Source organism: Momordica charantia (assembly GCF_013281855.1).
Source record: "Momordica charantia cultivar OHB3-1 chromosome 11 unlocalized genomic scaffold, Mcharantia_2.0 BLBB01000011.1, whole genome shotgun sequence".
Taxonomy (NCBI): Eukaryota; Viridiplantae; Streptophyta; class Magnoliopsida; order Cucurbitales; family Cucurbitaceae; genus Momordica; species Momordica charantia.
Genome location: NW_028275159.1, coordinates 17,998,395 through 18,070,483, shown reverse-complemented (window position 1 = coordinate 18,070,483; position 72,089 = coordinate 17,998,395). Strand labels below are relative to the sequence as shown.

The 72,089-nt window shown below is 37.5% G+C and overlaps 2 protein-coding genes and 1 long non-coding RNA gene across 3 annotated transcripts; 1 reads left to right on the top strand and 2 right to left on the bottom strand.

The window, feature by feature from the left end:
- Positions 1-7,679: 7,679 nt before the first annotated feature.
- Positions 7,680-10,787, bottom strand: LOC111019642 (Sphingomyelin synthetase family protein). Its single transcript, XM_022296041.2, has 4 exons — positions 10,347-10,787; positions 9,096-9,490; positions 8,385-8,578; positions 7,680-8,301 (listed from the first exon to the last, which is right to left on the bottom strand). Exons 1-4 carry the CDS (start codon positions 10,637-10,639, stop codon positions 7,903-7,905), a joined length of 1,281 nt encoding a protein of 426 aa, XP_022151733.1. The 5' UTR covers positions 10,640-10,787; the 3' UTR covers positions 7,680-7,902.
- A 1,704-nt stretch (positions 10,788-12,491) lies between these two features.
- Positions 12,492-14,778, top strand: LOC148208242 (uncharacterized). Its single transcript, XR_015788707.1, has 3 exons — positions 12,492-13,280; positions 13,362-13,406; positions 14,494-14,778. It is a non-coding gene; the product is annotated as an uncharacterized LOC148208242 (long non-coding RNA).
- Positions 14,779-32,551: 17,773 nt separating this feature from the next.
- On the bottom strand, positions 32,552-55,656 carry LOC111019617 (uncharacterized). Its single transcript, XM_022296009.2, has 5 exons — positions 55,385-55,656; positions 54,092-54,291; positions 33,509-33,610; positions 33,144-33,195; positions 32,552-32,982 (listed from the first exon to the last, which is right to left on the bottom strand). Exons 1-5 carry the CDS (start codon positions 55,473-55,475, stop codon positions 32,870-32,872), a joined length of 558 nt encoding a protein of 185 aa, XP_022151701.1. The 5' UTR covers positions 55,476-55,656; the 3' UTR covers positions 32,552-32,869.
- Positions 55,657-72,089: the final 16,433 nt, after the last annotated feature.

Sequence of the window (72,089 nt, the reverse complement as noted above, 5' to 3'; positions counted from 1 at the left end):
AATGAATCGGCAACCTTACAACATCCTTTAGACAATGAAACTAAACAAAACCAACCACTAACAACTCAACTACAAGATTAAATAGCCACAACTATCCTAACCAAAGGAAATAAATTGCATGCAGCATAGCTAATGATCTTTCTGTTCAAGCCTCCTCCTCGCCATCACCATCCCAAGAGCTAGCTCGATACCTGCAAACTGGAGGGGAAAAAGAGGGATGAGTACAACCACAGTACTCAGTAAGCAACCCTTATCTGAAGGGTCACGCACAAACAGCATACTTATCAAGGAACAACGTGTCATGCTTATTAAAGAATCAACATATCATGCTTATCACAACTCTCGAGCTTTGAATAAATAGAAACATATCACAAGAAGCAGTTTATGCAAACGTTTAACTATACATGTACCGTACATGTCAAACTCATCCTTACACATTAACTGCCAACCTCTAGTCTCCCTAACATCACAAGTACCTCTACGCTTATCACAGTTATCCTACCCTTCCACAGCTATCTCCTTCGAGTAGAGTCGGTCCTTGACCATTTATACCCAGAGCCCCGACCCTACTGCATCGGCCCTCGATCATTTATACCCGAGGCCCCGATGACTTCACCATCTATTGGCCCTTGACCATTTATACCCAAGGCCCCAATAGTCTTCCTTCCAAAGGACTCCTCGTATCGACCCTCGACCATTTATACCCGAGGCCTCGATACTCTATTAGTGACGTATCAGCCCCCGACCATTTATACTCGAGGCCCTGGCACTCACTCCTTCACTCCACTAGTGACGTATCAGCCCCCGACCATTTATACCCGAGGCCCTGACACCCACTCTTTCATTCCCTCCAAAAATCCAACTTTCACCAGACTCTTGCTATATACTTTCTTATACCACTAACCCTGCATCTTTCAACTCACAAGTACGGTTCAACATGCTTTCACAACATAGACAACTTTCTAATAACGAGATAATAACCCAATCATGCTCAATATCCAACATCATTATTTAACAAGTATTACTAAGGATAATAGCTCACAAAACACGCCGAACAAAACATGCATATCCAGACAACAAACATTACCACAGCAATACTCTAACAGTTTAGCAAAACAGAAAACTCACCATTTTCATCGACAATTATCCAACACTATTCCAAGTATATCGACTAACACTACGAGAGTTATTTAGCACACTAACGTAACAAAATTAGCATTAAACGCCACAAAATCAGCACGTTAGAGACCATCTAACATACATGAACGCACGCACATGCCCCTTGTCTACTTACTTTGTTATGTCCCAAAACTCTCACAAGAGTCCTACTTGCTACTACGCCATGCCTCATGCATCAAAAATCTCATAACAGTCCAATATGCGATACACCGAAATGATCATATGTAAAAGCCAATCAATCTAAAATAGTCCAACATGATCCAACAGCTCCAACAGGCATCGTTCACAGAAAAAGCACAATCAACCACTTAACCAAAATATAATTGATAAATACCCTGCATACATCAAACACAACCGATTTCTCATAAATATTCAATATGCTTTCGAAACAACAGATTATAGTACCGGTATACAAATTTCATCATGAAAACCAATTAGAACATTACAACAATTCAATCATGGTCATCCAAGATTACTTCGCTACAATTTATTCACACAACCACATAATTCTCCCAAGATATATCAACAGTTTTATCAACAATGACGTTTACTAAATGATAACAACGACCAGTAACATGCAAACATCACACATGGGTATCATATCAGCACACAACAACCAATCCCTCCAGTAAGAAACTACTTACAACCATTAGCCAATATTCATACGACACAATTAACTTACATATTAATAAATAATAAACACACCGAAAGCACCACACAATTCATACATATTCAATCAACAAACATCCCCCAAGTAAGAACTACTTCCCCACGCCTACAAGCTCCTAGCCTTTGCGTTAGTTCGAAACCTGAGCACATTAAGAAAAATCCAGCATGTTATAACTCGATTGCAGCTACTAAAATTGAATCTAAAATGGTGTTAAAGGAGGTCATTACCCACGGAACCCCGCTGAACGATGGCGAACGCATTGGGGCTTGTAAATCTAATGTCGACAAGGTGTGGGTAAGTGTTGAGAGTCACCGAACACTATTGTTAGCAATAGAATGGGATTAATATCGTGCAGGAGCAGCCGCTGGCCACCGAAGGACATCGGGTCTGAGCTGAGGCTGCCAGAAAGCGTGGTTGGGTTGATATGCTCAATGCTGGGCAGCGTTCGAAAGTCACTGCCGGTTGAATAGGTCGCGCGTCACCGGATATACTCACTGTAGGAAGGATTCCGTGAGTCTGCTGCTACTGAAACACGGCACGAAAACGCGTGGGCGTCGGATCCCGCCATGAAATCGTCGGGTTGCCGCGAAGCTGGAGCAGACTCTCGTGGTGGTCGCCGAAAAACCCGAGCGTCGCTGAAGCCGGTACACCAGACGCATACTTCGCCGCTGCTAGGGCTCATCTTCGTCGTCGTCGGAGCAGAGCTGGGTCGCTGGAGGGAGCCGTGCCGGTGCTGCTTCGTCGGAGAAGAAGTTCGAAAGGCGGGGAGGCTGGCGGCTGCAACAAGAAAGGGAAGGGGGAAGAAGAAGAGGAAGAAAAACAAAATGGGCTAGGGTTAGTTTGTTTTAAAACCATTTTCTTTAACTTGTTTCAAAAACCTAAAAGCCCAAATCTTATTCTTGAAGGTGGCCCAACTAAATAACACAATGACCCAAAACAAAAGCCCAATAATTATACTTTAGAAAAAAAATAAACCCCACAACAACCCGAAATAAAATAGTTAACTTAAACTCTAAAACCCAAGAATAATAATTCAAAAAAAAGTAGAATTTACGAAGGAAAATCCTAAAACTCATGAATTTAGAATTTAACTAAAAATCTCCTACACAGGTCGAGAACTTAAATTATCTTAATCCAAAGAAATTAAACTTAATTCTAATTTAGCCAAAAATTAGAATTTCAAAGTTAGAAAATCCAAGAATTAAAGTTATCAACTTAGGGAAAAATCCAAAGACACTATTTATCTCTTAAAATAAACGAGTCAGAGATATCTCTTAAAGTTACTATTTTGATAACTAATTAAGTTCATTTTGGTTCCTTAACTTTCAAATTGTTAATTTTGGTTCCTGCACTTTCAACTTTGGTTTATTTTTAGCCCCCATGTTCGTTTCGGTCGTGGTACTTTTAGAAAGTGACTATTTTGATCCTTATTATTTTCAAAATTTTAACACAAATTATACACATAAGGAAAATCTTTTGATATAAAATAATGATTACATTTCAATGAATATATTGTGCGTAGCTAGTGTTGTGTTTAAATTATGATAGAAAAAATCAGATAAAAAATAAAAGTAAGGAACAAAAATGATCACTTTTAAAAAGTACAAAATGATTAAAACAAATATTTTAAAAGTACAGCTACTAAAATGAAGCATTTTTTTGGGCATTGGTGTTGGATTCTCAATTCAATCTGTTCCACTTTATGTCTCGGAGATGGCTCCCTCTAAGTATCGAGGCTCTCTGAATGTTGTTTTCCAACTATTATACACAAAAATCAGTCGGCTACAGATTAGAAGGGATTGAGGAAGAAACTGACGGAGAACCGAACCAGACCGAGAAGGGCTCTGTCCCAACCCCTGCTCGGTGCGGAGCCGGGCTCTGTCCACGGCCAAGCCCGGAGATCGTTTTCCTTTAGTCGACATTTCCTTTTGGGCCTTGTCACCACGAGCTATGGCTCCACTGTAGAAGGTTCTGGAACCATTCCCGCATCTATAAAGTAAGCGATGCAGTCTAACCCTAGGGGGCACGTAACACACTGGAAATTCACCATTTCTCAACTCCCCTTTGCTAACTTAGGCATCGGAACTCGGGTGACTAAGGTCACACCGGTTTAGGTTGATTCGGTTTTGCAGGTTCCAGTTCCCTGATCAACGACTTAGGTGTGAGCGAGAGGGTGATCCGGAAGGTAGAAATCCTCACATCAACACATTCTATTTTTTATAATTCTTCAATTGGTATATACATGTAATGACCTTCTAATTTAAGTAATTGAGTTGCATAGTGATATATGCATGTATTGCCCTTCTAATTTAATTAAAAAATCACACCAATGGTGGTAGAATCGATGAAATGGGAGACATTGAAAAAATACTTAAATTAATTCAAATTCAAAACAAAATAATTTAATTGGTGGTAATATATTTAGGAAACAACTCAAAATCCTTGAATATAGGGAAAAAAAAATGATTTCAAATCAAGTTTGTTCGGTGGTTGAATATGAGAAGTAAAAAAAAAAACATGGTCAAAGGCTAAAGTTGGAAAATCACCTTATTTTTTCAAACTCCTAAAAGATGATTTAGCGATTTGTGTAAAATTAATAACTAACGACTATTTTTCAAAAAATGAGGATATAAATTTAGCTACAATCTAAATTATCCTTGTAAATATACATATGAATTTGTACATGGTAATACACCAATATTATTTTAGGAAATTATGGCAATCATTCAAAAAAATTTCTACTTGTTATTTATTTACGTAATTAATCACATTTTTTATTATTATTTAAAATTTTTCTTTAAGGATCCCTAGTACAGTTTTTTCAATGCAATCTCAAAACATTTCTTAACAATGAGAAACGTGAAATAAGAACATTTATCAAACGTTTATAATTTTTTTTTTACAAAGAATCGGAAATTATAGGTCCCCTTTGATAATATTCTGGTTTATTGTTTTCTCCATTTTTTTATATATAAAAAAAACAGAATTGCATTTGGTAACTGTTTCTTGTCATTTATTAATTTATATATTTTATTTTAAATAAAAGGTATCATTGAATTTAAATTAAATAAGTAAAAATTTTGAAAGAAAATAATTTTTAAATTTAATATTCAAAATATTTATGTTATTATTACTTTTTATTATTGATTACGCACTTGTCAATAATCATAAAACAATATTTTTATTTATATTTTGAGGGAAAAAATTTGATGAGAGGAAAAAAAAATAAATTTGATTTTGTTGTTTTCAAAATTTGTATTCAATTTTGGAAACATTTTTTAAACAAATAATAAATAAGAAACATAAATAGTTGTCAAATGCTTAAGTTTACCATGAAAATAATAAATGGAAACGTTCCTAAAACAAACTCTTACTAAACAGACTCTAAATAGTTTAGGCTGTTAACAATATCGTTCTACAATTAATAAGAAGTTCAAAATGCAATGGTAATTAAAATATAAAAGACTTAAAATTGAGTATTGTTAGGGTGTGTTTGAGAGTCATTTTAGTATGACTAGAATCATTTTTACAAATGTAAAAACGTTAAAATAATTATATAAAAATAACTTTCACAAAATTAAGGATAAAATACTATTTTGATGACTAATTTAGTTCATTTTGGTTCCGAAACATTCACATTGTTAATTTTGGTCCCTACACTTTCAACTTTGGTTTATTTTTATCCCCCATGTTCGTTTCGGTCGTGGTACTTTTAGAAAGTGACTATTTTGATCCTTATTATTTTCAAAATTTTAACACAAATTATACACATAATGAAAATCTTTTAATATAAAATAATGATTACATTTCAATGAATATATTGTGCGTAGCTAGTGTTGTGTTTAAATTATGATAGAAAAAATCAGATAAAAAATAAAAGTAAGGAACAAAAATGATCACTTTTAAAAAGTACAAAATGATTAAAACAAATATTTTAAAAGTACAGCTACTAAAATGAACCAAAATTAAAAGTATAGGAACCAAAACAAACATTTTGATAAAACAAATATCTTGGATTCTTACGAAACAAACGGCACATTACATTTTTCAATAAAACTGACCTAGAATAAAAAAACGGGTTGGTGGAGCTCCGCTTCGCGCCTGGAGCGACTTCTTTTGGGCTTTTCCCGAAGGTCCTTTGGCTCTTCAAGAGTCCAAGAGACCCAAAAGGGTCCTCGTTTCCGAGCCCTCCATGAGATGGGGCCTGAGGCTCCCCTTCAGTCGCTACCCTTTCGACCGTGCTCCCATTGGAGAGGGGGAAGGTTCCGCGGGTTTGATCGCTTAGGACCACCTCGATCAGTCTCCCATTTGAGAGGTAATTTGAACATTAGCTGCCCGCATCTCGCTGCAAAACCCGGCACTTTTGTGATGGGGGTGCCCCACCTTCTGCTTGCCTAGATGGCCGATTGGGCGAAGGGTCTTGACAGCATCTCGGGTTCCCATTGCTTTTCGTGGCGCAGGGGGAGTCGGGGCGGGCTTGTCAACGGGGTTGTTACGCCGACGCTCCTCATCGATGGCATTCTTGTAGGATGACTACTTGTCGGAGGCCATTCCGATGATATCTTAGTGTGGATAACTAGTTTTCATTCTGGCTTGAAAAAATCGTTCCCACAAACCACGCCAACTAGGAATGCAACTAATTGATGGATGAGTTTCGTTGTCGGGGTTGGTGTGTAGGGAACATGTTTAATTCCGTAATTTTGTAATTTGTGTTTCAGAATACTAGTATATTCTAAATTGATATATTAGTTTCCTTGTTCATGTTTAATATTGTTCAACTTTGTTATCTAAATTACTATATTTGTGTGTTCGATCGACAATTTGACTATGATATTTCTATTACGCAATATCTTCAAGGTCTTTCCGTGACCTTGTATCACCGTCATGAAATCATTTTTCATGATGTTTTATGAACATCGTGGAAGTCCATGTCTTTCATGACGATAATTAACCGTCACGTGTGCTAATTTTTGTGACGTTTTTTAAACGTCTCTTATACCTTTCGTGATGGGCGTATACGTGACGACGTTAAAAACGGCACGAAAGATTTTTGTGACGTTAAAAAAACGTCACAATAAACCGAATTTCTACTAGTGAAGTTTGCTTCTTAGCACTCCAAAAAATACGATTATGACAAAAAAAAAATATATATATATATAACAAAACTCATAGAACGATGATTAGTGGGTCCTTACTCCCCAGTCAAATCCGAGTCATAAAAGGCACGAAAACTAAGAGAATCAGATAGAAAATAGAGAATTTACTAATAGAGAATGAAATATTAGGTCATGTAGAGGATAAATAATGAACCAATAATGAACACCAATGATAGCTTGATAATTACGAACATCATCAGGAGAAAAATCAAGAAATTAAGAGTAATTTCTTATATTTTTCATATTGCATTTTCTGATTTGCTAATATAACGTTTTTTAATTTATATTTTGAAAAAGGAATTGTATCTAAATCATTTAACCTGCAAAAACAATTTTTTTATTTTTTGTTCCCGTTTCTAATTTGTTCAAAAATAAAAAATAATAATAATAATTTTATCATTCTTGAACCCACGAATTTTGAAACCGTACAATTCTATTTTCTTTATTACCAAAAAAAGTAGAAACAAAAAACGAGAACATGACTAAAAAAACCCTTGATTTTGTCGTTTTCAAAATTTTTACACAATTTTAAAAACATTTCTTATTAAAGAGAAATGAGAAACAAAAATAGTTACTAAACGCTAATGTTTCTTGAAAATTGAAAACAAAAAACGAAAACGAAAACATTATTAGTGTTTATTGGAAATTAAAAACAAAAAACGAAAACGAAAACATTATCGAATGACCTTTTAGTTTCAAATTTAACTAATTCAAATTTAACTAATCAAACATGAAGATGTAGAACCATATATTAGCATTCATTACACTACAAAAACCAACACTCTCGCATCAAATCCTACCGATAAGCTAATAATTAAACAACAACAAGATACAAAACTCGCATTGATTAACAGAATGAACCCGTGGAATATGTGATCAGTATAAGTAAATCTAAATTTATCCATCACTTGTCCATGTGAATGCTAGAAGAACAATGACGAGTGCAACAGATATCGTTGCACAAGCGAAGAACCACAGCACCCCGCTCTCACGCCGGTTGTCGCTCTCTTCATTAGTTACCTCGATTTCTTTCAGAAGTTCTCTCACGTTATTGATATCGGCATCTTTCGCAGCTTGCACCAGCTTACTTTGAATCTTCTCCAACTTCGATAGTCTTCGACGCTTCAAGACATCTTTAGCTGACCAAATGAAACCAGTCATTTTCCAGAGGAGAATGCCCACATATATTGCAACAACACAATCAACAGTGTAATGGTGCCGCTCTCGTATTTCACGCTGAGCACTGTGTATTACGAAAAGCCATACGACAACCGAGCTAAGACCTCCATAAGCCTCCTGTTTCAGCACCTCATGTATTAAGAGACTAAACTATATATTTAGCAAAAAAAACATCACATTAAGCACACTAGATTATATACCGTCCAGGCCATGGCCGTGAGCACTGCAACAAGCATGTGGCCGCTGTATAGAAGGTCGTTGCAGCCACCCCCGGCCTTCTTAAGTAAATTGTACCAGGAAGAACCTTCAGAAGCTGTTGGTCGTAGGAAATCAAGTAAGAAGCTCATTATACCCCAATCTGGTCTGTAGTCGCCAAGAATCTGTCCAGGATCAGCTGGGAAAATAACATTATATATATTAACACCTAAGAAAAGTGGAAGCACACTGCATAAAATGGATAAATTTTTGCGACCATTATGTTCAAACTACAAACTACAAAGATATGTCATATAAGAGAACAAAAAACTTACGAAAATAACACCGGGAGTACCTTCAAAATAAGTGTTTACGAAACTAAGAATGCAAGAAGATTAAATGTGTGTTCGGGAGTATATTTAAAATAAACGTTTTTACCGTAAGAACTTCAATGATAAGCACTCTAGAAAAATGTGCTTAATAACGAATCATTTTGATGCTTGGTTCTACACTTTTAAAAAGCCTTTGAAGTGCTTAATTACCAGCCAGGTACTTGGTTCAAAAAGTAAGCTATACTCAATATTGATCCTCATAAAGCACTTTTTCTTGTAACCTTAACCAAAAAAGAACTCTTAAGCTACTTCTAAACCTGATGATGATTTTGAATGAAAAGCATTTTCCGTCATGACAAAAATGGAATGATCTGTGGTACTTACCAAAAGCTATGTCCCGATTTATTAACTGGCGAATTGTATCAGCATCTCCAGCATAAGGAATATAGTACTTCTGTGCCCACCGATGAGGGTACGGTGGGACTCTGAATCGAGTATAAGCACACCATGGCCTTGCAGATGGAAGAATTGTCGATGCAAAAGTTATGGCCCTAAGAAGTCTGCCAATCGCCATCGTGAACATGTACCTTGCAGCAAGTCCAAGTCCAGGAGCTTTTACTGAGTCGAATAGCACTGAGAATCCCAGCATAATGAACAACATCAGAAAGTGGTGCAGTCCAATAATACGAGCTCTCAATATGTCAACAACAGCTTGAGGAAGTTTCTCGTTTAACGCCAGGAGAAACCATTGGCCAGTGTCGGGAAGAGGCGATGCCTCACTGTCAAATGTCAAGAAAACCGCGATCTTAGAATTTCAACTAAAGAGAAAACTACAGGGAAATAAAACTAGATGACTTTCTAAAGAGTTAATCAGATCAATGCTCACAATTTCTAAGTCATTAGTCAATTGAAAGCAAAAAATTAGTCGCTCTAGCGTGTACTTTATCACAACTAAATTGCAATTAGATTCACAGAGAATGCAGAACAAGAAGCATGTACTTCACCATGGCTGTGCCATACAAGAATTATTGCTTGCAACATTCAATCCTCAAAAATCACAAAGCAAGACCTCAGTAGTTTTCTTTCAATCCAATGGCTACATCAACTTTCATCAGATGTTCTTGAAATCTAATGACTAAAAACTACATCAAATTTCATGCACACTCACTTCATCTTATTACATTCATACATGATAGAAAATAAAAAATAATAACAAATAATTAAATTATTTAAAAAAGAAAAAAAAACTAATTGACTGATGCTCTTAAAGTTCTAAACTGGGTTCTATTGGTTAATTAAGGAACACGTCAATACAATTAATTTTTTCGAGTCAACGCCTTCAACAGAATCCCGAGTTCGAAATCAGGTAACTCGAGCTGAACCACTTTCCAAAAATATCAGATCCGGCCAATCTTCCGATCCCACAAAAGGCAAACGAAACAATTTCCAAAACTGGCGAATCAACCAGCGCGGATCCATAGAATCACATCTAAAATAAGCTACAATTAATTTTGAGGTTAAAAATCAGAAATCAAACTCCTACAGCAAATCCGATCCAACTGATTTTGCAAATAATGAACACGCACAAAAAGAGCGACAAATCCAGATCGAGAAAAGGAGAGTAGGTAGGGTTACTTGTGCCAGTCAAGACCGAGGACGGCGGTGACGAATCGAACCGAGAGGGCTTCGAAGAGCAGAGCGGCGAGCATGAAGAGCATGGAGGAGACAAATGGAACGACGGAGCGAAACTCAGGAGACCAGTGCTTGTAGAATGGAACGCGAAGAACGGCAGCAAGCGCGAGAAGGGACCAGAGGGCTGGCTGGAGACGGGCGTGCCATGCCGGCGAGAGGTGGCTCAAGTAATCGATGGAGACGTAAGATATGGCGATGAGGCCAAGTCCGCCGCCCTTCGCCGCCGGCCACCGCATTTGGTGCCGCTGCCGCTGCCGCTGCGGACAGTGAAGGGAAGAGAGTAGACACAAACCCCCAGTGGCTATGGCTGTTAAAAGAGTGATAGTTAGTTAAGGGTGAAATTTATTAGGGGTTTTCTTTCTTTAGTTTGGGGTTTGGAAAAATGTTGAAGTTATAGATTTTGTAACCGAATGTGGATACATGTGTTTATGACTTTATTCAACTCTTACATTTTAATATATTACACCTGGGACCGTTTGTTTTGTGAGAATCTAAGATTGTCGTGGGATGGACATTTGAATTCTCACGTTTGTTTTGTGGTAATGTAAGATATCCGGATATCTCGAAATGTCCGAGTATCCTATGATGTCCATTTGGAAGACATTCGAGTCGATTTTGATGCCCTTTTGAAACATGGGTTTTCATGATTCCCATGTCGAGAGTATCCTATGTCGACGTTTTTATCCCTTTGTTATTTTTTCATATGGATTGACCAATAAGCAATTAAGTATATTTATGTATTACATGTACATATAAAATAAACTTCAATTTTAAATTATATAATATCTTCATTTAATTTTAATATTTTGAATGAATTATTATGAATAATATCTATTATCTTAAATACATAATTTTAAAATAACATTTTTCAACGATCAGCTTACTTTGCTGTTTTTCTTCTTAAAAGAATATAATTTGATAATATAATAAATGAATTTTATCCCATATAATATTAATTATATAATTGTATTTTTAAAAAAATATTAAAGCTGAAAATGAAATTTATATTCAATATTAATTACTTTTCAAAAAAAATCTTATATTAAATGAATTCTACCAAATAACATACAAAAATTAATAAATATATGCAATTATAATGTAAAATAATCTAAAATATTAAATTAATTTTAAGGAAATCTATTACATAAATGCAAATTATATTAGGTTGATGTATAAATTATATGAATATTCGTAATGGCGTTTTTGGAACATTATATAAATTTAGAACATTCCCATAAATAAATCCTACAAAACAAACGTGGTTATCCAGATATTCCCGGACATCCTTATATATTTTCCTACGAAACAAACGTGGTCATATGAAGATGTCAGACATCTAAAATTCTGGACATCTGAAATTCCAGACATCTGAAGATGTCGTGCATCTACATTCCCAAAAAACAAACGGGCCCTTTTTGTATTTTCAATTTTGGTTACGTTCGGTATATTAGCAAAGAAAAAGATGGATCTTATGGTCTTCGATCACGACACATGTAAGAAATAAGGCTATACTTAGGAATACGAACAAGAAAGTTAGAAACACTACTAAAGTAGGTAAACAACATAAGACATACCATGTACCGAAAAACAAAACAAACCATAACAACTAATTTATTAAAATTAATTCCAAGCAGGCTCTATTGCTCACACCAAATTTCTAGAGAAATTTGATTCATGGAGTTAGAACATTGATTTGGTATGTTTTCGATCCTTTTATCTTTTTAGTCTTTCTCTTGAACTTGATTTGATTTTAATGCAAAGTTATTTTTTATAGAGTTTGGAACAAAGCACGAGCTTTTGAAATTCTTCAATTTTTCAAACTATTCAAATTTTTAAGTCTTCAAATCTTTAAATCTTCAAATAGAATGTAACGCCCCGAGTCCCTCAGGTTAGTTAGTCTCGAATCAGGAGATTTTCATTTAATTTTAAATTAAACTTTAATTAAATTTATATATATCGGGTTCCGCGTGATTGGTTTTATCTTAAGTTGGGATGGGTTTCTTTTTCTCTTGGGCTTGGGTTATGTTGGGCTTTTATTGGGTTGGTTTGGTTTTAAAACAAAGGAAAAGAAAATTAATAAAAAGAAAAAAAAACAGATTAGGTTTCCATCTCTTTCTTCCTCCCCTTGCCCTAGCCGCCAACCCACCTTCTCTTCCTCTCTTCCTCCAGCAACCGACGACACCGGCAGCGCACGACAGCTTCCTGGCAGCAGCAATCGGCGGCCAACTCCCCCATCAACGGCGAGCCCTCCGTGCAGCGTCTCCAGCGGCGGCTCCTCGGATCGGCAACGAACAACGTTACTTCGTGGCGGCGCATAGTCCCTCCGACGAGTCCCCGACGACGACAGCAACACGGTGCAATTAACCCAGCGATAAGGTGTTGCTCCTCCGTCTGCGTGCAGATCTGGCATTGCTCCTCCCCTGCACTTCAATTTCTTGCGTCTTCGAGTAACTCCGGCGAGATCCCACAGTGTTCAACAGCAACCCTCCACGAAAGGTGGCGATTTGTGGCATCTTCCCGGTGGCGTGCGTTCAACGAATAAGAACCCGGCGGCCTGAACTCACGACCAGTAGCCATTTCAACATCCTACACAGATCTCGCAGCAGATCGAGTGGTTTTGCATTCATTCGTGACAGATTGTCATTTAGGAACGGCTCTTGACGGCTTCGGGTCCAAACAACACTCCTTCATCACCTAGGCTCGTGTACAACAGTGTTCGGTAGCTGATTTGGTGTGTCTCCTCTGCTGCAGCTCGTGGACAGCAGCGTTTCAGTGGCATTCGGGCTTACCCACATCCGTTCGAAGCCCGATTTAGGCTACCGACACCTTGGCGAGCTAGATCTAAGTTACCCACACATATACAAAGTCGATTTTGTGGTAATGAGTCATTTGAACCCTCTTAGAATTTATTTCGAAGGCTGAATCGTATATGTAACTTGCTGTTTTTTTCTGTTTTAGTGCCTAGGTGTGAGATCGACGCAAAACTTAGGGGCGCGGTTGTGTGTAAGTAGACAAGGGGCGTGTGCGTGCGTTAATGTGTGTTAGTTGGTTTCTAATGTGCTGTTTTGTGATGTTTAATATTGTTTTTGATACGCTATTGTGTTAGGTAACTCTCGTTTGTGTTAATCTGTATACTTGGTGTAGTGTCGAATATTCGTCGGTGATAATGGTGGAATTTTGCCTTGTTAAACTGCTGAGAATTGTTGTAGGATGATGTGTGTTTACAAAGGATGCTCGTTAAAATGGAATTATTGCGATTATGCTTTCTTATGATGCGGGCGTGCTAGTATAGTTTATATAAATGTTTCTTTATGATGTGAGCATGCTGGTTGAGCATTTATAAACGTTTTTTCTATAATGCGAGCGTGCTGGTCTGAGTCATATTATTTTCTTATGAGATGTGGGTGTAATAGAAGCATATTTTCGGACCCTGTTCACAGGCTAGGGGCTGTTGTGGAGTTGGTTATGATAAAGAACGTTGGGTTCTTGGGGAAAGTGAATGGGTGAGTGTCAGGGCCTCGGGTATAAATGGTCGGGGGCTGATACGTCACTGATTGAGTATCGAGGCCTCTGGTAAAAACGGTCGAGGATCGACACTCCAACGTTGGATAAAGATGAGTGTCGAGGCCTCGGGTAAAAATGGTCGAGGGTCGATGCGAGGAGTCTTTTGGAAGGAAAACTGTTGGGGCCTTGGGTAAAAATGGTCAAGGGCCGATAGATGATGAAGTCATCGGGGCCTTGGGTAAAAATGGTCGAGGGTCAATGCAGCAGTGTCGGGGCTCTGGGTAAAAATGGTCAGGGGCCGACTCTACTCAAAAAAGTTAGCTTTGGAAAGCTAGGATAGCTGTGATAAGCGTAGAGGTGCTTGAGATGTTAGGGAGCCTCGAGGTTGGTAGCTAAATTGTCCATGGTTGTGGTTATCGCCGGATCTTATAGAGCGTGTCTATGTTTGATTGCATAATGTGATGAAGAGCATGACTATGAATGTTTCATGATTTTTGTTTGAGCATGATGTTTGTGTGTTGTTGGTGAGGGCTACTTACGGAGTATATTTTATATACTCACCCCCCCTCTACAATTATTGTTTCAGGCGGAGGATTCGTTGGCGACCATGGTGATGAAACGGAGGAGACATGATGAGTAAGGACCATAGGCTGCGTAGTTACTTTTGCTTAGCTTAGGTTTTGATGGTTAAGACTTTATGCTTTGGTGAATAAACTACTTATTCTTATTTGAATAATTGGGAGGTTCCCACTCGTTATCTACTTTATTTCGGAATAGGTGTTTATTTTTAGTTTTCTTCCATTCATTGAGTTTGCCTAGTTGGAATAATGAAGTTGCCTCATGGGGTTGTCCACGGATGATGTTTGATTGATATTCTATAGGGTTGATTCATTGGTAAATTGATGAGAGTTGAAGCTTTATTTTATATAATTATTTCACAGGGAGTTGTTATCTCGCGTTTGGAGTTAAATTTAGACAGGTGGGTAGTTAACGTGACCTAGAAGTGTGTGAGACGTTCTGGGGCGTTACATAGAAAGTATTCAATTTATTGTTTGATTTGTGTAACTCGAGAACTCTGAGACCCCTTGAAATGTGAGGTGATTCCTCCAAGTTATGGGCTAGAAAATAATAATAATAGTAGTAGTAGTAATGAGTTTTAAAAATTAATCAAAATTATTAGATATTGTGACCATAGTTGTTACAGTTTGTTATTTTATTTTAGACAAATTTATCCCTGAAACAAAAGTTCCAAATCTAAGGAATTTTTTTTGGCAGTCTATACTAACCAGGAGAATAGTTTTAGGGGGACAAATTTTGCAAAATCAAATTTAAATAAACTAATTTAAAGATTACACTTTGATATTTTCAAACAAACCCATAAATTATTACTTTTTTATTCCCTACAATTTGAAATAGTATGATGTTTATGAAAATCACCGGAGCAATGAAAAGAAATTCATATTTCAAATGGAAAGTCTATTTTTTTTATTTTTTCTTGAAAACCACAAATAAACAAATGTAGATTGCTTTCCAAATAAACCACAAATAGATGTAGATTTCAAGTAGCTGATTTTTTTTTTTAATGCACTAATAAAGAAATGCATATTTCCTTCCAAATGAATGGAAAAAAAAAAAACCACCACAGAGGAATAAGAAAAAAATATACTATATGTTAGCTTTACGAGCTTCAATCGCACCAAATATTTTGACGTTAACAAACTTTATTTACTAATAGTTTTAGTGTTTCAAAGTGTTTATCGCGTAGAGCTTGAAAAGATGAATCCAACGCATTTTAAATCACTCAAATCAGAGTTCAAACGAATAATTTTTAGCCAAAACAAGTTGATGAAGAAAAAACACATGTGGCAAGTGACGTGGCATCGAATAGTCAAATTATGCCACCATGGCAATGATGTGGCAGTAATGTGGCATCAATAAGTTTGGTCACATAGTGGATGACATGGACTGTAACGCCCCGCGTTCTCGGACTCGTTTATTTTTGGATAAATGGTGTCCTTGGATTTTTTCCCTAAGTTGATAACTTTAATTCTTGGATCTTCTAACTTTGAAATTCTAATTTTTGACTAAATTGGAATTAAGTTTAATTTCATTGGATTAAGATAATTAAAGTTCTCGATCAGTGTAGGAGATTTTTAGTTAAATCTTAAATTCATGGTTTTTGGGACTCTTAATTTCTACTTATTGGGTTATTATTCTTGGCTATTAGAGTTTAAGTTAGCTATTCTATTTCGGGTTTCTTGTTTTGGGCCGTTAGAACTATTTGAAAATAGAATTCTAGTTTCTTCTAGCCCATGGGCTTTCCATTAGAGTTGGGAGTTGGACTTTTCATTTTTAAAACTAATTAAGAGGATTCTTTAAAAATTGGGAATGTGGGCTTTTTGGTTTAAATGCAAAATAAATAAAATAAACAAAAGAAAACCCTAACTCACCATCATCTTCTTCTCCCTTTCTTGTTGCTGCCGCCAGCCCCCCCCCCCCTTTCGATTTCTGCCGCCGGCCACCATAGCTCCGGCGACCGAGCCACACGAATGACGCCCCAGTTTCCGGCGGTGTTTCTCAATGCGAGCAGCGGCGGCGAGTCATTCCAGCAGCGACCCGACGGTGGTACGACCCCAGAACCAGCAACGTCTTCCTGAAAATCTGGCTTGCAGCGACTATTTTTCTGCAACGGCGACTCCGACGTCACTTGCACCAGACCCGACGAACCGGCGCGACGGCGAAGTCAACGAACACCCACGACGGCATGATTCTGCTACAGGCTCACCGTGGCATTCCGGCGACGACACCCGACGTCCCGACGACCTATCCAGCGGCGGTGCAACCTTCTCTCCGGCGTCGTAGGCAGCAGCAGCTGCGGCGGGTGGCGACGACGATTGCCCAGATCTGACACCTTCGGGCAGACCACAAGCGAGTCTGGTGGCGGCGACGTGTGACTGCTCTGTTTCCCTCGACGTCGCGTTCTTCGGCGCCCCGTACCTACAGCACCTCTCCCTGACTCGGACAGAAGCGAACAGCTCGTGCTTGGCCCAGATCTGCGGCGTTTTCTTCCTCTCGGTGACTTTCGGTGTTGACCCACATCCGTTCGAAGCTCGATTTAGGCTACCCACACCTTGGCGAGCTAGATCTAAGTGACCCACACCTTTACGAAGTCGGTTTTGGTGAGCTTAGGTGTGAGGTCGACGCAAAACTTAAGGGCGCGGTTGTGTGTAAGTAGTTTCTTACTGGAGGGAATGGATGTTGTGTGCTGATATGATATGCTTGTTTGCTCGTGTACCCATGTGTGATATTTGCATGTTGCTTGTCGTTGTTATTATTTAGTGAACGTCGTTGTTGATAAAACTGTTGATATATCTTGGGAAAATTATGTGGTTGTGTGAATAAATTGTAGCCAAGTAATCTTGGATCACTATGTTTGAATTGTTGTTATGTTCTAATTTGTTTTCATGATGAAACTTGTATACTGGTACTATAATCTGTTGTTTCGAAAGCATGTTGAATGTTTATGAGAAGTCGGTTGTGTTTGATGAATGTTGGGTATCTATCAATTATATTTTGGTTAAGTTGTTGGTTGTGCCTTTCCTGTGAACGAAGCCTGTTGGAGCTGTTGGATCACGTTGGACTATTTTAAATTGATTGGTTTTACATATGATCATTTGGTGTATCGCATACTGGACTGTTATGAGATTATTGATGCATGAGGCATGGCGTAGTAGCAAGTAGGACTCTTGTGAGAGTTTTGAGACATAACAAAGTAAGTAGCACGGGGGCGGGTGTGTGCGTTGTTGTGTGCTAATAGAAATCGTTCTTGCTGATTTTACATTATAAACATGTTTTCTCTTATTATTTTAATTGTTGGACAGGTTTGTGAGTTCGATGCTGTTATTGTAACTTGCTGTTATTTTATATATGGGATATGTATATGACTGGTATTCATGTTTGTTGTCTGTAACTTTAGGAACTTACTGATATTGTATGGTTGGAAGTGATTAGGATTTGTTATGTTGTAGAAAGCATGTTATGTGAAGAATGTCATAGGGTTGTTTGTTGAAGCTTTGTGTGCGCTATGCTGTGAGCAGGTTGGTTGTTGTCAAACTCGTGTTTTCGAGATCTGTGATGCATTGAAATCATACTAGTGGTTGTGTCGTGATGGGCGTTGTGGTGGTTGGTGCTATTAGCGAAGTAGTACTGAAATCTTGGTTGGAGGCTAGAAATGTTATGTGGAGTTATGAAAGTTATTAAGTGAATGGGTGAGTGTCAGGGCCTCGGGTATAAATGGTCGAGGGCTGATACGTCACTAATTGGGTATCGAGGCCTCGGGTATAAATGGTCGGGGGTCGATACGTCAATATTGGATAAAGATGAGCGTCGAGGCCTCGGGTATAAATGGTCGGGGGTCGATGCGAGGAGTCTTTCGAAAGGAGAACTATTGGGGTCTTGGGTATAAATGGTCAAGGGCCAATAGATTGTAAGACATCGAGGCCTCGGGTATAAATGGTCGAGGGCCGATGCTGCAGGGTCGGGGCTCTGGGTATAAATGGTCAGGGGCCGACTCTGCTCGAAGGAGTTAACTGTGGAAGGCTAGAGAAGCTGTGATAAGCGTAGAGGTACTTGAGATGTTAGGGAGACTAGAGGTTGGTAGTTAATGTGTTATTGGTTGTGGTTGTTACCGAAGTTTATAGAATGTGTCTATGTTTGAATGCATAATGTGACGAAAAGCATGACTGTGAATGTTTCATGATTTGGTTGAGCATGTTGTGTGTGTGTTGATTCTTTAATAAGCATGACACGTTGTTCCTTGATAAGTATGTTGTTTGTGCGTGACCCTTCAAATAAGGGCTGCTTACTGAGTACTGTGGTTGTACTCATCCCTAGTGGTGTTGTTCTAATTGTTCAAGCTCTCGTGAGTGTTGAAAATCAGAGTAGCGCAGGAGAAGCGTGGTAGCTTTGTTGCTTAGTATTGTTGTGAAGACAATTCTCTTGTTTATGTGAAAATTTTAGGTAGTCTTAGTAACGGTCCCTATTTGGAAATGGTGAAATTCCTGGGGCGTTATATGGAGAAATCCTGTGACGATACGTGACGCTTTCAATCTCAACTATTGGGAAAATTTACTTACCAATAATATTTTCCCCTTCCACACTTCGTCAATGAAAATAAGTCAACAACAATAATACGAGAAAAATAGGGAAAGCACCGAAACGACACAAGCAAATTTATACTGGTTCACCCAACTATAGGCTATGTCCAGTCTTCCGCGACAACAGGTTCTACTATGATATTGGGATAAATACGATGGGTCTCACAACACTCTACAAAGCTCTCTCTAGATGTCACAACAATGACCACCTAGCTTCTAAGCACTACGTTAGTAGCTACTGAGGAATACATAATGAAAAACTTCACTAACCTCAAGAGAACAGATTGTCCATAACGCACTACAAAGTCCTTGTTTCTCCATTTTCTTCTCTGCCAACAAGTTACTACCGCCTCACCCACTTTTGTGCACCAACACTGTTTAAGGCCACCCCTCAAAGTGCAACAACACAATGATAGTCGTCACTCAAAATGTACATCAACACATTTTTTTCACACCACTATTGTCGCCTTTAATTTTTTTCAACTCACGGAAAGGCTAATTGAGTGTAATGGTCAAAGACTAAAAATTTTGTTATATAAAACAAAACCTAAACCTAATGGTGTTAGGCTTTTCATGTTTGCTTGGCCCAATGAACTCTCCTTTCATTTTGTTTTGACTCCATATATCCCAACAATCTCCCACTTGGAGACAAAACAACAATCTCGCCTCTCACTGCAATAACAGTGTCCCTTATGACTCAGTTCTGACTGCACTAACCGCTTTTAACTGATCAACACCCTCTTGGCACCAACCAAAGCTCAACTCCCACTGCACCGACAGCTTCCAACATCTTCTTGGCACCAACCAAGGCTCCATCTGTTATTGCTTTGAGACTGAGCAATCCTACGTGATCTTGTCTCCCAGACGTAAGAGACACAACCATGTGCTCCCGCTCGAATTAAGTGTTCCCCAACACTTCCTTCTTCACTCGCATCCAACGACTCTTGAAGGAAAGCTTCTTCATTAATGACTTGGCACTCCCACCCAAGTCTATTGCCACTCTAGAGACACCACCATCGACCTCAGCACTAACTGTAGTCTTTCTCAATGCACATTTTCGCCTACGCGACTTCATCAGCTAGCTAATCTTCTGACAACTAGGACTCGAAACTGACAGTCTACTGAACACCTCACTAAGTTGTTCCCCTTTTTCTTTTCTCTACTTCCCAGCGGTTGTACTTGAAATGATGGCAAATTCTCCTGATCTGTCCTGACTATCAATGTTGCTAGTTCTTTCTAGTCTCCCCTGAACTATTTATAGCCCTGTGCATATCCTGTCTCTTTAATCCCCTGGCAACATTAAACCTTGACACATACATTAAAGTTTTTCTGTGGCCAACAACCACTACCTCGGATCCCCTTAAGAGTTTCTATCTATTCTCTGCAAACTCACTTTTGTAGCCTTCGTCATCCAGCTTCCCCGCTAATATCAAATTCATCCTAAAACTAGGTATATACCTGACACCATGCAAAACTAACTCGGTCCTACTGTCAGTTCTCAAACGAACATTCCTACATCCTCTGATCTTGGAGAGTCTCTCATTTCCCATGCTCACCGTACCATGATTTCCTACAGTAAAGGACGTGAATCAACTCCTGTCTGAAGATACATGCACTGAAGCTGCACTGTCCACTACCCACTCTGATGACTGGTCTACAGGTGTTGTGTTACCCTCAGTAAGAGCTAACACCTCTACTGATACGTAATTTAGAGTGTCCTCATTTTCCTGATCCTCTTTAAGCTTCCTACAGTATTTCTTGAAGTGGCCCTTCTTATGGCAGTAAAAACATTCAACTTCTCCACTGGAACTCCAATTACCCCTGTTATTCATATGTTGCTGCTTCCCGTTGTACTTCATCTTGCCCTTCCCCTTAAACTGAGCTACCAAAGCTGATTCAACCCCGTTTTCTATCCCTAAAGTAGATGCATACATTTTCCCTAATTTTCTCCGGGCTTCCTCAAATAAGGCGGCATCACAAATAGCTGAAAATTTCAAGTTATTTTCCCTTAGCGAATTTGATATCGTGGTCTTCATCGTCTCCCAACTGTCAGACAAGTATGTCAGCAACCTCATATCCTTTACCTCCTCATCGATCTTGATACCCATCCCTTCTAATTTGTTCAAGATGTTGGTGAGCTCATTAATGTGAGAATTCACCGAGGTTCCATCCACCATGTGGATACTAAAATACTTCGTCCATAGAAGTATTTTTGTATTGGCAAAAGGTTTCTCATACTTGTCTTGCAAGGGCTGCAATAATTCTTCCGCCTCGTCTCTTTCGCAACGAGACTTCATACACTCATCGATAATGACATTCTGATGTTTGCAACGACCTGTTCATTCATCTCATTCCAAGCATTATGTGTCATATCCGCTGGTCTTTCCCCCAAAGTCTTAAGTATCTTCTTGCACGTAAGAAGATCATTTACTTACATCTTCCAAAAACTAAAATTCTCTCCACTGAACTTCAGGACCCCATCATAGTAATGGTGTGCTTCATATTTGTCTCCCATGATTCTACAACCTACGCTCTGATACCATTTGTTGGGAAAATTTACTTACCAATAGTATTTTCCCCTTCCACAGTTCATCAGTAAAAATAAGTCAACCACAATAATAAGAGAAAAATAGGGAAAATACAGAAACGACACAAGTAAATTTATACTAGTTCACCCAACTATGGACTACGTCTAGTCTTCCACGACAATTGATTCTACTATGATATTGGGATAAATACAATGGGTCTCGCAAACGCTCTACAAAGCTCTCTCTAGAAGATACAACAATGATCACCTAGCTTCTAAGCACTAGAACAATAGCTATTTAGGAATACAGAATGAAAAACCTCACTAACCTCAAGAGAACGGACTGCCGACAATGCAGTATAAAGTCCTTGTTCTCCTTCTTCTTTGCCAACAAGTTACTACCGCCACACCCACTTTTGTGCACCAACACTGTTCACGGCCACCCCTCAAAGTGCAACAACACAATGATATTCGTCACTCAAAATATGCATCAACACATTTTTTTCACACCACTGTCGCCACCCTTAATTTTGCTCAATTCACGGCAAGGCTAATTGAGTGTAACGGCCAAAGACTAAAAATTTTGTTATATAAAACAAACCTAAACCTAATGGTGTTGGGCTAATTGTGTGAACTTTCCTTTTATTTTATTTTGACTCCATATATTGCAACATCAACAAATCAAATTCCCACAATTCTCTCAAATCCACAATCTTCTCTAAATTTCACATAATTTCTCAATCTCCACCAATTTCATCAAATCTCCAAAATTCTTTTTATTCTTTTCCTTATCTCTACTTTTAATCTCAATCATTCATCCTTTGTTGCCCTAAATCCAACGGCCAAATTTCATCTTCAAAACTCTATTTAAAGCCACAAAATTTCACCATTCTCTACACCAATTATCAAAGAAAATATCTTTCTTCCTTCAAATTATTTTGCTCTTAAATTTTCATTCTATTCACCCAAAAAGTTGTCCATATTTTTTTGTGAAAGATACATTAGAGTGTAGCTTTTTTAGCTATTGCTTTAGTGCGGAATTCGTAAATCTACCTTAGGAGGTACTTTATTTGTATTGTTTATTTCATATTTTTGGTTTTGTATTTAAGGTGTGGGTACACCTTGAGTTAAGAGAAAACACAATTGGTTGGATCCTGAACCAGTAAAAAGGATCGTGAGTTTCTCTCTAGCCTAGGACAAAAAGAGAGTCGATCAGTTTGGTTCTCACCCACAAGAGAGCTGTTGCAGTAAATTTCCAAGGAGTCTTGGGGAGTGGAGTAGAGATTTCCGAACCACTATAAAAATTCATGGTGTCATCTTTCTCACTACTCTTTAATTTCTGCATTTAAATTTCGTTTGAATTTTTGTTATGCTTGAACTTTTATTTTTAAAATCTACAAGTTTGTAAGCAACTCTATTCACCCTCCTCTAGCGTTTCCATATTGATCGTATACTATAAACATTATCCATAGATTTTCACTCTTTAATGTCAAAAAGAAAGTTGTCTTAATAGCACTAACCCCATGTTTCAAAATTTTCCATTTTCTTAGTGTTCCCAAGTGTTAAATTGACTCATGCCCAAGTGCTTAATTTTCAACGTCCCACGTGTCTCTTTTTTTACCTATTATTAGTGTTCAATTATCACACCTCATGTGTTCAAATTGCCTATAAATAGTGACAATTCATAACTCATTTGAAGCGGATGAAATTGAAAGAAATGGGAGGAAAATTAGTGTGAAATTCCAAATTTCTATTTTATGTTATATTCCAAATTTACATTTTGTATATTTTATTTTTCTCACGTTGTTCATACTATCATGGTGCCTCGTTTGCTTAATTTTATAAGACGTTATCAACACGAGTCTCTGTCATTTTTCTGCTAAAGGTAGGTTATTTGTTTTTTCTTCCCCAAGTAAGTTATATTTTATTTTTCATACTTAGTATATATTAAATTTCTAATATATATACATTTTCTTTGTGATAGTGTTACCATGGCAAATCTTAACAAATTAGAGTTTGATGCCCTTGACGTCAATGACAATAATTATTTGTCATAGGTACTTAATGTTGAGATTCATCTCGATGTCATGAACCTTGGAAAAACTTTTAAAGAAGGAAATACGACTACGAGTCAAGAAAAGGAGAAAGCTATGATTTTCCTTCATCACAATCTCCATGAGGTATTGAAAATGATCTAACAATAAAAAATCCCCATGTTTTTATGGAAAAAAATTTGAAGGAGAGATATGATCAACAAAAAAACAGTTATTCTTCCTAAAGCTCGTTATGAATGGATTCACTGGAGGTTACCGATGCAAATGTGTTAGAGAAGACATTTTCTACCTTTCATGACTCAAATATGCTCCTACAACAGCAATGTCGAGAGAAAGGTTTTAAAAAGTACTATGAGCTCATATCATATCTTCTCATTACTGAGTAAAATAATGAGTTATTGATGAAAAATTATGAATCTCGAACAACGGGAGCAACACCATGCCCTGAAGTGAATGTTGTAAATTTTAACAACTGTGGTCAAGGTCGAGATCGTGGTCGAGGGCATGATCGCGATAGAGGAAGAAATAATTATTCCTTTTGTGCTGGCCGTTATAATCATCCAAATTTCAAAAGAACTACGTGAAATAATGATCCTAAAGAAAAAGCTCTACAGGATCAGAATTTTAGAAATGTTGAATGACTAGGCAGTGGACACGTATCTATCGTACATCAAAACACTCGGTGGGTCTTTATCAGACTTCCCTAAAAGAAAAGGGGAAAAGTGTGGAAGCAAATATAGCATATCAAGATGATCATATATTTGACCCTGCCTGTAGGATCGAATGGCAACACTAGAGGGGGGTGAATAGGGTTGCTTACCACTTTTTGAAAATTAAAAATAAATTTAAAGTAATGAACAATTATGCAACCAATAAAAGAAAATTAACAAGAAGAGGAAACATTGAGCAAAATATTTAAGTAAACCTATATGCAATATACCAAGATTCAAAGTAGGTAAATACTGAATTTAAAAGAGAGAAGAGAAGAGAGTGGTGACACCGAGAAATTTTATAGTGGTTCGGAAATTCCTACTCCACTCCCCAAGACTCCTTCTTGGGTATTTTACTGCAGTGGCTCTCTTAATGGGTGAGAACCAAACCGATCGACCCTCTTTTTGTCCTAGGCTAAAAAGAAACCCAAAATATTTTTTACTGGTTCAGGATCCAACCAATTTACTTTTCTCACAACCCAAGGTACACCCACACCTTAATACAAAACCCAATTTGAAAATATAGAATTCAAAAACAAAGTAGATTACACAAATTTTGCACCAAAGTAATGGCTAAAAAGCCACACTCTAATGAATCTCTCACAAAAAAAAATTGAGCAAGTTATGTGTAGGAGAGAATGAAGATTTTGCAAAAGTTGAGAGGAGAATTTGAAAACAAATGATTTTGATTTGATAGTTGGTGTGTAGAATGATGGAATTTGGTGGCTTTAAATAGAGTTTCTATGATGAATTTTGGTCATTGGATTTAGGGCAACAAAGGATGAATAGTATAGATTAAGATGTGGGGACGGGGTTGGGATTCCCCGATCGGGGGGGAACCTGTCCCCGTTATAAATTCATTTTTTTAGTTTATAAATTTAATTTTTTATTTTTTTAAATTAATTTGTGTTATTATTATAATAAAAAGTGAACAAAAAGTTGCTAAATTGGGTATTAGCTTGAGTTTTTTTTTAATTAAAAAGTATTTATAAAATTAATATATATTAATATTATTATATAAACTAATAATAAAAAATTAAACGGGGCGGGGTCAGGGACGAGAACGAAGCAAGGGGACCGATCCCGTCCCCGTCGGGGAACCCGATTGGGATCCCCGATTTGACCCCGTCCCCGATCAAACCAGGGAATCCCCGACCCGATCGGGTGGGGTACCCGTGGGAATTGGGTCCCGCGGGTATTTTTGTCATCCCTCATTGGATCGGTATGACAACCCTAGAGGGGTAATAGAGTTTAAATACAATTTATAAATTTTTAATACAGTGGGCCCAATTTAAACAAACACGTAAACTTTTTACGAACACGTAATTTTAACACAAAAATTAATCAATAAATTAAAGATAACATTTCAACCATCCAAATTAGTTTCAATGTAAATATTGCACATAAAACATGAATAACAAATTCTAGCAATTAATTTTATGCAATTTATAATAAAGAAAATTAATTCCAAAAATTAAATAGAAGAGGATTAGAGAAAGTGACACCGGAAATTTATATTGGTTAAATTTTGAGAGAATAAGTGGTTTAAATAGAGGAAGAAAAATTGGAAAGATATTTGAAATCAAATTTAAATTTGGACCATTAGATTTTAAAGGATTAAAGATCAAAGGTTGAGATTTAATTGAATAATAATAATAATAAAATTATATATAGTAAAACATTCTCAATGGCCATCTCCCTCTTTTTTTATTGTTTTTTTAAATCGTCAAGCATCGAATGCGATTTGATAATTTCTTGTTTTCTTTTTTTTTTTTGTAAAATACATTTTTAGTCTTTGAGTTTGAAGATAAGTTTCTGTTTAGTCCCTAAGTTTCGAAAAGCGACAGTTTAGTCCTCACCTTTAGAAAATAGTTCTAAATGATCGTTGGAGTTAAACTTTCTAACGGAGTGGTGACGTGGCAATGATGTTGCAATGGTGAGTTGGTTTTTTAGATTTAAAGTTAGATACGATATTTTATCTTGAAAGGAAAAAAAAGTACAAAAACATCTGAGTATTAGGAATTTAATATATATACAAGTTCTTTTTTGGGATTAGTACATTGATGGGCTATTTAAAGATCCTAATTACATAAATGATGGAATGTATAGAATTTACACATTTGTCATGTATCAACCTTATTTAAGAGGATACCCATCACATAAATTACTTAAATACCCTCTTGTATCTACAAATTAATTTTAAATTCATTTTAAGATGCATAATTGATTAATTGGAAGGTTATAATTTGGATCCCATAATTTTAGGTTAATGATACTTTCCAAAACAAATTAAAACACCAAAACATTAAAAAGAAAATCCTAAATTCCCCAAATTTGAAAACCTCCCAAAATATCCCCAAATCCCGTCTAAAAATCTCCCAAAAGAAAGAAACAAAAAAAAAATGAAACATCCATTTGACAGAGGCTTTTGTAAGAAAGAAATTGACAAAGATTTGAAACAATATCCCGAAATCCCCCAAAATTTGAAAACCTTCAGAAATCCCCCAAAATCCAAAAATAACAATCGTTCAGACCATGAGACGTTTAGAACTTCAATTTTGGAGGACCCTATCTACAGAACTATAAGATATATGTGTATATATCTTATACTATATATAAGATATATACACATATACACATATACAATATATACCTATCTATACGAATATAATTAGGAATACTAAGACTATGAGACATTTAGAACTTCAATTTTCTATACACATACACAAAATATATCCCCATATATATATATCAATCTTAACGGAAGACTAATAATTACCAATGGTAAAAACAGAAGGGGACAGGAGACGAGGAACGCGCTGAACGGCATCGGAAACGTGCAAAGACGTCGACGGAAAGTTTATTCGGCGAAGGAAATTGAAGTAATAAATACCTCGTTGACGGAAGCACGCTGCACGGCGTCGGAAACGTGCAACGAGGTCGACGGAAAGTCTATTCGGCGACGGAAATAGGAAGATCTCGACGGAAAGAAGAATGAAAAAATCGCTCGTTGATGGAAGTCCTGAAGAAGAACACAGACGGTCTGCACGTCTCCTGTCATCGTTAATGAAGGTCATAACGAAAGAAAGGAAGACGACAAGAGAAAAAAAAGTTGGAGACGGAAGCAGACGGTAGCAAACGGATCTGATTAATTCAAAACATGATTTGACAAATTTGGAAGTTCTTGAGAGGATAAAATCTTTTTTGAATGAGAGATTTGAGGAATTTAGGTTGAAAAATTGAACGGGGCCCACAATAATTAAATGAATATAATAACAAATTAAGGATTCAAATCTTTTAAATTTTAAAATTATAATAAAATAAAAAGTAATAAATAAGGGTAGAAACGATATTAACATCAAATCCAGTGTAAATTTTGAAACCAAAGACATTTATGAAATTAAAATTTAAAAATAGATCTCCCAAGATATTATCTCTTCTTTTTTCTCATGGGAATAACATAGTCCACTCATCAATTATCAAGTCAGCTGAGTCCATTCATCTATTTAACTACCACATCACATAACATTTGGATGAACTTATTTGACATCATATTTTATTAGTTAGGAATTAAACACATAGAAAAAGGATCAAATTTTCAATAAACTCGTTAAACATTTGGAGGAATTAGAAACTTGCTTAGATGGCCTAGTTCCTCTTCTAAGTTTAGAAGAAAAATGCAAGAGTATTAGAGGAGCAAACAAAAAAAAAGCATGAGACCTATCGAATATTTACAAGTCTTTACAAACTTATGCTCAAAATGGTTCCAGTAGGTAAAATGATATTAAAAAAAACTTACCCAAGGAGTGCCTAACTAATATGTAGAAAATTAATTTGAAATTTATTTTCAAGAAATGAAGATGACATAATTGTAATTTGAACTTTTCAAGCTTGAAGTTTTACATTCACCGATGATTGAATAATAAATTTGAAGAGAAATTTGAGGTTAGTAAATCGATGACTCTTGATATTGACGAATTACCGATATAGTATGTTATATTGTTTAGGTAAGTTCATGTATTGCGATTGTATTAGTTTAGTTATTTATATATGTTTCACTTAAGTCCAAGGATTAAATTCTTGGAATATGTTTTGTATTCTGACTTTTCAGATGTGAGTGATTCTTATCATTAAAATTTTAACAACTATGCAATTCTTTATGCAGCATTGAAGTGACGACAACTATGCAATTCTTTATGCAGCATTGAAGTGACGGTGGTGGCACTCATATTATGATAGCTTGGTCAGAATAGAGAAGTTTTTTTTAGTTGTTTTAAGTTTTAGAAACTTGTTTGTAAATTTAGATGCATTTAGTTGTTTTTATTTTCAGGAACTTGTAAATATTGTAAATGTTGTGAATGTTGTGGATGATGAGTATTGAATTAATAAAAATTATATTATTATCAAATTTTCAAGTTTTTCAAATTTAGTGTTGAATCTTGGGAACGTCACTACCTTTTGTGACAAAATGGAACTTCAGATTTGCAAAAAAGACAAATTAAAAATTAAAAAAAAAAGAAAAAAGGAAAAATGCAACAAAAACAAGAAACGTCGCAATTGAACGTTGCGACGAAATTTGTTTTCGTTGCTATAGCGACGAAACGCCTTTTCGTCGCCGAAGACCTTCAGCGACAGCGTTTCTTGTGACAAAAGCGTTTTTGTCGCTAAAGACCTTCAGCGACGCAAAAAGACTTTCAGCGACGAAAATATTTTGTCACTGAAACTCATAATTTTTGTGGTTATAGTGAATCACCAGGACTGGTTGCTGCAACCAGTCAGTAGATTTAGGCAGAAAAATTAAGCATGGAATCAGTTCAAATTAAGCGAGTCATTCGTTGCCAATCAACTCTTACCGGAACAGCTTGGGTTCTTACTTCTACTGATTTGTGAACGCCGTTGAGCATGGGTGTCGCCGTTGGAGAAGGGAGAACAATGGTATGCAATCCTGGTCCCATCCCAGACCGGGATCTGCACCAATCCAATCCAGTTTTTTTTTTTTTTGTCTTCTCCCCTCGACCTTATTTGTTGTCAATTAAAATCCAAATCTTTTTGACCATAATTTAGTGATCGGAGGATTTAATCAACTTATTGGAGAATTTTTTGTGTGAATTTGGGGTTGTTAAGTAATTCATTCCTAAATTAAAATGTTGATTTTTTTTCATATTAGATTCAAATTAAATTAAAAAATTGTAAAGGTGAAGGGGAGAGATTGGTGGATAATTTAACTTAAAAAATATACAGGGATATTTTGGTAATTTTAGGGTCACACATAAGTTTTTTTCAAAAGGGGATCATAAATCCAAAATGATTGATTGGAGGGACCATATATCCCAATTTCCCAGGGAATTTAGGGTTTTAAGGTTTCTAAAAAAAACGCTTTTTAAGGTTTGTAATATTACAACATGGATTTTGAGGTTTCTACCAAAAAAAAAAAAAGTTTTAAGGTTTTTTCCCAAATTACTCTCTTCAGATCTTGATTGGAAAGTTTTTTTTTTTTAATGACTAGGATACATAATAAACAATCTATTGAATAAGAATACGAATAAAAGTAAGAATGATATTTGTTTTAGAAAGAACTAATAGATTTTTTTTTTTTAACTTCAACCTCGTTTAAAAATGACAATGAATTTGAATGGAAATTAATGAAATGGGACTTTTATTTATTTTATGTTGTACACCCCAAATTTTTCTAGAATCGAAATAAGAAATTCATTGATGTTAAGCCCTGTTTACCTATCAAGAATCGAAATGGAAATAAATCAGAATGGGAATGTTATTTCTTTGATGCTGTTTACTAGAAATTTTCTGGAATCGGAATCAAAACTCCTTTGATGCTATTTACTAAAACTGTGAAATCAGATATATGACAATTACTAGTATACCTGTCTTCTTCCTAATTAATCACAAATACATGGTGGTGCTAATTTTTTTTAATTACAATAATAATTTATTTTGATTTATTTTATTACTATACTTTTGATAGTAAATATTTTTGACCAAAACAATTTATTTATTATTAATACTAAAAATAATAAATAATTAAAATAAAACTACATCCACTAAAATACTATTTTATTATTAGAACCATCATCATTTAATATAAAATATTATTAAATTTTATTATAATAATATTTAATAATAATGTTATTAAATTTTATTCTCATAATAATTAATAATAATAATGAATTATTAAATAATAATAAATATAATTAATAATAACAAAATTAAATTAAAGATTAAATATTTTATAATAATATCACATTAACTAATAAAAGTGATATAAATTTTTACTAAAGAAAAATTATTAATAGTATAAATGAAAAATAAATAAAAAAGTATAAAACAATTAAATAAAAAGTTATGGATCTCAAGGTTGAAAGTAGAAAAGTGAATGCAATAAATAGATGGAACCCACGGAATAAGGAATGGAAATGAGACTGATGAACAAGTGTGTTCCACTATGAGCTTTTTAACAATCCATAATTTGTTGTCGCCATATCGAGAGGAGCGAATACACCACTTGCATGAATCTTCGATGCACCTTACAACCAATTATTTCTGGTTGGATTTGACGGTTTTAAACTGAAAACTTCCTTTTAATGCAGCATAATGAACCTTCTCAAATTCTTCCTTATTTTGAAAAACACATAATTCTTCCAACAAGAAATTAGAGGGCGCATAGCCAAAATCAATAGGGTCCATGAAGATAAATTTCTTCACCCTAAGATAAACTACGCTATGAGTGACGTTCGCACTTCCACTGTCCCGTAAGATAAACTACGCTATGAGTGACGTTCGCACTTCCACTGTCTCGTAGATGGCGTTATATACGGAGTTAATATAAAAAATTATATGAAAATCTCTAGAGATGCATGCAATGGGTTGTTGTAGGGTGGAATCGAATGAAATTAAAACGTGCTCAGTACTGAACCTTTGATAATTGTTGTCATGCTCCTCCTAGCTTCCATCATGTAAAATCGGGGTTACAAGCGATTGCATAGTATTCCCACATTGCTTGATTTAAATTCTCAAACAATGTAACCAAAATGGCCAGGGTTTCAAGTTTCGAGCGACATGTCGTTTTTTATATTTTTATTGATATGATTCTATACCCCATTTTCATAACGAGCACCTCGACTCCAGTACAACATGTTGGGGAGGGGATTCGAACTTGCAACTTCTTGGTTAGAGGTATATGCCAATTACCGCTAAGCTACGCTCGCTTTGGCATAACTCGTATGATATTAAATCCTAGGTAGGTGGCCATCATGATTTAAACTTATTCTCTCTAAGTATTTTGCTATTTACATTGGTCTTTTATTAACCACTAAGCCACACCATGATGGTTCTCGCACGATCATGGTTACTGCGAGACTTTACAAAATTACTTTTATTATTATCTTTTTTATAAACTTCTTCCTATTGCTGTGGTAGAGAAGATTTCAGATTTTTGTTTTTAATTTCTTTGGATCTTGCATAATTATTTTCGTTAGGTTGAAATACTATATTTTATGTCCTTTCAATTTTTGTAGTTTTAATATTTTAAAAATTTTAGTTTTTGATCCCTGATTTTGGTCCCTTTATTTTATTTTTTAATTTCATTTTTCACTCTATATATCGCTGTGGTGGGGAGGATTTCATATTAACACCTCCCCGTTGCTATAGTACGGTCTGTGTTTTTATTTTTATTTTAAACAAAATATTTTTAAAATGTTAAAATTAAAAGAAATTTTAATGAGCTGCAATTCTCATTGTCATATTTGCAAATATAGTAACAAAATTATGATTTGAAAATATGACGGTTCTTGTAAACTTTCTATAGGCCTATTTAGATCTTTTTTATGTAATTCAATTTTTTCTCTCGTATATCACTAGTAGATGTCTTTATTTATCATTTATAAATGCTAATAGATTAAAGATCTCTTGCCCTGATGGACACTAATAAGATAATAAATAATATTTGTCATTCATAGATATCACTGGTAGATGCCGATCAACATCTACTAGTGAAGACTCTATCACTAATAGACGTCTATCAATGATGTAGACGTGTGAGGTTGAATTATCACGGGAGTTAAATGGTGAGTTTGGACTATCTTTTATTATTTATTATTTATTTATTTTATTTTTATTTTTTTGCTTTGCTATATTTATAAATTCAAAATGTGGTTATATTTGCAACTAATGCGAATGGTAATTATGACATGAATTTCATGGATGATATTTCACATATCTCACATTTTCATTCTTTGGAAGGGAAACACAAACCTAGGATTCAAGTTTTTCCCTACATTCCCAAACACAATGTGATCCATCTCTAACACATTTGAACTACTAATACAAGAAAGAAAGAAAAATAAAAGTAAAACAGGAAGGAAACGAAGTTTATAAACTGCAAAAACAAAATTAAAAAAAAAAAAAAAAACGTTTCCCTCCAGAAAAACTTGAGAAAGCTAAGAACAAAAGAATGCCTAGTTTAACTTTTTACACTTCGTGGCAAGCTTCCAAAGACAATTCAAGATCCTCCATGGCGATAATAGAGTACCGATCGATACATAGCAGCAATATAAAGGAAGCAGATGAGCAGTATAAAGATATCATCCATCAGTCCAAATACTCCTAGCATTGCTGCATAAAAAACATTCAAACCAACAAAAGAAGAAGAAAAATAAAACCATGAGTAAAGCAATAATTACAGAACAATTGTGGATATTTGCTATAGGCTAGACGAGCTATCGAAAAACCATACCAACAAAACGTACAAACAGGTAACTGGGGAAAAATATTACCTTCTGGTATGATATCGATGGGACTCAGAGTGTAGACTACGCTCAGTACCATCTGAAACAAATTACAGCAGTTATAACACAAGTAGAACTACTGCTTGACATTCAATTAACCAGAATTGAGTCTCTTGGTTAAAACCGGCTTTCATTAAGATAAACGAAAGAATAAAGATACTTCTGTTAGAAAAAACCAAGCCGAAGCGGGGCACACGAACTTATAAAACCCACGACCAAGAAAATAGAAAACAGAATATAATTATGACTCGATAACTCATATCTGGAAAAACTAGTATAGCTATAGCAGGATAAATTCGAGTTTAAAACGATAATTCCTAAACATGCTGAGAAAGTTGAGTCATTCACTTAACTGCAATGTAAACGCGTGCTCTAATGACAAGAGGAAGAGATCTCTGGGGATCGAGGAGTTCCCGAAGCAACCTCCGTAGAAGAAAAGGAAGGTCTTGCATTCGCTGTAGAGAAGAGAAACCACCTTCAAACCCTCAAGTAGTTATATGTTTAAATAAAAGAGCAATCACCCATATAACAATTATAATGGTGAAACTTGGAGCTGAGCTGATAGTTGGTCTTTCTTACCACTATTTGGTTTACAATATAACCATGATACATATATTTATTGCATAACCTAAGTACCTTTTTTCACATGTATAATGCAGAAGAGTCCATAGACCAAGCACAAGTCTATAACTAAAACGATTAATGAATCAATATCCCATACTCCAGATCAGACGAGTGAGAACTAAAATTTAATCACTTTTGTTTCTTCTCTCTCTTTTCCATTTTTTGTTTCTTCTCTCTCTTTTCCATTTAAGGAACAAAACTTTAATTAAGAATTGGCCACGCTTCAAATGCAATATGCCATTACAATCCATCGATAAAGTTAAATGTAACTTTCTGCAAATAAGACTAATGAATGCATATCCCCATTCTCCAGTCCAATGAGTTAACATTTTTCACTTTTTCTCTTTTTTATGAAACAAAACTTTCATTAAGAATTCTACTTTCCATTTTTTTCTCGTTAGAAAACAAAATTTTCGTTAAGAATTATGAAGGTAACACCAGAAAATAGTGGCATCACGCAGAAACACAGAACAAAAGAATCTTGTACCAAAATTTTACAAAATCCCAATTATTAACAACCAATAGTCTTTATTAACAACAAAAGACCTTCCCTTTTCCTTAAAGACTCCAACCACCTAGAGTTTCCAAATCCCAATCATCCATCATCCCCCCTTTTGAAAAAGCACATCATCAAATCAAATTCCTTGAAAATAAAGGACCACCCCTTTGCAGCAAACAGGCAATGCAAAAGCATATGATCTAAAGAATCTTCATTTTCTAAACAAAGGCAGCAAATTGAGCCATCACCCAGTTTGGGAGCTTTTCCTGCAACATTTCATGTATTGAGGCTTCTGTAAGCCAAAGACCACAAGGAAACAAAAACTTTAATCTTCTTTGGATGTTTGAACTTTCAAATCCACTTCACCAGAGGATAACATTGTCTTGAGTGTGCCTTGGAAGACTTCAAGAAGGCAGATTTTGTAGAAAACAAACCTTAGTGGTCTACCTTTTATTTAACTCCATCTCAAGCATTGCCCAAAACAGTGGAGAGAGCCTACACCAAGGCCACAAAAACAAGTAGTGGTCTACCTTATATTCACCAAGTGAGATATGTAACTCCATCCCAAATGAAATCCCTGATCATCTTTTCCAAACGATGAATGACCCTTGAGGAAGAGAGATTAAGTAAAATGGAAGGCTGTTCAAAACCGAGTGTGCTAGAGTTAGGCACCCTGCTTTTCAAAGGGAAAGACTTCTCCACTAGTCAATTTTCGCTCTAAATTAGCCCACCAAAGGATCCCGAGAGGCAACTGAATGGCACTTTCCCCCAAGAGGAAAGCCCAATTAGTTGAAAGGAAGCTTCTCCACTTTACAGCCTATTATGGAAGCTTGGCGATCAATTTCAAAAGCATCAACATTTATCCCAATTAGTGACCTTTGAAATGTTGAGAGTTAGACCCAATCCAAGCAGAAAAAAGATCAACAAGATACCACCAGGCTTGCACATTTCCTTCCTCATCTGAACAAAAATAAGTGTATCATCAGAGTGGTGAAGATGTGTAATCTCTATTTTGCTGACAATACACTTCCTTCATATGTTGAATTCTTTAATTAACACAATTGAAGCTTTTGAATGGTTATCAGGTTTGAAGGTCAATTGGGATAAATCTTCGATTTGTGGAAGTAATATAGACCATTCCAAATTATCCCAGACTGCATCTGGCCCTCATGGCAAGGTGGATTCATTACCATTCTCTTATTTAGGTACACCTCTCGGTGGGAATCCAAGATCTCTTGATTTTTGGCCGCCTATTCAAGAGAAAATATCAAAGAAACTGATATCTAGATGCTTAGAAAAGAAAAAGAAGATGTCTACACCCTCTCTCTCCGTTCTCTCTCTTCCTCCCTACCATCCTTCTGAAAGATGTCTCACCTGACCTCGTCGCCGGGCTTCCGTTTATCTCCTTCATGGCTTCACGGAGACTAACCACTAAGATTGAAAACAAATCTTTCTCTTGCACTTTTGACCCAAGGTATAAGGGAAGAGTCGTCCAGATCGAAGAACAGCATCTACAAAGGAGGTTTACTATTTCATTCGAAGAGGTGATTATAGTATGGGTGATAGATATGGTCACAGACCTTCTCCTTTCCCCCAAAATCAAAAATTCTTCCGGAAAACACCTTGTGAGAATGGTTTTGTTTGGATTCTAAAAACCACAAATAAGCGCGGGAGCTTCATTGAGTTAACCAAGGTGCAAAACTCGGGGGAAGAAAAACATTGTAGTTCCGGCCGGCGAGGAATACAAAGGCTGGAATTCTTTTAAGCAACTTCTTCTAGACGTCCTTAATGGTTTTGAATCATCAGGTTCTGCAAAGAACTACACCAGAACATCGATGGACAAATCCTATGCAGCTGCGCTAAAGAGCTCTTCGCCTACACGGAAGAAAGTAGAGGTACAAATTCAGAAAAAAGAAATCAGGCCGGTAGATTGGAACCAGACTCTTGTTATCACTAGGAGAGACTTCCACGACGACTGGGGGAATATATTGACTACTTTAGAGAATCAACTTCAGAAAAAGCTTATTCTCAATGCTTTCCAACCGGATAAGGCTATCCTTAAATGCCCAGACGAAGATTTAGCTCGGCTTCTTAGCATGAATAGAGGCTGGGTTACTTTCGGCGCCCTCACTTTGAAAGTGGAAAAATGGAATAAAGAAAGACATGGATTTAACTAAGTGGTTCCTTTTTATGGAGGATGGCTGAAGCTCAGAAACGTTCCGTTGCACTTATGGAGCGAGGATCTTTTCCGCAAGATAGGTGACATCTTCGGAGGTTTTATTGATTTTGCAGATGAGAACGCGGCGAGAATAGAATGTATGGATTTAGCTATTAGAGTTAAAGGAAACTACTGCGGCTTCATTCCGGCGGGAATCAAGATTCAAGACGCAGACACCACTTTCATAGCCCAAGTGGCGACCTTCGAGGATGTGAAGCTGCTGATCGGTAAAGAAGCTAAAGTCCACGGAAGTTTTTCGCCGGAAGCAGCATCACGTTTCCACGGCGGATCGGAGGGAAGGACAGATCTTTGTCCAGTGGATCTTTGGAGGATAGAGGATGGCTTCTTTTACCCAGCAGTCAAAGTCTTTTCCCCTTTAGAGTTTGATATGGCAGCTCTGAGACAAACAAGGGCAACCACAGACATTTCCCCAGCGATGACAGTTCCTGTAATCTCGAGTCACCCTTTGACAGGGACAAATGAAGGGAGAGATTTTAAAAAGGCTAGAAGTCAATTGGGCCCCATTGAAGAGTACAGATTTTCAGAACCCACTTTAGGAAATGTTGAAACCCACACGCAAAAGACAAAAGTCCCTTTCATAAATGGGGGGGGTTCTTAAAAAGAGCAAAACTTCAAATGACACAAACCTTGCTCAAAACCCTAGAAAAGTTGTTTTTAGAAAAGGACAAAAAGACTCTCCAAATTTCAAAACAGGGGTAGTTTTTACTATAGAAGAAGAAAGACGGGAGAAAAGAAGGAAGGAAAGAGAAAAAGAAATTGCAGAAAATGAGAAGAAAAAAGGAATACAGTTAGAGGTCTCTTCAAAATCCTCATGGTCCAGTGAGGAAACCCCACGACCAGAAAGTCCCATGTTAGTGAACCCATCCACAAAGATTCCAGTGGGCTACCAAAGCTGTTTTGAACATTTGGCAGAAGAAGAGACTCATATGATTTTTGAAGAACAGGGAACAGAAATCGCGATAGTCGAGATGGAGCCTCTAGATTGTCAGCTACCGGATCTGAGGGAAGGAGAAAATACAGAGGATCAAGAGCACCCTCCTCCAAAAGTCTTCTCTTTTACAAAAAATATGGTGATGGAGTTGTAGGAAAACAATCTTTGCATCAGACCGATTCCTAAAAAAGGCAGACCAGGAGGAAAGACAAATCCCTCAGAGAGTAGAGAGGTTAGGAATCTGCTTGCTACATGGGAGAACGAAGCCAAGATAATAAAGAAGGATGTAGAAGTTGGGCCATCGGTTTCTAAATGAAGCTCATCTCCTGGAATGTGAGAGGCTTAGGCGCGGCCTCTAAACGTGCCTTAGTAAAGGACCTTATTCTTAAATCTGACCCGGATTTGATTTGCTTGCAGGACACAAAGAAAAGCTCTATTGATCGGAGCTTCGTTAGATCTCTTTGGAGCTCTAGACATGTGGGCTGGATTTCCCTAGATGCAGATAACACAGCGGGGGGTATTCTAGTCTTGTGGAATGAACAGAAGATTAAAATCTCAAACCCGTTTATAGGCTCTTTCTCTATCACGGTACAGTTTCGTCTTTTCGATGGCAGGGAGGGTTGGTTTATAGGGGTTTATGGCCCTTCTTCTTCTTCTAGAGGTAGAACAATTTTCTGGAGGGAGCTGGACAGTCTTCAAAATAGATGTCAAGGTGCTTGGTGTATAGGAGGAGATTTTAATGTGGCCAGATGGCTTTCTGAAAAACAGAGCACGAATAAGGGGCGTATAACTCGGAGTATGAAAGAGTTCAATGATCTCATTGAAGCCATGAACCTGGCTGATCCTCCTTTGGACAATGGTTCTTTTTACTTGGTCTAATATGAGGGATTCACCAACTCTTTCCAGGTTAGACAGATTCCTTGTCTCTAAAGAATGGCTGATTGTTTTTGAAGATCAATGAGCGTCTAGGCTTTTCCGCACAACTTCAGATCACTTCCCTATTCAGCTTGCATCCGAGACAATTAAGTGGGGTCCTATCCCTTTTCGCTTTGAAAACGCCTGGCTCGATTCTCCTCAATTGCTTCCCATGGTAGACAAATGGTGGAAGGATTGCCCTCTGAGGGATTGGCCTGGATATGGCTTCATGGAGAAACTCAAAGGCCTTACAGGACTCCTTATCAAATGGAACAAGGAGGTCTTCGGACACATTGGAAATCAAAAGACAGAGGTGGTGAGAATTATCAATGATCTGGATAAGAAAGAAGAATTACAGACTCTTACAGCAGAGGAAATTGAAAAAAGGAATCAAATGAAGGTCCAGCTTACAGATCTTGTGATAAACGAACAGCGAATATGGATGCAGAAAGGGAAATTAAGATGGCTTGAGGAAGGGGACGAAAATTCCCACTTTTTTCATCGGTGGACTTCACACAAGAAGAACCGCAATTGTATTAGAGAAATAATCTCTGATCAAGGAGTCTCACTTACCTCTGGGGAAGACATAGAGAAAGAAATCCTTAATTATTTTGAGGCCTTATACACCACTACAACAGCTAGATGCTATATGATTGAGAATCTGGATTGGTCCCCTTTACAGGAAGTTCATAGACAGCAGCTCGAGGCTCCCTTTAAAGTAGAAGAAATCAAAAAGGCAGTGACAGATTTGGGTACCCTCAAGTCTCCGGGGCCAGATGGGATGAGTAACGAGTTCATGAAAAGAGCTTGGAATACTTTCAAGACAGATTTGGAGAGAGTGTTCCAGGATTTTTTTGAGAAGGGGATAGTCAACAGAAGAACAAATGAAACTTATATTTGTCTTATCCCTAAAAAGACTCATCCTACTTCAGTCAAAGACTTCCGTCCCATAAGTTTGGTAACATCTCTTTACAAAATCATAGCAAAAGTTCTAGCTATTAGATTAAAAAATGTGCTCCCTTACATAATCCATGACGCTCAGGCAGCTTTTGTTGAAGGGCGCCAGATTCTCGATGCTATTCTAGTGGCTTCAGAAGCTGTTAGCTACTGGAGGAAGGGAAAAAAGAAAGGTCTCCTTTTAAAGCTAGACTTTGAGAAGGCCTACGATAAAGTGGACTGGTCCTTCTTAGACGCTGCCCTACATGCTAAAGGTTTCGGCATAAGATGGAGACAATGGATACACGGGTGCCTGTATTCTACAAATTTTTCAGTTATCATAAATGGCTGCCCAAAAGGGAAGATTTTGGCTAAAAGAGGGCTTCGGCAAGGAGATCCCCTCTCTCCCTTCCTCTTCACCATAGTAGGTGACGCTCTTAGCCGCCTGATTCACTTTTGTAACGAAAGGCAGATTCTTAGAGGTTTTTCTATAGGCACAAACGCCATAGAAGTAACCCACCTTCAGTATGCCGACGATGTCTTAATCTTCAGCCCTTTATCACAGAAGAATATGGAAAAGCGGTGGGGAGTCATCCAAATTTTCCTTCACATGTCGGGTCTTTCGTTAAATATAGCAAAATCGGCAGTGATTGGGGTAAATTGCAGCGAATCAAAAGTTAACCACTGGGCAAACACCCTTGGATGCAAAACAGAATCATTTCCCTTTACTTATCTGGGTTTTCCTCTTGGAGGTAATCATCGGCATTACAGATTTTGGGAATCAGTGGTGGAAAAAATGCACAAAAGATTGGAAAAATGGAACTCTTTGATCTTGTCAAAAGGGGGACGCCTTACTCTTACACAAGCAGTACTGAATAGTATCCCTACATATTTTTTTTCGATTTTGAGAGCTCCAAAATCTGTGATTGAAGCAATGGAAAAACTCATGCGGGACTTTATTTGGAATGGAGGTCATTATAGACCGATTGGGAATCTTGTAAAATGGTCTTGGACAGCATTACCTTCACAAAAGGGAGGATTGGGAGTCGGTTCCTTAGCTCTTAAGAACAAAGCCCTTTTAATGAAATGGTTATGGCGGTTTGAAAATGAAAAAAACAGTTTTTGGAGAAAGATTATTGTTGCTATTTACGGGGAAGAGCCTCTTGGATGGTGGTCCAAGTCTTCTAAAAACTCTTCAATAGGCCGTCCATGGATTGAGGTACAAAAATCTTTCCCAGATTTTGGCAGATTCATTTCTTTCAAAGTGAATTCGGGGGCGGCGGTAAGATTTTGGGAAGACACATGGATAGACTCTTGTCCATTGTCTGTCTCTTCCCCTGACTTATATGCTATTTCAAATAAGAAAGAGTTCACTATAGCAAACTGCTGGAATACAGAGTCCTTGACTTGGGATTTAGGGATGAGAAGGAATCTTTTTGAAAGAGAGCTTGACAGATGGGCGGTTTTCATCGGAAAACTTGAAGGTATGGAGGTAGGCCATGGTAATGATTCTTTATTCTGGACTGCAGACAGAAAAGGGGAATTCACGGTGAAGTCGGCTTTCGAGGCCCTTACCACCCCCTCACCGAAACTAAAGGCAGCCACAGCTTCTTTTATTTGGAATTTCAAGATCCCTAAAAAAGTGAAGGTGTTCCTTTGGACTCTTTTTTATAGAGGAACGAACACAGCAGAAAAAATCCAAAGGAAACTTCCTCATTGGAATCTCTCACCTTCAGTTTGCGGCTTGTGCTTTAGAAGTGTAGAAACGATGGATCATCTTTTCATACATTGTACTTTTGCAACATCGGCTTGGAATTTTCTGGCTTCACACCTAAATTTGGCTCTCTGTCTCCCTAAGAAGATAGATGACTTCATTGAGGAAGGTTTTGGTGGTTTGCTGCTCAAAGGAAAATCTTATATTCTATGGAATTGTGGCGCTAGAGCTCTCCTTTGGCTACTTTGGAAGGAACGGAACTACAGACTTTTTGACGAGAAAGAGGCTTCTCCAGAGGCTTTTTGTGAGAATATTAAACTCACTGCTTCTTGGTGGGCTTCGATCCACAAGAAGGTTTTTTGTAACTACGGTTTTCTTTTGACTCTCCAGAGTTGGAATACTTTGATTGTATAGGTTCTTTGGAGGGGGTCTCCTCGACCCTCTGCCTCTAGGTTGTATGCCTTTTTTTTTTGGGCTCCACGTCTTCAAGAATGAATTCTCATTGTTTATTATCAAAAAAAAAAAAAAAACTTGACAGACGGAGACATTTTCAACTCTCAAGAGGTGGAAGATTAACTCTTTCTAATGCATTTCTAGCTGATATACAAATTTATTATGTCTTTATTTCAAATGTTTTCGAAAATCTGCAAGCAATTTGAGAAGAATATCAAGAATTTTTTTTGAGAAGGCAATTCTAACAGCAAGATGAAGGATTTAGTTCACTGGAATATTACTTCTGGCCTTATGCAGAAAAACCGAGAGCTGCTAGCCAAATGGGGCTGGAGATTTACCCAATGATCTTCTTCTTGTGGCATTTTATAGTGGCAATCATTTATGGCACTGATTTGTTCAATTCGCACGCAATAGAAAGGAAAAATAGCTACTCAAGATATCCATGGACAAATATCTTCAAGCATCATTTAGAGTTGGTAACTGTAGACGTATTCATTTTTGGCACGATATTTGGGTTGGTAACTCCTTGCTCAAAGACCATTTTCCTCAATTAAAAAATTGTCGTTTGAGATAGAAAGGTAAGAACTAAGCTTGTTTAAAACCTTTCATTTATAAACAAGATGAGGGTCCTTCAATAGAGGCCACTTGGGAACCAAACAACTCAAAGAGTCCATTGGAATTCCAATTACACTAAAGGAGGCTCCAAAATCCAAATCAGCCTTTTGCTTTATCAAGATCTCCGAATTTAAGAAGAATTTTGACCTATTAATGATGGTATCATCAACCACTCATCACCAACCAAATTAAAATCATCCAACTTCTCACACCAACCAAATTAAAATCATCCAACTTCTCACCAACCAAGATGGAATTGCTAACCGAAGCATTAATTACAGCAGCATACAAAACAGGCTTGGAAGTTGCAACAACATGCAAAACAGCATTGGACGTTGCCTTATTTAAAACACCCAGCTTTACACCAAGTGAGTTTGAAATATTTAACTTTTGAAGACTTTTTTGACCCCATGTTGTAGGGTGGATCTCAGAAGATACAAAAGAAATGGTTAGAGTGTCTCGAATTAGCAAAGTTAAAGGCTTCTCAATAGTGTTCACTTTCTAATTTTTTTTTGCAGTATCCTTCTGCTCTAGTATAAACTGTTTTTCTTGCGACGCTTTTATATCTTCATAGTTCCTCGGTTGTTACTTTCCTTTGTTTCTCTTTTCACTCCTTTAGGAGCTTGAATCTTTGAACATTTTTGTTTATTTTCATTTATCAATGAAAATTTTATATATTGTTAAAAAAAAAAAAAAAAAAAACTTCTTTTGCTGCAATAATGAATTAACCTACTGAGAGAATCACACATAATTGTGAAAAGATAGAGAAATTTGCCGTTAAGCCCCTTTTAGCAAAAGTTTTACTTTTCAATCTACAGTTTATAAAGATAGAGAAATTTGTCATGGGAATAAATCTCCAGATCTACTTCCTCCATCTAGTGCCAAAGTCTTAACTCAAGGATGGCGTCAAGAACCAACCAATCCACCTCGTCACATGTCTTTCCAAAGCCTAGCTTCATGGGATAACCTCTGTTTCCCTTTGATTTCCACTCTCCAACAGCTTCATAAGCTATTAAGATTGCATCAAGAATCTAGCGCCCTTCAACAAAGGCCGCTTGGGAATCATATATAATCAATTGGAGCACCTTTTTAATCCTTTCGGCAAGGACTTTGGATATGACTTTATAAAGAGAGGTCATCAAGCTTATGGGTCTACAGTCACCCACCTTTCATACTCTTTTCTCCTTTGGAATCAAGCAAATATAAGTTTCATTGGAGCAATGGTTGATAATGCCATTTTTTTTAAATCGTGGAACCTTGATAAGTCCAATTTCAAGACGTTTCATGTTTTTTTATAAAACTCGCTTGACATACCACCAAGGCCTGGTGACTTTAGATTTCCCAAGTTCATAACTGCTCTATAAATTTCCGCCTCCTCAAAAGTCGGTTCCAGAATATCTCTATTCTACTCAGGGCCCACTCTAACTCTGCAATTGTAAATTAATGGCTTATTGCCTTGGAGTACAAGTCTTCAAAAAAGCATATAATTTCAGTAACGATTTCATCTTCTTTTGAGAGCACCCTGGGTTTCTACATATGAGATAATATTGCAGCATTTACGAGCAGAGGTCCGTCTATGAAAGAAGTTGATATTTTCATCTCTTTCTTCAAGCCATTGGAGCTAGCCACATCCTTGCACTTTGATAATAACTTCTCACAATGCATTTTACAACCATTTAATTCCCATCCTGCAAAATTCCCCACGAAATCAGGGCAAGGATTCCCTGCGGGGAATTATTCCTCGAAATCCTATTGACTAAACAATGGACATGGAGCTAGCGTTTGGCGGTGGCTGGAGCAGTTCGGAGTGGTGCAGCAGTGGAGTCGAGCGGCGGCAGTGTGCGGCAGACAGAATGGAAGGAGACTATGAATGAGAGTCGGAAGAATGATTGAGATCCAATAGGATGTAGAATGTTGGGGAGAGTGACTAAGATCAGAGATTAGTCTAAGAGTGTGAATATGAGAAAAGAATTGGAGAGATAAGGAACAAAAAAATCGAGAGATAGGAAGAATATAGGAGGCGAGGCAGCTCGGTGGGTAGAATATAGGATCAGGGTTTTCTTTAAAATATATATATATTTAAAAGTGGGGTAGGGTGGGCCAAAGAACGGGGCAAGGATGGGGAACGTATTCCCCTTCCCCTCCCTTCTAATCACCCCCTCCTCGCTCTCTTCTTCCTCTTGAAAGATATTATGATAATCAAGAAGAAAGTCTTCTTCCAGTATCTCAAGGGCAGAGAAGGTATTGTCTAAAGCTACGCTGCCTAGGCTAGAAAGAGAAACCTCTAAAGGTAGACTGTTGTCATCCTCCTTTCTTTGCTCGTATAGAGTTGGGATTGGGAGAGTCTGAGGTGTAAATATTCCCTTTCAAAAGTATCATGAAAACTTGTCTTTCTTAGCAAAAGATAGCCCTTTAGGCTTCTTAATTTTTCTAGTCTCCTTGTTGGGGTACTTCCTTGGTCTTTTGGTCGAAAGAGAATGGGCTTTTGTTGCCTTATCCAATAGGGTATGGCCCAAACCTTTTCCTTTTCTATCCAACCCATTTGAATTGTTTAGGTGAGCACATCCCATTTTCCTCTCCTCAATCGCCCCGTGACCCAGCATACCTTGAAGCAGTTTGGGTTTTCATTTTCCATAGGTGGTTGTACAGTCAGTTACATTTTTCTGCAATTGAGGATGTCTTAACCATCAGGCAAAGTGCTCCATTTTGAACTCTCTACACATTTGGGGCTTTTGTAGAACAACTCAACTACCACTGCAAAAAACGTCCATGGGTTCCGGTGTCTTTGCCGATCAGAAGGTTTGAGTCTTGGTAGGAAACAACTTGCACCAAAAACTCCCAATCAATTTAATCTCAGCTAGAAAGAAGCCACAATCATTCCCTCATACTTTAATGGTGACTTCTACACAATCAATGAGGCTCGAATTACCTTTTGAAAATTCTAAAAAACCACAGTATTTATCTCCAATGGCCTCAAAGACCTCTACTCTCCATAAATTGTAAAGGAATACTTCCAAATCCACCCCCCATATGAAGGTAAAACATTCGTTCTGCTATGTTTTACGACGTCCCAGATTCCATCTTTAACGTAATAGGGCCAAAAGTTACCCACCACTTATTCGTTGTTAATAGGCGGGCTAGCTCTACTGACAGGCATTTGAGGAAGGCTTTGCCCAGTTGGAAGGCATTTATAATGAAATATTCGTTTATCAAATCTTGGAGGGTCTCCAAGATCCAACTTCAGTCATCATAGAAATCCATTTTGGTTACAACAAGGGTGTCGTTCCAGTTTATACGTCTCGCCTCTTTTGGTACATGTAGCAAAGTCGCTCAAGAGGCATAGTAATGATTATAGCCGCCTTTGTCACCTCAACATAGAATCCACCACTTTCTCTCTTTGGCCACTTAAGAAGGCTTGGGAGTTGGCTTTTCCATTAGAAACTCACGAAGAAGGTTTCTAAGAGACGCACATCCTTTGAAGTCTTCCCTAGAGGGAATAACCATGTTTGCTTTGCTTCCTAAGTTCAGGACCTTTGTGATCTCTAAAAGCTTCCTCTTTTGTTTGTTGTTTTTTGTAGCCAAATGAAGCCACCATGGCAGTAAGTTCCTCAGAAGAACTTCTAAGAGTTTGGAGTAATAAGAATTTGAACCAATCCCTTCAATCTTTGTGGAAGAATGCAAAAACATCATCAAAGAATAGAGAAAACTTCAACTTGTTTGCAAAAAACTCCATCCTTCAAAATACTGAACTTTTTTTTTTTTTTTGATAAGAAACCTTAGAATAGAAAAACTCAAAAGAGGAACAGCCTAAGGGCTGGGGTAGAGTCAACCCCACCTGGAGAAGCTATACAAAAGCTTTCCAATTGTGTAAGAAGGTGGAAAGATTGAAATTACAGAAAAAATTGCTATAGTTAAGGCACCACCAAGAAGTAGTGTATTGAACACCACTACAAAAAGATTCAAAAGTAGAGTTCATATCTTCAAATATACGACGATTTCGTTCTCCCCATAAATGCCAAAGAAGAGCCCTTGTAGCGCAATTCGAGATTACCCTTGCTTTTTTGGGAAGAAACCATCCCGTTAGCAATTCAGGAAGCCACCCATCAATCTGCTGAGGAAAGCATAGGGAAATGCCAAAAGAGTCCAGAATAAAGGACCAACATCTTGTTGCAAAGGTACAGTGAATGAAAAGGTGGTCAATGGTCTCCTCCCCACAAAGGCAAAGACTACACACCGAAGGGGAGATTGCCCAGCTTGTGTTTTTCTTTTGGATGCTCTCATGAGTATTTAAGCTTCTGTAAGCCATTGACCAAAGAAAAACCTTGATTTTCTTTGGAATTTTGAACTTCCAGATGGAATCGATGAGGGGGACCTTCAGCAAGGGAGTGCATTCTGTTAATTTCAAAAAGGCTGATCTGGTGGAAAAATTTTGCTCTTTTTTTAGCATCCATAGAGCCTTATCTTCCCCTTCTCTTATCTGAACGGCTTCCAACCTTTGAATAAGGTCCAACCAGCTATCGATCTCCCAGTCAAAGAGCCCTCTGCGTAGACCTAAGTCCCAATCTTGCTCCTCCTCCCTCCAACAATCAGCAATTGATGCCTTCTTTTTCATGGATATATTAAAAATGAGCGGAAAAGAGTCTCGAAGGGTGCTGTCATCAATCCATTTATCATTCCAAAAACTAATTCTTCCCCGTTTTTAGCTTTGAAATTCAAAAACCTGTGAAAGAACGTGCTATTCTTTGCAATATCAAACCACGGTCTCCCTTGAGCTTTCCCTTTTGGGGGAATAGTAGACCACCGGTGAGTCTCACCGTAGATGCTAGCTATCACTCTCCTCCAAAGAGCATTTGTCTCTTGTGAAAACCTCCACAACCACTTAAGAAGAAGACTATTGTTTTTTTTGATGAAGTCCTCCAATTCCAAGACCCCCGTACTGTATAGGGAGTGACGTTTTCCCCCAATAACCAGGTGGCTGTAGTTGCCCTTCTGAGTATTACCATTCCATAGGAAATTTCTTGTAATCTTTTCTATATCCCTCACAACCCCCACCGGAGCTTTAAGAATGGAAAAGTAGTAAAGTGGAATACTAGTGATCACCGATTGAGCCAAAGTAAGACGCCCACCCTTGGATAGGGTGAGATTCCTCCATTTCTCTATCTTCTTTCTCACCTTGTCAACCACGGGCTCCCAAAATAAGAGTCTTTTGTGATTGCCCCCCAGCGGAATGCCCAAATAGGAGAAAGGAAACTCTTCCACTTTGAACCCATAAACAATTGCAACAGATCTTAAACTCTCCTCCTCCACATTTATGCCAATAAGGGATGTTTTCATCAGATTTAGGGAAAGACCAGAACCAATGAGGAAAATGTTTATAACCATCCACCAATTTGAAAGCATACCTTCTTGGTTAGGGCAGAAGATGATCGTATCGTCTGCATATTGCAAGTGGGAAATCTCCACTTTTCTGCTGCCTACCTCAAACCCCTTGATGAGCTTCCTTTGACAGCAAAAAAGGACCATTCTACTAAAAGAATCACCTATCAAAGTGAAGAGAAAAGGGGACAATGGGTCACCTTGTCTTAGGCCTCTCTTAGCAAGAATCTTTCCACGAGGCCGCCCGTTGATCATAATTGAGAAATTGGCAGTTGCCAAACACCCTTTGATCCAGCTCCTCCATTTTTGCCCAAAGCCTTTCTGCTCAAGGATAGCGTCAAGGTAAAGCCAATCCACCTTGTCATAGGCCTTTTCATAGTCTAGCTTTAGGATGAAGCCAGATTTGTTATTGACTTTCCAATCACCCACTGATTCAGCTGCAACCAAAATAGCATCTAGAATATGTCGTCCTTCAATGAAAGCAGCTTGGGCATCGTGAATGATAAAAGGCAGAACCCTTTTAAGTCTTTCAACTAGGACCTTGGAAATTATTTTATATAAAGAGGTCACAAGACTAATTGGTCTAAAATCCCCAACTCTCAAAGCCTTCGTCTTTTTTGGAATCAAACAAATGTAGGTTTCATTTGTACGTTGGTTTATGATGGCATTTTGAAAAAAATCATGGAACACTCTTAAAAGATCGTCTTTAAGAATGTTCCAAGTTTTTTTAAAAAACTCATTAGTGAAGCCATCTGGACCCGGGGATTTCAGGTTTCCAAGGTTGCAAACAGCCTTGTGAATCTCCTCCTCTTCAAACGGTCTTTCCAACCAAAGCTTCCAACTCATGCTTAGGCACTCCCATTGAATGCCATTCACCAAGAATCTGTCACCATTAGTGCTACCATATAACTTTTCAAAAAAACCAACAATTTCTTGCTCGATTTCAACTTCTGAGGTCAGGAGAGAACCATCCTCTTTTTCCATGGTAGAAATAAGTGTTTTGGATTTTCTAGCAGAGGCCCATCTATGGAAAAAATTGGAGTTCTCATCCCCTTCCTTAAGCCACCCGAGCTTACATTTCTGGGCCCATTTCCTCTGCTCCTTCATGGTTAAATCCATAAAGACAGCCTTTAACTCATCTCTCTCTGTATGCAGATTAGCGTTCAGACCCCATTGTTCTTCTAAATTATCAAGCTCGTCAATCTGCCCTTGAATCTGTTTCATCTGGTTTTTAACCATACCAAAAACCTCTTTGTTCCAGGTGATCAGTTTCTGTTTTAGTCCCCTTAGCTTTGACATGAAAGTGTAACCCGGCCAGCCCTCATACTTTAACGAACTCCACCAATCCTCTACATTAGTCATGAAAGAGGGATGGTCCAGCCACGTATTGAAAATACGGAAGGGGGAAGGGCCCCATTTTTGATTACCTAGTTTAAGCTGCAAAGGGAAATGGTCCGAAGTAGTTCTCGTCAGTCTCGCCATCTCGGCCTCCTTAAAGGCATCTAGCCAACCTCTCGAGAGAAGGAACCTGTCAATGCGGGTGGCGATCGGTTGGTCCCTAAAGTCAGACCAAGTGAACAAACCATTCTTCATAGGAACATCAAAAAGGTCAAGCTCCTCAATGACAGTGTTGAAATTCTTCATGCTTCTTGTCATTCTTCCCCCGTTTGACTTCTCCCCTATTCTTCTAACAACATTAAAATCTCCGCCTATACACCATAAGTCTGAGCACAAGCCACTGAGGTCGATGATTTCTTGCCAAAAATCGTCTCTTCCTTTGGGGTCACCCAACCCTGAAAGCAGTCTTTATAATTAACTAGAATTGAAACCAAAAAAATACCAAGAATGGAATCCATCACCTGTACTGTGCGTTGATTCCACATGACAATAACTCCACCCGAAGAGCCTTCTGCCTCTAGCACAGACCAACCGACATGTCTCGAGCTCCAAATGGCTTTGACCAACCTTCTATCGAAAAAAGCTATCTTAGTTTCTTGAAGGATGACTATATCCGGCCCTGCGTTTGACAACAGAGCTTTGATGAGCACTCTTTTGGGGGGAGCGCCAAGCCCTCTGACATTCCAGGAGACAATTTTCATGGACACACGAAAGGCCCTCTTCTACTTGCAGTTGCATCTCTTCAGCTTCAAGCTCCTTCTCTACAAATCTAAGATAATTAGTAATCTCCCTCGTCTTTTTTTTAACCGATGCGCTTCCTTTGTTGGAGATGGGTTTAATGCACATATGCCACTTTTTCAAATCTCTAACCATTTTTTTTAGAACGGGTGTCTGGTTCTATCATCCTCTTCATCTTCAGAGGAGTCCATGACCTCCTTCTCTAGTTTATCATTTTTTTGCTTGACTACACCTACTTGATTTTCCCTTTGAATCTTTGAGGAATCTATCATATCTATTTGGGAATCCTCACAAATGGGCAGGTCCCTTTCTACCATCTTATCTGCAAGCTGCAAATCATCCACCTCTTTGAAACAATCATAAAAACCTTCTGGTAGTTCTTCCTGATCTACAGTTAAGGGGGTTGCTTCAACACATTCTAACTCCTCGCTACTGAAACTCTCCGCTGAAGTCTCAGAGTCTGTTTCCCCTTTTTTTTCCTTTTCTGAATCTTTGTCGCTTCCTTTGTCATCTGTAGAGTGTATCTTTCCTTTTTTATGAAAAAAACGGGTCTGATTTTTATTTGAAAAGGAAACAGCCTTACCTTTGCCTTTTAGTTTTTGAAAATCCCGATAAGGGTCAACTGAACTGCCTTATCATCTAAAGGCTTGGTGGGCCCCGGCTTAGTGGAAAAGACAAAATTTTGAAGGTTTTGAGTCATGGGCCTTCCTTTGTCCTTTGCTTTGGTCTGTGAGCCTGTATTTGCTTCGATTTGAGGCAAAAAGTTGACAAAAGGTGGGGGGCAGGCTCATGTCAAATCTGTCAAACTAGGGGCATCAGAGGGGCTGCCTGTTTGACCGGTCACACAGGAAGGGTACCAAATTTTCACCACTGGGTAATGCTGTCCATCCTGCATTCTCCAAACATCCGCTGTACTATGCTCTGAGTCCCTATTTTCAGCTTCGTAAAACGCTCTTGCTGCCTCCGGCGAGAATCCGCCATGAATTCCAATGACTTTTCCGGCCAAGAAATCTGCAATTTCGAAAGATACCACCTGCACCTGAAACGATTGTAAACCATCAACAAGAGTTATTTCTGCTGGAATGAACCCGCAATAATTACCTTTGACCTTTAAGGCCACCTCCAAGCAATTAATAAGGCAAGAATTAATGCTGGCGTAGTCCAGAAAACCTCCCAAAGCATTTCCTATAGCCTTAAAGGTTGCCAAACTCCATAAGTGCAGGGGAATGTTTCTCACTTTTACCCAATCCCCGTATGAAGGCACCACGAAAGAGCGCCCATGTAGATGCGGATTCCAGGCTTCCAATTTTAGAGTTAAAGGCCCAAAAGTAACCCATCCTCTGTTTTTTAGGAGAAGACGAGCAAGTTCTGAGGTTGAGCATTTGAGCAGGGCCTTATCCGGTTGGAAGGCGTTGATGATCAGCTTGCTTTTAGTTTGCTCTTGGATTATTCCCCGAATTCTCTCCCAATCATCGTGAAAGTCTCTGCGCGTCACCACAATGGTGTCTTCCCAGTTTCGGCTGCGAACCTCTGTTGCACCTGCAGTACTTAAAACGTTCCACGATGGACTAAAGGACATGGTCTGCTTATCTGCTTTCTGCACTTTAGCTCTTAGAACATCAGCAAAAGACTTCTGCTTCAAAGCCCTTGGGCGAGTCTCCGAAGGGGAGGGACTCCCAACCGTCCCATTCTTCATGGATTTTTCCTCATTCAAAAAATCGATAAGCAGCTTTCGGAAAGTTGCCCAACCTTTGTAATCTTCATCCGACGGGATCACAATATTCTTTTTCCCTCCAGAACTCTGAACTTTCGTCAACTCCAAGAAGCTTCCTCTCTTGTTTGAAGTTTTTTGTATCCAAATAAAACCCCCGTTGCAATTCGTCTTCCTGAAGAACTTATGGGTTTGAGGAGTCAATAATAGATCTTCAACACTGTCAGCAATCCAAACTGTGGCAACTTTTTCCAGGGAAACTTCGAAAAATCTTCTACCATGTCTCTCAGCTATTTTCACAAAGCCGCCTCCCTTTCTCTCGTCTAAACTACACGTAAAGACCTTATTCTCAATCTTTACTGAAAGTTTCCCCATCTTCGCCGTAGTAGCTTGCAATACATCACTGATATGGTTGAGCATGAAGAGAGGTAGAGAAGGACACTGAGATGTCCAAAATACTGAACTTCAATAATATTTAAACTCTCAACTCATCTTCTAGACCCAAAGCTTTAACATAACCATCAGCTAACTCCTTCCATTCGGATTGCAGCTCCAACTTTCTTCTAACCCAAGCCTCTTCGCAAGAAATCATTTCCTTTAGCAATCTTACCAATTCCAGATTTAGAGGTTCAATCCATCGTTCTAAGGCAATATAAGAATTGGAAGGATCTCCGATAGAGGATTATGAGGAAGGGGGATGAGACATCATCTCAATTGACAAGAACTCTAAAGAAAAAGCTCCAGATCCTAGATGCGGTGTTGATAGTTAATGAGGCTATTTAGGGCTCTAAATCCAAAAATTAGGGGTCAAGATTAGTTTTGAAAGAGCTTATTATCATGTTGATTGGGCTTTCTTGAATAAAGTTCATTGACAAAAGAACAAGGAAAAATTCAATTGAACATTTTAAGGTTCGTAGGACTGTATAAAACTTCAAATGAAGGTTTTAAGGTCATTTTCGTCTTACTACTACAATTGCAAATGATATCATCTTCTATTACTAAAGTCAAGAGAATTCCTTTTGCAACCTTCACAAAGCATTGACAACATTGGTGCTTGATCTCTCAAATTATTCGCAAGGTTATGAAGTTAAATAGATTAGCTCAATTGGTGGGATCTTTAATGGTTTATTTTAGCCCATGTTAATTTTTTTTTTTTTTTGGTTATCCGTGTGTCCAGGCCAGCTTGCGCGCACCTCGACTATTCACGGACCAACCGCCTAACCCTACTACATTTGGTTGACAAGGAAACTCGTAGGATACTAAATCCTAGGTAGGCTAGCCTATGTTAAAATTATATTAACTCATTTAAACAATTTCTATAAATTTAATTAATATCTTTGATTTTTTTAGAGAGAGATTTAGGGGGTGGGATGGAGGGTGAGAAGTGGTGTGGATATGGGAGAGAAGGTGATAGGTCGAAATAATTTTAGGAAGGCACAACTTAGATTGTGAGTTAGTTCGGGGCCACAATTGTAAAAACTTGTGGTGTAGGTTGCATGAGTTATGGCCTTGTGGGGTTATTTAGAGAATGCAAGGTAAATAGAAGGGGTGCTTATAGTGTACTGTGGTAGTCGAGTCCAGGAGAGAAGGTAAAGCTCTCTAATCTTCCCCTAATTTGTACTCTCTTGTAGTCTTTTGATAAATAAACATTGAGCTCTGTCAAAGGGAGAGAGTTTAAAAAAACAGAAAAGAAACAAAAGGTAAAGATAGATTAGGGTGAGGGAAGAACAAAAGTATAATTCCTTCATTTTTTCCCAACAGCACAATTAGGCTAGATTAGATTTACCTCCAACTGAAAGTAGCTGTAACAATTGTCTAACATAGCTACCCACAATGTATTAACACCGTTGACTTCATCTAGAATGGTCTTTTGTTCTTCTAAGGCCTCGATGGTGCAATGTTTGTAAGCCCAGAGCATGTTTTGTGTCAACTTGCAGGTATGATTTGAGACATTTTTTAAGGCTTTTGGAGTGCATTAACTCGTAGCACATCATGTTGATTTATGGCAGAGGTCTTAGAAAATATTTGGCTTGAGAGAAATGAGAGAGTTTTTAGAGGTTGCAGGAGTTCTTGGGGACTTTTGATTCAATGTCATCTCCCTTTGGGTCTTTGGGTCTATGTTACTGAGGCCTTCAGTTATCTTTTATCTCAGATTCTTTTGAACTAGAACCATTACCTGTAATTTTTTAGTTGGGATAGATTTTTGTATTTTTGGCTCCTTTCGTCCTGGGTTTCCTTTCTTGCCCTGGCCCTCATGTGTTCTTTTATTTTTCTCGATGTAAGCTGTTTTTTCATTCATTCTTTCTTTTTTCAAATGTAAATTATATTGTATGTTCTTTTAAGAGCATAACTTGTAATTAACATTCATATATTGTTTATTACTATAGACGAATTATATGAAACATACAAAATATTAATGAATAAATAACTTCAAGATTTATATGTGTGTGTATGTTTGAATTATATAACATTTAATGGATTACAATCTCCACTACTTGCCTTAAGTTATTAGAATAAGAATTTAAAATGTTTGTTACCGTTTTTAAACACTCAAATACCCACCCCACACACAAAGAGAAATAACAAACCATATAATAACATGAACCGTTGGCCCATTTCCCTATCAGTTTCTTGGTCCTAATTGTTCTCACTGTACACGGAATCACTCTTCCTGCCCTTGCTATTAATCTATGCTGCACTATCTATGGTCAATTCTCCATGGCAAATCATTTTCAACATTCCATTTTCATTTAAACAGTATATTAATTATGTTCAGAAAAGAAATACCTGAATTAAACCAGCCGAGTTGTCACCAAAATGATGGTTATAAGTCCTTATATTATTAAGAATTCGAGCAACCTCAGGGTTACTTTGCTGCCTTGCTGAAGCCTCAGAAGGAACCAATAAAGTAATCTGTCGGCGACATAGGGGGCATTTACATGGCTGGAGTGATGATCCATGATCCCAAACAAGCATTATACAACTTCCTGCACACAGAGAAGCAGCAAGTGGAGTGAGCTTCTGAGAGGCAAAAAAATCAAATAATTTAATTATCAAATTCAGCTCATTAATTCGATTCTAGAAATGAAAAGAAAACCATAGGCTAAGGCCTTGTTAAAATTTAAACTCACATAAATACTCTTCCCCTCAAGAAATCTGTATGATAGATATCTTTTTCAAACTATGAAATTCAACCCATGTGTTGCCAAGAGGGAAAATAAAAAGCCAGAGAATAAGAAGGAACATAATTGTCTAAAGAATAATTAGCAATATATCATAAAGTTACAAGTTAAGAGATTAGGAACAAAATATAAAAATATTATCACAGTACCTTCATTTCAGACTTAATCTTCAAGTAAATTGTCTAAAATAAATAATGAAAGAAACTAAAACTTGCAGAATTGAACTCTTTTTTTTCTCAATCTTTACAAACAGACATCATAAAAAGGATATTAAGTCAACTAATGATGCAAAAATATAGGAGTGGGTATAAACAGCACTTCCAAGTTCCAACATTCAAATATTTCATGCATATCTCATAATTCAATGCAAAGAAACTTTCATATAACAAATGTGGCTTAGAAAATCACACAGATAGAACATGATCAAATTTTAAAGTTTCCCTCGTGGAAAACTATTCAAGTAAACAAGCAGTTGCAGAAATAAATTCCTTTTTCGACCCAACAAACTAGATAACTCTAGCAATTTAATGGGATTGTCTCCAATGTCCACCCTCAATCATTTAGTAGTTCTTTGCAGGCATATAAATCTGTCTTCAAAGGGTATGCCAGAAAGCAAATAATCTCCCGAAAGATTAGTGTATTCTATCTCAACCTCTATTCCGGGGAACTTTTGAAGGTCTAAGAAGAAATGAAACCTAGTCGAAAAGGGAAGACGCAACAATTCGAGAAGCCAAAACAGAACAATCAGAACAATGGAAAAATTCCAACCACTTCTCTAATTCCAAGAAACCTAATGGACAATGCAAAGACATGAAAATGAACGCAAAGAAGAGGAAAACCAGAGTGCAATTATGAACAGAAGAGTATGAAAAGGAAAAAGAATAAAGTATGGGGCAACCGCAGAACCAGTGCGAGCAATTTGCTTGGCAAGGTATGTTGAAACTTCCATGGCAGATTGAACAGAAATCGCCCGCAGGGGGGCCGTCCATATTCTCGATCGATTTCTTTCCACCGCTGCGACTTCCAATTCCTCGAATTTTTTATCGCAAAATTTCTTTCTCAAGAATATAAAATGAATGTAATCCGAACTTCGAAGTTCAAACCAGAGGCGCGTTTCTTGTGAGCATCTTCGCAACGGTGATTTCTTACCAATCAAGTTTTTCATTTTTTTTCTTTTCTGTTTTCTAAATATATTAGCTAATCTAATCTTTATATAATTCACAATTTGGTATTTAATTTTTTTCAAATCTCATTCTACTTTTAATATATTAAAAAAATTAATTAAATTCTTCGGTAGAAAAATCTGTTAAAATTTGTTAATATAAAGTTGTGTTTGAGGTCTTGCTTGATAACTAATTTATTTTGTATTTTCTATTTTATGAAATTAAGCTTGTAAATACTATTTTGAACGGTGTATTTTTTTCGTTTTACTGGAACTGTAATAATAGATTAACTTTTTCTTATTATGGGAATGGAAAGCGAAAGTTTTTCAGGAGTACATAAGAAAAGTACTTCAAATTTAATGGATACAATTATCGGTTCTCTTCTATAAAGAGCACTTGCGCTCGACCCGTAATGGTATCAGAGCCTACACGACTCTTTCTCTCTTTTCTTTTCTCTCTCATGGAGTAAACTCCTCTTTGAGTCTGGGGGTGGAAGGGAAGATGGATCTAATATCGCTCTAAGGTTATATTCTTTCCTTTTGATTCTTAGCCTATCTTCTAAATAAATCTGATTCGGGTATCTCTCTTGTTCAATCTTTTGATATTTTCTAGCTATCTATTCTCAGAAATCATGATAAAGACGTGGTTAACCTTCATGATTGAGAATTTCTAGTTAGGAGATATAAAGAGATTTGAATATAGATCGATTGATCAAAGAATTCGATTTAATTAACGGATAGATTATTATCAAAATAAAAGAATATGAACTTAGTAAGATTTTATTTTCATCTCCTAGATATCTCCAGATTCCCTTTTCCCCCTTCCTATGCTGTCTAAGCTCCTCTCGAAAATCTCCCCCCATTCTCAGCCTATCGTCGATACAGCTTCCTCTTCCTCCTCCTCTTCAAGCAAACAAAAATCAGAAAATGATTTTTCAAAGATTTTAGCCGAACATAATTCAGCTGAGGCCCATCTGGCTAAGGTTAAAGATCGTCTCAAAAATTGGTCTATCCCCAAGATAGATCCAAACCAGGTATATAAGACAAATACCTTCAATTTCTCCCAGCAGGATGTTATCATCATCACCAAGAAGAATGTGGCCATGAATGATGAATTCACAGAGATCACCCTTCTCCCTGAAGAAACCCTCTTCAGAGTCAGGAACAAATTCAAATACCTCCATATTGGATGCGTTCAAGTGGCTTTGAAGCCTCTCTTCAGAGAAGGCTTAGATGTCCCAGTTTATCTCACCCTTCGGGGTAAGAAACATCTCAACTTCACTCCCTCTCTACTAGGGATCGTCGAATCAAATCTGGTACAAGGACCAGTTTATTTCAACTGCAAACCAGGTCTTACTGTCTCTCTTCAAGATAAGAATATCATGGACGTTCTATGTCTAGATGTTCATTCTGAAGGATTGGAGCTCAAAGACGGTTCTCTCCCGTTTGCTGTTTCATATCGCATCTATTATAAATTGATGCATACCAACCTTTCTCCAAAAGCACTTGGTGTCTCTCCAAAAGGTTACACCATGCTAATGGAAGTCAATCTCGAAAAATCTTCGATGACCATTCCGAAGACGCTTCGATAGGATGAAATCTCTAGAAACACTATCTTGAGACTTCAAGGAGTATCAGCCCCCGTTAGAAGGACTAATACGGAGGCATCAATCACCGAATTTCCAGACGGAAATGTCGAAGTACAATTCAATTCTGAAGCAAGATATCCCAGAATTAGAGAAGTCATGAGCAGCCGTCCAAGCATATCTTCAGAAACAAGGTCGGTAAGCACTATTAACAGATCTTTTAAAAGATCTGAATCCATGCGAGCGTCAGTAGATTTCACTCATCCGATCCCTGACGTTCAGTATGAAGAAGGATCACTCTCTCCAACTCAATCCGACATGGAAAGGAGAACTGAATCCGCCTTCAATCAAATAAATGTGATCTCAAAACCTGAGAAACGTTATGAAGAACTATACAGCAAATACATCGATATGTGGATTGCTGCACCAAAGGAAACAAGGAAACCCGTCATGACTATTGACGATTTCACTGCAAAGATGCAAGAACGAGAGCTAGCTAAAAACGAAGCTCTAGTCAAACAGCTCCGGGCCTAAGGACAGGTAGCAGTCATCAAAAATGGCACTGTTTGGGTCACAGCAAGAGGCGAAGAAATAGCTTCCACCTTCCCTCCGGAAGAAGAAGCTACATTTTCTCACCCGGTGATACCTGCCATAAAGATGGTGTCTTCACCCTATAAAACAATAGATGAAGACAAGGTCCAGAAAGTTGGTATTCGAGAAATTAAGAACATCCAACATCAACTCAACTACTCAAACAAGATCCTTTCCGAAGTATCTAAAGCTGTAGAAAGAATCGAGAATCTGGTTCTTCCTACCGTCTCCAAAATCCCACCAGTAGACCCCCGTCAACCAATCTTTCAACCAAATAGTTTTAAGATTGGACCTCTCAAAGAAGACCCCTCAGATCTTTTTGCTAAAATCAACAGAAGACTTTCTTCTTTGTCCCTCAATAAAAGAGATTCTTCTCAAAAGAATGAAGTGGCCAAGAGTATAAATGTAGTAGCTACTATACCGACTATAACCCAGGCTTCATCCTCAACAATACTTCTGGTCACCATGCACACAGAAGTGAAGAATCATTATCCTAGACCATCTCCTCCGGATATGGGATGGGACGACCTCCGCCATGATCAACGAACTTATGACGAATCTTCTATAATCACTTGGAATATCGATGGATATTCTGAAGCTCAAATGATGAATACTTTTCAAGAAATGATGATGGCAGCCACTGCTTTCAGCACCAAGAAGCCGGTTTTACAGACAGCCCAAATCCTTATCTCGAGTCTCTCTGGAAACCTAAGGAGCTGGTGGCATAACCAACTAACCGATGAAGATAGAACAAAAATCCTGATAGCAACTAAAGCAGTTGTCAAGCAGGAAGGTTCTAATGCAATGCAGATTGATGAGCCAGACATGGTAAATCAGTTAATCTATGCAATGACCAAGAATTTTATTGGTAGCACTCAAGTCTACTCAGATCTCAATGCCGAAGCTCTTTTAAGCCTTCGATGTCGGAAGATGAGTAACTACAAATGGTACAAAGACACCTTCTTGGCGCGTCTTTATACTATTACAACATGCGGAGCAGATATCTGGAAGCAAAAGTTCGTTGAAGGACTTCCACATTATATTGCTCAAAAATTCTACCAAACTGTGGTAACAAACTCTACAACTAATCGTATCGATTGGGCGGAGTTAACAATCGGGGACATTAATGCCACGATTCAACAAATATGCGTTAATCTCTGTCTAGAGAATAAGCATACAGCCAAGGTTATCAAAGAGCCCGACTACCGAAAGGAATTGGGAACTTTTTGCAAACAATACGGTCTTGACGACAGATCTGAGGAAGAACGGAAGAAGAAAAAGAAGTCTTCCAACAAGCGACTCTTTAGCAAGAGTAAATCAAAAGATTCCGAATTACCACGACGTAAAAGGAAATATTACAACAGGAACAAGGGAAAGAAGGATTATTCAAAGAATCGTCCTCATAAATCCTCTGTTACTTGTTACAAGTGCAACCGCAAAGGACATTACTCTAGCAAATGCCCTTTAAAGGACAAAATCAATTCTCTGACCATAGATGAAAAAACACGGCGATCTCTTCTCTATGCCATCAGAAGTGAAGAAGAAAACTCCTCGAGTTCCGAATCTTCCACTGACAATGATGAGATCAACCTCATAAACGAAGAAGATTCTGACGAAGAGACCTTTTTCTCTCAAAGTGATTCCTCTGAAGAAGATGGAATTATTCCATGCACTGGCCATTGTGCTGGAAAATGCCACGGCCATATCAATGTCATCAATAAAGATCAAGAGGCTCTCTTTGATCTAATTGATCAACTACCCGATGAAGACTCCAAAAGAATGTGTCTTGTTAAACTTCGGGAAAGTCTTGAAGCAGAAGCTCTTCAAAAGAAACCAGAAGTGGATGTCCAAGATTATTTTCAAAATCAGAGACTTCCAATTGGAAACATTCGCTCTTATCGACTCTAGAGCCGATCAGAACGTCATCCAAGAAGGATTGGTTCCTTCTAAATACTTTGAAAAAACCAAAGAAGTTCTCAGCGGAGCCGGTGGGAATCCGTTGAATATCAAATATAAATTATCAAAGGTCCACATCTGCAAGGACGACGTGTGCCTTATCAATACCTTCATCCTGGTCAAAAACCTTAATGAAGGAGTCATACTAGGTACCCCCTTCTTAACTCAATTATATATTTTTTCAGTCACTGATAAAGGAATAGTGTCTAAGAAGTTCAACAAAGAGATTATCTTCGAATTCAGTCAGCCGATAATTCCAAGATATATTTCATCAATTGAAGAAGACATCAGTCTTTATATCAATAGTATCGCAAAGAAGGAAAAACAAATTGAATTCCTTCAAGACGATATAAAGACCTGCAAAGTGGCTATTCAAATCGACATGTCATCTGTCCAACAGAGAATTCAAAACTTCCTAAGAAAGCTTGAAAAGGAAGTTTGTTCAAATATCCCAAATGTCTTCTGGGATAGGAAGAGACATATGGTTAATCTACCGTATGTTGATGGATTCAAAGAGGCTGAAATTCCTACCAAGGCTCGGCCTATTCAAATGAGCAAAGATCTGGTCAAAACATGTACTGACGAGATATCAGATTTTCTCAAGAAGGGATTAATCAGTCCTTCCAAAAGCCCTTGGTCTTGTTCGGCTTTCTACGTAAACAATCAGGCCGAGAAAGAACGAGGAATTCCTAGGCTCGTAATAAATTACAAGCCGCTCAATAAAGTCCTCAAATGGATTAGGTATCCTATACCTAATCGACAGGATTTACTGAAAAGGATCACTTCTGCAAAAGTGTTCTCAAAGTTCGATTTAAAATCTGGGTTTTGGCAAATTCAGATTCATCCAAGCGACCGTTACAAGACGGCCTTTAATGTTCCATTCGGACAATATCAATGGAACATCATGCCATTCAGATTGAAGAATGCTCCTGAATTTCAGAAGATTATGAACGATATCTTCAACAAATACCAAGAATTCACAATAGTCTACATTGATGACATTCTGGTATTCTCGAATACTGTAGATCAGCACTTCAAGCATCTCCAGTTATTCCTCAATATTATAAGAACAAATGGTCTTGTGGTCTCCCAGCCGAAGATTAAGTTGTTCCAAACAAAGGTCAGATTTCTCGGTTATGATATTAATCAAGGGATTATCAAACCAATCCAACGGTCTCTGGAATTCGTAGATAAATTTCCAGATGTCATACAAGACAAAACACAACTACAGCGATTTTTGGGTTGTGTGAATTACGTTGGAGACTTTATTGAAGATCTCTGTACAATTTGTCGGCCACTATATGACAGATTGAAGAAGAATCCAAAGCCTTGGACTGTAGAACATACACGCGCAGTGTAACGACCCAGAATTTTCCGCACACCTCTAGGTCACGTTAACTACCCAACTAATCAAATTTAACCCCGACTACAGCCTGCCAACTTCCTATGCACACAAACTTATAAAATCAAGTTTCAATCCCCATCAATCTAACGATAAATCAATCTCATGGAATAAAATTCAACAACGTTCGTGAACCACTTCACGAGGCAAGTTTATTATTCAATCTATATAAAACTAAACAAATGGAATAAAACTCAAACAGGCACCTATCCCGAAGCAAAACTAACCACAAGGAAAAAATCTCACAATTATTCAAATACAAATAAACCGTTTATTGGCCACAACATAAGGCCTTAACCAATGACTTAAACGAAACAGGAGTAACTAAGCAGCCTATGGTCCTCGCTCGTCACGTCTCCTCCGTCCCATCACCATGGTCACTCACGAGTCCTTCACCTGAAACAATCATTGTAGAGGGGGGGTGAGTATATAAAATATACTCCGTAAGTAGCCCTCACCAAGCACACACAAACATCATGCTCATAACCATAAAGGGAACATACATCGTCATACTCTATCATTACAATATGCGAATAACCATAGACATGCTCTACTATTACATTATACATTCAACCATAAACATGCTCTATAAGACCCGATGCTAACCACGCTCATATAAAAACAACTACTGTCCACTTGGCTCCCTAACACCTAAAATACATCTATGTTCGCCTCAGTTATTCAAGCTCTTCGAAACCATTCTGTCGGTAGTGTCGGCCCCTGACCATTTATACCCAGAGCCCCGACACTAGTGCATCGACCCTCGACCATTTATACCCGAGGCCTCGATGTCTTACAATCTATTGGCCCTAGACCATTTATACCCAAGGCCCCAATAGTTCTCCTTTCGAAAGACTCCTCGCATCGACCCCCGACCATTTATACCCGTGGCCTCGATACCCAATTAGTGACGTATCAGCCTCCAACCATTTATACCCGAGGCCCTGACACTCACCCATTCAGTTCATAACTTTCATAATTCCACACAACATTTCTAGCCTCCAACCAATATTTCCGTACTACTTCCCTAATAGCACCAACCACAACAACGCCCATCAACAACACCACCATTAGTATGATTTCAATGCATCTCTCAGCTCACCAACACAATTCAGCATGCTTCCACAATATAAACATCATTCTAATAGCAAAACAATAAACCAAACATGCTTTCGTAACATACCAAATCTTAACAACAGCGCCACAGTGAGTTTAGTCATGACAGACCATAGTCAACAAATTGCAAACGATTGGAGCCCAACACAATTCATCCAAACACTTAATATCCAACGTCCATATTCAATAAGCATTGCTAGATATAATAAAACTCATGAGACACGCCAAACACTTCATACAAATTCAGACAACAAACATTTCCAAAATAAATTCACCTTAACGAAACATTCCCTACAATCATACATCATTCTACAACAGATCTCAGCAGTTCAACAATACAAAATTCCCACTATTATCACCGACGGACATTCAACACTAACCAGGCATACAAAACAACATAAACAAGAGTTACACTACACAACCACGTATTAGAACCAATATTAAGCATCATAAAGAGCACATCGGCAACCAAATAACCAACGCACGCACCCGCCCCCGTGCTACTTACAAACACTTGTCCTAAAGCTCCTAAGCTCGTTGAACACTTCCTACTACAAAAGAGCATGATCTCGAGGTTAGTAACCAATTAGAAACATTTAGTTATAAACGAAACCGAGTTTAGGTAGAGTCGTTACCTACTAACTCACACTAAAACAACTTGGGTTAGGAGTGGGTTGACGTCGAAGGGGTTCGGGCTCCCAATCTGAGTTCAAAAGGCCTTAAGCTTGCTGTCCCGACGTCTAAAAGTGATGAGTAATGCTGATTTGGGTCCAATTAGAGGTGGGTCAACGCCGAACCCATGCCGAAGTGAGTGGGTAAATAGATTGGGCTTCGATTGCGTGTGAGTCAGCGTCGAACTTCACCGGAAGGCTACTGTTCACGTCGAAGGGAGTGCTGCAGGGCGTCAGATTCCGGTGGTTGTTCAGTGCCGCCGCCGTTCGTGGTTCGTGGAGCGTGCCGGCCGGTCGTGGAGGGTCGTCGGAGAGCCACCGCACCGTGGGTCGTGCGAAAACGCCGCGCCGCCTTGGAGAACGTTGCTGATGGCGCCGGTTCGTGGGCTGCTATTCGCGGGTCTTTAGTCGGGCCGCCGGCATGGAGATGCTGCTGCTGCTGCGCCTCTTCGCCGGAGAAGAAGGGGTCGCCGGCTGGACTGCTCCAAGAAGAAGAAGAAGAAGTTGGGGGGGGGGGGGGCTGTCGGCTAGGGCTAGGAATGGGGAAGAAGAAAAGGGAGGAAAAAAAAGAAGAAGAAATGAAGGAATGGGCTAGGGTTTGGTTTTTGTTTTCTTCCTTTTTCCCTTTGTTTTAAAATCAAAATAACCCAAAGGGGGCCCAATAAGTCCAAGCCCAAAGATAAGAAATCTACCCCCCTCCTAAACAAGACCCACCACACGGGATCCGGTAAATATTAATTTAATTGGATTTTAGAGCCCGATAAATATAAATAAATTCAATTAACATTCACTTTGAAAATTAAATGAAAAATCTCCCGATTCGAGACTAACTAACCTGAGGAACTCGGGGCGTTACACACAGTCCAATCCATCAAATCACTGACGATAAGCATCTCATGCTTATCTCTAGTGGATGAACAGGCACGCCTCATAATTGATACCGATCGTCAGAAATCGGTTACGGCGGTGTTCTCAAACAAGAAGTTAACGGAAAAATCGCGATAATCCGTTATCATTCAGGCATCTGGAATAGCGCCCAACAAAACTATTCCACGGTGAAGAAAGAAATACTAGCAATAGTACTTTGCATTCAAAAATTCCAGGGAGATCTTATCAACAAGGATTTCACCATACGGACGGATTCAAAAGCAAGCAAATACATCTTTGAAAAGATGTAAAAAATCTGGTCTCAAAACAAATCTTTGCTAGGTCGCAGGTTATACCGTCTTGCTTTGATTTCCAAATTGTGCCTATAAAAGGAAGCGAGAATTCCCTTGCTGATTACCTCTCAAAAGAACATCTCTTGAAAACCCCCAAATCAGCTCTGATCTCTCTCCCTTCCAATGGAACCTCCTCCCGGCCGGAGACGGCCAAACACCCAGCGGCCTCCGCCTCAAAACAATCAGCGACCTCCGTCGCCGAGAAATGAATCAACCATTTCTCCTCAAACAGTAGCATCCTCCTCAAAAGCTGCTATCTCAAAGGACAAAAGGCTCATTACTTAATCATCTGTACCATCTCCGATGAGTGTAGAAAATTATGCCATGGATATCCAGTTTGAAACGGTATCCAGACGCCAGCAAGGTTCTGCACAGAGAGGCTTGACTATCCAAACAGGCCCTCCTAGCCTTCCCACTCCCTCAAGAACGTTGTTACGCCCCTTCGACAATACAACGAGAAACAGGCGCCCTGCTACGGCAGTCGCCACTTCAAGACCAACGGTTCCGAGGAATCCTTACTCGTTTTCTCAAATCGTCAGGCCAAAGGTTTTCCAGCCAAGGCCTCCAATTACTGGTTATTTCACCAAAACTACCCTGGTAGACTCAACTATTGAACCAGAGTTCGACGGACCTTCGGTCCAAGAAGTCTGTAGACAAATATTTCCTCATGGTTTTAATTTCCTGCCAGAGGATCTTCAAAAAACTCGCACTTTTTATGAGTTTATTCTGGTAGATTCAAAATCTACAGAAATTACTCATATTCCAGACAGTCCAGGATCATTTACTCAAAACTCAAGATCTTCCGAATCCTTACCCCTTCCTCTTGGAAACAGGGTATGTTTGTAGGAAAGAAACTGACGACTACCTTTCAGCCTCAGACATACAACTACCGAGACTACATGAAAGCGTGGTATGTTGTCTTCTGGTTGCAAGGTTACAACCATTCTTGGTTTGTGACTTTTTGTAAGCAAGCTTACAAATCGCACTTTCCGAATTGGTTTCAAAGTTGGTGGACATACTTTGGACTCTCCGAGAAAATTTTTCCAGTTGAAGTTCAAAGATCATACCATCTATTTCAACAAAGTATCTACTCGTCTCCTCTCTCTAAGACGTTTAGATTTGCTTTGTAGTTTCAAATACCATTCATCTTTTGCTGGAATTTCCAGCTAGGACCCAGTGGCAACTTCAAAACGTTGAGCAAAGCTTTACGCATCAAGTGGTGGGAAAATTTTGATTATTCCTACCTAGAATCTGATAAGATGAAGAACTGGTTGAAAACCAACGTTCATCTTCAAGACGTAACAAGGCAAGAAGACGAGAGCTTCCTTCTAGCCAAGAATGTTGTCATGAGCTCACTAGCTGGAGCCGGAACTCAAGCCGACTTCAACTCAGTTCTCAATACGGTCACAGTTCAGATCTCTGACCCAGACGACCTACAGACGGATGCTGACTCATCCGCCTTTGTCAACAATGATGTCGAAGACAACGAAGAAGATTTTGATCCCTTCGAAGGATACGACATCAATGATCCATATCTAGATTCACAGCCCAACTGAAGCTAGATATCCCAAGCGTTTATTTTTAATTTATTATGTAAATTAATTTGTTTAAATTTTGTTTTAAATTTTCGGATAAGATCATTGTATTCCGATCTTATCATCTCTATCCCAGTCTGTTTTTGTGAAGGACTTGCAGAAGGAATTAAGATGCAGTAGATGGCAAACTTCTGATGTGGAGTAACCAACCACAAGGCAGCGCAGGTAGCGTATAGAATTGACTCAGTTGAGAGGATTTCATATCTCATAAGGCAACCTTGGTCGAAGATCGTTGGTGTTCCTTGGGCAGTTTAGGCGGGAAGCCGTGAGTAAGACCCTGGATGGAACGTCCTAATTGGAAACCAGAGAAGCCTTTCGATTGATATACAGAATCCGCAATCCTCGCTAAATCAGAAGAAGCCGGGTGACTTCATCGAAATTACGAAGCAAGCATCCAGTCCAAAAACAGTCATATCAGCTTTTATTTTCAGACTTTTCTTTATTTTGTCAGTTTGTAATTATTTTCCGTTTTACTTTATTTCTTTTCAAAGATAAGATGCCTCCTGTCGGCCATGCTTATCTTTTATAAAGAAGATTCCAAAGAGATAAGATGCCAGTTAAGGACTTGTCTTGTCGGCCAAACCTTATCTCTTTAGTTGTATCAAATAATGTTGAGACAAATGTCCAGACAATAGTAAGAAACCAATAATTGTATCAATGGGTGCATTTATCGGTTCTCTTCTATCGGGTCGAGCGCAAGTGCTCTTTATAGAAGAGAATCGATAATTGCACCCATTGATACAATTATTGGTTTCTTACTATTGTCTGGACGTTTGTCTCAACATTATATCAATGGGCAATATGGTTGCGGACCCCTTTAGTAAGCCTATTCCTAGATATGTATTTATTAGCCACATTAAATCTTTAGGATTGCGAAGGCTTTAAGTTTGTATTTCTTAACAAATTGTATTGTGTTTTTAAAACTATAGAATAAAGTTTTGTACTTCATTATTTTGTACTTCAGTATGCATACACAAAAAATGTTTAGTACATTTAATGAGAAGTATGTCAGACAGTAGATTGGCTCTCTCACACGAACAATCGCTTCTATGACTTGCGTGTCAGTTAGAATTGAGATAATTTTAAGTAATTTTATTGTTATAGTAGTACAATAAAATATGAGAGCAAGAGCTAGCTTAAAATGAGATATCGCCTTGATATGTGATCAAGATAAGATCATATTATGATCGAATGTGACAAATCTCATTATTCACCTTAAACTGTTTTTGAATGCCAGATAGAAGTCCTGTTATCATTAGTTGATAAATTATTAAGGTAGAGTTGTGGACTCAAGTTAGATATTGAGTATATCTGAACTATCATCTGTACATTATTTAGTTGAGACATACACTCTAACGAGATAGAGTAAGATACTGTAACATATATTTCATACCACCTGTGCACAATTTGACCACCAAAGATAGCAGAAGTTAATTGATCTCTACTTCTTTATTGTGTGAGACCCGTGAGATCAAGAAATCTCCACAAGTACCCTTATGACCTTTTTTTCGCTAAAATTTGGAGGTTCTATTACAATGTTAGCTTCATTATGGAAGTTGCAATGGTCATGAATGATTTGATCTAATGGGACCTCCTATAAAGCAATTGTTTGGGAATGGAAATTTTTTAAGAAAGGGAAGATCATTTCAAGTGTCACACATTATAGCATTTTCAGAGGTCGACCAATTATATTTTTGTAATATAATTGTGAATACACACACATATGATATTAATATTTCAAAAGAGATCATGAGTTGTGATAAATGTGACTAAAGGACTCTACGGTACTTCATACTGACTCTACTCGATTATTCAAGTTACTTTACATACTTAACAGTTGTAAAGTGACTCGCTCTCAAAATTATTGTATGACGATCACACGACTTGTTTTTCTTGTATAATTTTTTATGGAATATGTTTCTTGTTTTTGAGACATTAAAAGAGTCCCATAAGAAGATGAGACGTAGTTTTTTTGTGGTCCACCCATAATGAAAGTACATTATGTGCGAGTGAGAGATGTAGGATTTAATAAAATCCAAAATTCAAATTCAATTTGAATTTGAAATGGGGGAGTAGTTATGTAACTATTCCTCCCCCTAAAATCTCACCACACTCTCTTACTATATCAATGTGTGTGATACGAGGTGTGTGTCATTCCTGGAGAAAATAGAGAGAGAGAGAGAATTTTTTGGTGAAACACAGAGAATTAAGGTTGTCTAAAATTCTTCACCACTTGAAGAATTCAGGCTGTGAATCGTAAGCATTTTTCGTTCGTGATTGATCTCCGACTGCGACTTGGTGTTCGTGGATTCCACTGTGACGCTACAAAAGTTCCTGGAGAAAAACCCAACAGTTCTGTTACGAATACCCAATTGATTGTATCCTCAAAATTATAACACTTAAAACTACACTCTTGGTATTTTACAGAAAAGTACTTGTGAGAAGCTCTACTGGAACACACCCTAAGCACCATTCCTTATACTGTCAGATGCAACCTCTTTTATAAGGAAGCACCCCCTAAGATTTGGGAGTCTGAGTTTATATAGTTGCAGTCACTCCCTCCTATTAATTAGGAAGAGTTAACTAACCAAGTTAACAGAGCAAAGTAACATAATAAAATTAAAATCTTTAAAATTTCCAACACTAACTTAGGGAAATGGAGTTCTTATAAACTAGATTACATTATGGGTGTATGATTCATATACTATTGACAATAATGCACGAGAAATAAAACATTAATAATGATAATATTACTGATGATGTTGTAAGCATATATATTCATACTATGAGTATTCTTATGAAAATATGTTACTATAGTTTTTTAGTTGATGTAATCAATTGAGTTTAGTTTAAAAAAAAAATTGTAATTAATAATATGCAGTTGAAGGAATGAGACTATTTTGAAAAATGAGGTACATGAATAAACAAAATAAGACAAAAAAAATTCAAGAAAATGCATCATTAAGACATAAAAAACGTAGAGTATTATTACCTTAGAAGGTTAATCGATCCCGTACACTACAAATTTGGTCCAACAAAAGAGAAGATATTAGAAAAATATTTTACAAGTCAAGATTTTGGTGTCCCAACCTTCAACTTAATGGTTCAAATTTAGATATAATGTATTGTATGATAATTAGACTTATTTGAATTATTGAGTACCATTCTTTTTTATTATTATTAGACTATTATTACAAGTTTACGGGTACAATATGGTTGAAAATTGATAATTAAATATCATTATTTACTAGAATATAATAGTGTAATTCAACAAGTCATATATCATAAATATTACTTCATGGATTATAGCACTCTTTACATAAATAGGTTATAAACTATTCAAATGGCTGAAAGTATATATTTTGATCTTTTTTTTTTGTGATAGTATACATGAATTGTAGTTATATATTGAAATCTAAGGAATAAAATGCAATTAAAATAATTAAAATTAGTATGTATGTATCAGATACAACAGTAGTTATAGTATATATATTATATTCACTTTTACTAAATTGGATGGGTTATGTAGTGTATACATCCTATATTTATTCCATGTGGAAAAACTTTATAAAAAGTGAACAATGAAACGTAACGCAAAACTGTAATGTTTGAAAATGGGAAATAAAATATCAATAATGAAAGGAACTACAAAAATGTGTTCTAACTGTAACAAATAAAAATGGTTAAGAGAAAATTTTAATGTCTTTCTATCGCGTAAGAAAATTTTTGCATGATTTCCCTATTGCGATCGTATCTTCTACAAACGACCACATTTAACACACTTCTTCAATTGAATTTTACCAAAGGAATTCTCACATTCTTTGGTCTACCTTTTAAATATTGCACATTTGGCAGAAGAATGTTTATCCTCTTTCATCTTCTGGAATACTCAAACTTGACCGACTACCTAATTGATGGATGCATCAACTATAAGTAGAACATAAATATATGTTTGAATAATATGGTGAGACGTAACCTTTGTAGGCAACAATTTGTGTTAATACGACGCATGCATGAACACAATGTATTTTAATTATATCAGACTAACAACAAGTGCAACATCGATTTGAAAGTCTTACCTCAAATTGTTTATTATTATCAAATATCTGGAAATTTTATTATTGACAAAAAAGGAAAAAATAAGTAAATTCATTATATCTACAACTAAGACATGATGAATGTTTCATGCACTATGCTCAATATACACCATAAAGTAAGGGTATATTATATATACGTATGATTATGATCGTTCCTTTATAACAACATCAAAGTGTAACATGTATAAATAATACCCAAGTCATTCAAAAGTAAAAAATAGTATGATGCTTACTTGCATTGCAAGTAAAGCATCAATTTGTTCTCTCAGCACTTTCGTAAATTCAGTAACTTGAAATCTACATCGTTCTTATGCTCATAGAATCACCTTTGCAACATCATCCTCAAAAACTTCCCACATTGAAGATAGTAATTCTCTTGCATACATCATAACAACATTATTTAAACTTTATGAAATGTTTGTTGTCATGAAATTATATCTTGTACAATGTGAATAAGCACACAAATATTTAGAAAACCTATGGAAGACAACTCCTCACGTATGCCTCATATAGTATACTCTAACTGGTGCATATTATATTCAAAATCCGTAACATTGTATGCTTTGACACATGGAAAGAATACATGATAGTCAACTTGTCATTGTACCTCAACTTCAAATTCTTGTACATATGGAATGCGCATATGCAGTTGTGAGCCCTAGGAAGAACCTTTTCAGCTTATTTGATAATACTCTTGTGCCTATCAGAAACAATGACGAGGTTTTTACGATAACATATGGATTGTTTAGTTATTCAAAGAACCACTCTCACTAAGCATCGTTCTTTGAATCAACAATAGGAAATGTGAAAGGGAAAATTTGATCATTCCCATCCAACAATCGGATATGATATAGACATTAAAAAAAGTATTGAAACCTTCCATGGATGTCGACTTTAAAATTATAGATTAAACCTATAACACTGATATGAACTTTTACTATTTGATGTATGCTATGTTCTTAACAAAATCTTAGTTTTTCATACTAATAAAAATGTAATTTAGCTAAGTTTATTTTCCGTGTTTTCATAAGAAAAGATTTGCTCCCAATTTTGTGTTACTGTTAAGTGTTAATCTGTGGCTCCTTTTTCATTTAGTCATTCCATTTTAATAGTTATATTTATATATTTTAAATTTAATGTTAGTTTGGTTGTTCACTTCACTTGTTGTTGACGAAATTGTTATATATTTTGCAGAGTTAATATGAATACATCGGAACACCCAAGTGGTACGACAGTTGGGAAGAAAGTCGGTATTATCAACATAGATCTAGGTTCAGTGGCAGATTGTTCTTCAAGTTCAAAAAAAATATGATCCTTCTAATCCTCAAGCTAAATACAAATAATATTGTGGAAAATATGTATGCATGTCATCCTAAACGTAATAGGACGAGAACTTTGAAATTTCACATAGAAAATTGCAAGAATACTCTTACCAAAAGAAGGGAATCTAACCCAAAAATTATTAGCTTTCAAAATCAAGAACCTGTTGGTGATGTTTTGGAATATGATTCAAAAGTTGTTTATGATTTATTTGATTTAGAGAATTGTAGAAAAGCTTTAGCTAAGATGATTATTATAGATGAATTACCTTTTAGGTATGTGGAGGGTAAGAGTTTCCGAAGATTTATCAATAAATCGATAGGTTTGCTTGGGCCTAGGTTTGTTGTTTCATCTCTAAGTAATTGTGGTTAGGTATGTTCTGAAGATATATCTTACTAAGAAACAGCATTTGAAAGACATGTTTAATATTAAAATATATATACACACACACACACACAATGTTTCTCTCCTACTGATTGTTGGACTTCTAGACAAAATATAAATTATATGGTATTGACTGCTCATTTCATTTATTTTGATTGGAAATTGCATAAGAGGATTCTTAGTTTTAGTCAAATTGAGAAACATGAAGGGGATAACCATTGGTAGGGTTGTTGAGAAAATTTTGAAGAAATGGGGGATTGAAAGAATTATGACTTTGACTGTTGACAGTGTTAGTTCAAATGATATTGTCATTTACTATCATATCAAGAGATTCAGTGAGGATTGTTATTTGAGGGCGAATATATGCATGTTAGATGTTGCACACACATATTAAATCTTACTGTGTGTGATGCTTTGAAGGATCATAATGTTTGCATTAGTAATATTCGTAATGTTGTGAGAATTATGAGGACTTCTCCTACACGTGCTTTGAAATTTAGGAA

Bases quoted from the DNA above. Each gene is read 5' to 3' on its own strand.
- LOC111019642 (XM_022296041.2), bottom strand. From the start codon at position 10,639: ATGCGGTGGCCGGCGGCGAAGGGCGGCGGACTTGGCCTCATCGCCATA. The intron at 8,579-9,095 runs GTAAGTACCACA...TTATTTTCCCAG, and splicing joins AAATCGGGACATAGCTTTTG to CTGATCCTGGACAGATTCTT. The intron at 8,302-8,384 runs GTATATAATCTA...GTGCTGAAACAG, and splicing joins TCACGGCCATGGCCTGGACG to GAGGCTTATGGAGGTCTTAG.
- LOC111019617 (XM_022296009.2), bottom strand. From the start codon at position 55,475: ATGGACGGCCCCCCTGCGGGCGATTTCTGTTCAATCTGCCATGGAAGT. The intron at 33,611-54,091 runs GTATTTCTTTTC...TCTTCTCTACAG, and splicing joins ACTCGGCTGGTTTAATTCAG to CGAATGCAAGACCTTCCTTT. The intron at 32,983-33,143 runs GTAATATTTTTC...TTTTTTATGCAG, and splicing joins CATCGATATCATACCAGAAG to CAATGCTAGGAGTATTTGGA.